Consider the following 72,089-nt stretch of genomic DNA (forward strand, 5'->3'; position numbering starts at 1 on the left):
GGTCGGCAGTCTTACCCATGATTGCGGTTTTGAGTAATGAACCAGGCTGGGTGTTTTTAAAAGCCTCAGGAATCTTTTGTAGGTGTTTAGAGTTAATTAGTTGATTCAGATGATTAGGTTAATAGCTCGTTTAGAGAACCTTTTCATGATATGCTAATTTTTTGAGATAGGAATTTTGGGTTTTCATGAGCTGTATGCCAAAATCATCAATATTAAAACAATAAAAGGCTTGAACTACTTCAGTTGGTGTGTAATGAATCTAAAATATATGAAAGTCTAATGTTTATCAGTACATTACAGAAAATAATTAACTTTATCACAATATGCTAATTTTTTTAGAAGGACCTGTATATACAATAAGAACAGAGACATGGGGGAAGGAATGGACATTTGATTAAAGATCTTCCTGATGAAGAGACTGGTGATGTCTCGAAAGCTCGCTATGTAACATCATTACTTGTATTTTTGTTAGCCATTAAAAGGTATCAAACCTGCAATACTCACTAAACTAGTTTTCTATTGGCTACCAGACTTTTTCCTTTTAGCCAACATCTGCTATCCATTACCAATACTTTCTTCATTCTGTCTAATCTTTAGCCCCCTTACCCAAGTGAATGCTACCCCCACCTTAGGAATGTGTACACACGAGATTTGGGAATGTAGTGCCTGGCATTATCACAGTGGCGTACCTCCAATAGAGGCAGACCATGCAGTTGCTATGGGGCCTCTGGGGGAAAGGGGCCCGGCCATAGATGCCTCCTAATTATACACACAAGCTCCTGTCACTTCCTTCAGTCCTGTGTCTGTCCAGACCAGCGCTCACTCTGTGTGTTGTCTCTCTGCTGGGCTGGCCAATCAGCATTTGCAGTGCTAGCAGAGCCTGCTGCCGATTGGCTGTCCTAGCCTGCTCCGGCAGAGAAATGTCCGTGAGCAGTGGCCGCGCGGGAGTCCCTCTGCAGCAGGTAATGACTGAGGCTGGCACTGCAGACAGAAGATCACTGTACAAGTCAGCCCTGTTTAATACAGGTTCAAAATAATAGTTTATGCAGGCTGCGGCCGAGGCAGTGAATAAGGACACTATATAATGGGGAGCAACAACCACAGATCATTGAAGGCTAAGTCACACTATACATTATAGGCAGCAGGCACAGGTTTAGGGGGGGGGGGGGGTGTATAGCACACAATATAATAAGCTGCAGCAGGCAGCCAGGTACAGTTCCTTGGGGCGGGGGGAAGAGGTATGGCACACTATATAATAGGGAGAAACAGGGCCAGTTCTGGGGGGTGGGGCTATGGCACACTATATAATGCCCAACAGCAGGCACAGATCATTGGGGAGCTATGGCACACTATACATTATACGTAGCAGGCACACTTTTAAGGGGGGGGCGGGGATGTATGGCACACTATATAATATGCTGCAGCAGGCAGCCGGGGGTGTATGACACACTATATATTATATGCAGCAATAGGCACAGTTCTTGGCTGGTATGGCACACTATATAGGCATACAGCAATTCATGGGGGTGGGGGGGTGGCACACTATATATTTTACTCAGCAATAGGCATAATTTATTCTGGTATGGCACACTGTATATTATACGCAGCAACAGGCACAGTTTATAGGGGGTGAGGTATGGCACATTATATAGTAAGTAGAAGCAGGCAGCCAGGAGGAGGGAACAGGTAGTAGGAAGGGGTAAGGATGGGGCATGGGGGCCCAATCCAGATTCTTGCTATGGGGCCTAATGATTTCTATGTACGCCCCTTATCAGGCGGCATTATACTATATATTTTTCATTTTCTCCTTCAGTATATTATGCACACCAACTTGCTAATTAATAGATAAAATGACAGCTGGATGTTTTAGTGCCCCCTCCCCCCAGGGCCAAAGGGGTATGATATTTCCCTAATCCACTGTCAGCCTGGTCCCTTATAATAATGGTCAGGCAAACATGAACAAGATCAATCTTGAGAGAATTAGGTCAGCAATACTCTGCACCAATAAAGCACTTCCGAAGAAGCATGTAATGACCCAAAACGGTCGATGCCTCTTTCATACATTTATCCTCTTTGCTGTGATTTTATAGATTGTTAAAAAAAGGACTGTGATTTTAACGGTGAGTACCATATCATATTTTTCTACATTGGACAAAAATATGAACAAGCTTCTGGTCTGTAAAGGACATGAATAGTAGTAGAGTAGGAAGCAAGAAGAAAAGTTTGGCCTAAGATGGCAAATTATCTGCATTATGTTAAAGAGGTTTTTCTGGGAGCAGAATATTGATCATGTATTCCTCAGGATAGGTCATCAATATCTGATCAGTGGGGGTCCAACTCTTGGCACCTCCACCGATCAACAGTTTAAGGCTCCATTCACACGTCCGCAAATGGGTCCGCATCCATTCCGCAATTTAGTGGAACAGGTGCGGACCCATTCATTCTCTATGGGGACATAAAAGATGCGGACAGCACACATGGTGCGGACAAAAATAGGCAGTTCTATGGGGGGTGCCGGCCGGGTGTATTGCGGATCCAAAATACACCACGGATATGTGAATGGACCCTAAAGGAGCTGCAGCACTCCAGTGAGTGCTGTCACCTCTTCCTAGGCAAGGTATGTCATGTTCCTCAGTCACATGAACTATGTGCAGTTCAGTCACATTCAAGTCAATGGACCTAGGCTACAATACCAAGAACAGCTGCCATACAATGTACAGCGCTGTGCTTGGTATGATGTGAGGAGGCCACAGCTGATTGGTGGCAGAGCCAGAAGTCGGGCCCCTTACCAATGAGATAATGATGACCAATCCTGAGGAAAGGCCATCAATATTGTACCAGAAAACCCCTTTTAATATTAAGAAATGTTACCAATCAGATACAATCATGATAAATGGTCAAAAATGCACATAAAGAGTAAGGGGGTCCAGGATGCTTCTTGTTATACTTTTAAAAGCACCTCAGAAACTATACTTTGTTTACTAGAAAAATGAGACAATGGAAAAGAAATATTTCGGTTTATTTGTACAACAAATATTTTAGACATTTTGACTTTTTACTAAAAAGTTAAATCAAAGAAGTGGTTGTAAAGTAATTGCATCATTAGCTCACATTTACTAAGCATGCTACTTTTGTTGGGCCTACATTTTGATGCATCTCGTTTTAGACACAGTTATTATTCAGAAGTGCCCTAAAAGAATGATTTTTTTTTTCTGACTTCCTTGACATCTCCTATTTCTGAACTAAAATGTGGACTTGGCCAGCTTTTGTCTATCTTTTAGGTACATCTATGAAGCTGAAGAAATCCACAATTCTGGCACAAAAAGTGGTGCAGATCAGACCAATGTAGAGTTGGTCAAAAGTTTCTGGTGGAGAGGGCATACATAGTAGTGTATGAAACTGGGGCATGTGAACAGAACTTTGGCACAAGTGAGCAGATTTTTGGCTCATTTGGACAAATTGACGGATCACATGGACAGAATTTTGCTGCATGTGGCCAACAAATAGGTGGTATAAAGTAAACTAGACAGTCTAAAGATGCATCAGATTTCCCATCCAGGATCAACCACTTTGATGACTAACACATTTTAAGGCTAAGTTTATCCTGTGTACAAATTAGTTTAGTTTTCTGTTCTTCTGGTCCTCGGTCAGAAAAAACTGGATCCTTTATTGTGAGTATCCATTGTTCTAATTTTGCATCCATTTCTGTCTGAGATCTGTTATTTTAGACGGGGGTAAAAGTCCTGTGAGGAGGAATTTTTATCCTGTCAAAAATAACAGATCTCTGAAGGAACAGTATCAGTAAATCTGGACCTTTGTATCTATTCGTAGTTAAAATGTCCACAAATCCTGTGTTCATTACATGTTAACGAAAAAAATAAAATAAATTTCAAACAGAATATATAAACGTTTGTTAAAAAAAATTGAAAATGAAGTTCTACTCAGTCATTACATGTCTTGCCCATCAAGATGAAAAGCTAAAGGCTGGACTTAGTATTATATGTACTGTTGGTGTAAAACGGGCCATTCCAATGTTTAGAAGCTGCATCGAAGGCAATGTTTGACCTAATACAAGGAGTCATTCACTGGGACGTATGTTGGTCAGTATTTGGCATCAGTATTTGTAAACCAGAATTAGGAATAGAAACTGAATTGCTTTACAGACATTGTCGTCACTCAAGTCTCCAACAGAGCTCACAGTCTAAGGCCCCTTTCACACGGGCGAGTATTCCGCGCGGATGCGATGCGTGAGTTGAACGCATTGCACCCACACTGAATACCGATCCATTCATTTCTATGGGGCTGTTTACATGAGTGGTGATTTTCACGCATCACTTGTGCGTTGCGTGAAAATCGCAGCATGCTCCTCTTTGTGCGTTGCGGTGCGATAATCCACACAACGCAGGCCCCGTAGAAGTGAATGGGGTTGCGTGAAAATTGCAAGCTTTCGCAAGCAAGTGCAGATGCGGTGCGATTTTCATGCACGGTTGCTAAGAGACGATCGGGATGGAGACCCGATCATTATTATATTCCCTTATAACATGGTTATAAGGGAAAATAATAGCATTCTGAATACAGAATGCATAGTAAAATAGCGCTGGAGGGGTTAAAAAAATAAAAAATTATTTAACTCACCTTAGTCCACTTGTTCGCGCTGCCCGGCATCTCCTTCTGTCTTCATTTTAGCTTTGTGTAGCAACAAGGACCTTTGGTGATGTCACAGTCATCACATGATCTTTTACCATGGTGATGGATCATGTGATGACCGGAGTGACGTCACCACAGGTCCTTGTTGCTACACAAAGCTAAAATGAAGACAGAAGGAGATGCCGGGCAGTGCGAACAAGTGGACTAACGTGAGTTAAAAAAATGTTAATATTTTTTTAACCCCTCCAGCGCTATTTTACTATGCATTCTGTATTCAGAATGTTATTATTTTCCCTTATAACCATGTTATAAGGGAAAATAATACAATCTACAGAACACCGATCCCAGACCCGAACCTCTGTGAAAAAGTTCGGGTTAGGGTACCAAACACGTGCAATTTTTCTCACGCGAGTGCAAAACGCATTACAATATTTTGCACTCGCGCGGAAAACTCGCGGGTGTTCCCGCAACGCACCCGCACATTTTCCTGCAACGCCCGTGTGAAAGGGGCCTAAGTGTCTTTGGAGTCTGGGAGGAACAGTCAGATGATGTTCTTTGTTGGATCCGATCCTATGACGCCAGCGCAGCAAGGGACCAGTGCCAACCACTGAGCTACTGTACAGGATAGGCTGCCAATATCATATTGACGGGGGTTCAACTCTTGGCACCCCTGCTGATCAGCTATTTGAAGAGACTACTGCGCTCCAGTCTCTTCCTAGGCCAATGACATCGTTCATCAGTCACATGGCCTAGGAGCAGCTGTCTTATTAAAGCAGGAATTTCAAACTCATGGCCCTCAAGCTGTTGCAAAACTATCATTCCTAGCATGCCCTGATAGCTGTTGGCTGCCTGGGCATGATGGAAGTAGTAGTTGAAGGGCCACGAGTTTGACATCCTGGTGTTAATGGGGCTGAGCTGCAATACCAAGAACAGTCGCTATCCAATATATGTGCAGTGCTCTCACCGGAGCACCATGGGCTTCTCAAACAGCCAATCGGTGGGGGTGTAAGGTGTTGGACCCCCACCAATCGATAATTGATGACCTATCCTGAGGATAGTTCAACAATATTAAACACCTGTAAAAAACCTTTAAACAGAAAAAAAGTATAATATAAATACAGTATAGCACCTCTTCCTCTTTGGCTCCACTCCTGGTTTTGGCTTACGAATGCTCATGCAAAATATTGACCAAACTACACCTGCATCAATGAGGCCTAAGTGATACATGGTAACGGGAATCTGGCAGGCGATTCATACTGCCTGAACGACGTACAGTATGAAATACTGACAGGCTCCCTGGTTACAGACTGCTGAGATCCAGCATGAGGTGAAAGGCACTAGGCCACATTTTATTTCTTCATACTTAAAATCCACAGAGACATATCTTTGGTGACTAGACCTGCTCACCCTTTTAGAATGTGTAGCCTGTTCTTAGTCATCCCTGTGGATTTTAATTATGGAGAAATAAAATGTGGCCTTTTTTATCTCATGCTGGATTTTTTTTTTCACATTTTGTTAATTGTCCTTTTGGTCAGAGTGTTTTCTCTTTTATTTTTAGCTATTTTTCCTATCTACAGCTGCCATGGAGCCGCCCACGTGACATTGTCGCTTGTCTATGTTGTACAGACTTTATAGCTTATTTTTTTTAACCCTTTTTTTTAAATCATTTTCAACAGCTTTTTTTTTTATATCTTTTTGTTGTTGTTATCTCATATCTCTAAATTTTCCAGTTCTTGGAGGTGAACAGGTAGTTACAGGTGAGAAATAAGGGGTATTGTGTGTTTTTCTATGTACTCCAAAAGGATCTGTCCTCTCTGCTGAATGGTTTCTACCAATTTCTTTACTCCCTTGAAGCCTCCTTGGCTGCTCCAGAATATATGGTCCATCTCCAGTGACCTTAATAGCATGTCCTGTAAACATCCCGACCTCAGCACTTTCACTGCTGATTCAGGGAACCTAAGAGAGAGTAATAAAATGTTAGTGGTTGTGCAGCAAAGAAGCTGTCAGATAGTAAATGTCCTCTACTATTTTTATTCTTCATATTTTCTTTTCTGAGCTAAAATGGATTCAGTATGAATTTCAAGTGTAGGCAATCATTTTACACTGGTTAATGTACAATAACTGGACATCATCAATTTGACTTTCAAAGTTCTTCTACTCTACTCACCACAATTTCTTATTTTATTAATATTTTCTTCTTTTTTATCCTTTTAAACTGAGTTTAATCACATTAAGGGATTTTGTACCGTATACTACTGTAAAAAGACTTTGTATTAGCTGCAGTAGGTTTGCAAATAAAACTCAAGATACCGCTCCATGAGCCTGATTTTATATGCATGTGTATGGATGAGTTTTCTACTGGATTCTTCACAAATTATACAGAAATAAATGGCATACTCCATCAAATTCCATATGCACATAGTTCTTCTTCCCTAAAAGCATTTCTTATAAAGGAGACTATCGCTGTACATATGGCAACCTAGGCTGGGCAACTTCCATACTAGGAAGCAGTATAGTACCATGCAATGCCATACAAGCTCCACGAACATGGCTCAGCTGTGTGCATGAGCCATACCTATGAATAATGTAATGGGCCTATTACTAGTGTGCTAAAATACATGTAGTTCTGCAATGGGATATAAATAGGTCTAAAACAAACATATATGAACATACAAATATCCTACACACTTCAAAAAGAGGCTGATTTAGTTAGCACTAAACCCATTGCATTGTATTTGCATATTATATACTACTGATCCTTATATGCTGCCATATGATGCTCCATACTTTTAAGTTTCAAAACAATAGAACATTGGAACATTGCATGATATTTTTTCATACTGAATCTAAAAAAAACTGCTCCCTATTTGTCTATAAGAAATTATACAGATGGAATAGTGTCCCAAAAATACATTCCTATGGGCACCACCATATTACTGCTTCAAGGTTGTATGGAGCCATAATATACTTGTGTGTATGGGGCCTTATACTTTTCTTCTGTTTAAGATCCACTCCTGGTTTCACCATTAAAAAAATTCCTTTGAGCAGAGACAAAGACTGGTTTTAATAATCGTGTTTTATGCAAGTGAACCAAAAATAATGCAGACTTTTTTTTCTTGTCCTGTTGCAGAATATGATCCAGATCCTATTTTTTTTTTTATAATAGAAGTTAGTGGCACATGCATTGTGAATGAAAGGTACCTGCTTTTCTAATCTTGAAAAAAACAGTACCTTTTCAACAGTATGTAAAAAGTAATATGGACAGAGTCAATGTTAAGAAGAAATTATAAATATTACAGCTATACATATGTACAACAAAAAATACTGCCATCTTACCCATCAATTCCTTGCAAAATCCTAAAATTCAAATTGTTATTAGGGTGATTGGGCCTCCCAGCATTGTCAATGTAAACCAAGTGAGAAGGGTCGCTATGACGCACCTAAAACGAAAGACAAATAAATGAGTTTCAATAGAATGATACATTTAAATGCATATGAGAATTTTGTATAAGAATGTCTGTAGCACAGCACATCAGCCTTAGGGCTGAAGGCAGCATCTCAGTTGGCTTAGCACCATGATGCTCAATATTAATTGTATAGCAGTATTGGTTGGACTTTGAATAGCACTGTTAATAGACTATGAGGGACATTTATCAAGACTGGCGTATGGGTGCGCACTGGTGTGAGATGTGCCTAATTTATTAATAAATTAGGATCATCTCTGCCCAGCTGTGCGCCAGATACTGAAGTATACACCAGCTACAGGCTGGTGTGGATTTCAGTTATAACTTAGTTACGTAGTTAATACTGTTGAAAAAATACATAAGTCCATCACGTTCAACCAAGGGATGGGAGCGGACGCAGATTTCTACACACTTCCATAAGCATTAATGTAATTTACTTTTGAGAATTAATGTAAGCTCTTTTTAAAACTTCCTACTGTTCTGCTGTGACCATGTACTGAGGTAGACTATTCCACAGATTCACAGTTCTTACAGTAAAGAAGCTTTGACGCCGCTGGAGACTGAAATTTTTCTTCTCCAGTCGGAGGCAGTGCCCCTTGTCTTTTGGGAGGATTTTACATGGAAGAGTTTTTCACCGTATTTTCTGTATGGCCCATTTATATATTTGTATAGGTTATTCATTTCCCCCCTTAGATGTCTCTTCTCAAGACTAAATAAATGTAATTATTTTAATCTTTCCTAATAACTAAGACCCTCCGTTCTCCTTATCAGTTTAGTCGCTCTCCTTTGTACTTTTTCCAGCTCCAGGTCATCCTTTCTATGGACTGTTGCTCAGAACTGAACTGCATATTCCAGATGTGGCCGCACCAACGCTTTGTAAACCGGTAATATTCCATCCCTGTCCCGTGAGCCCATGCCTCATTAAATACATGACAATATCCTGGTGGCCTTAGAAGCAGCTGATTGACATTGTATGCTATTATTTAATCTGTGATCTACAAGGACACCCAAATCCTTTTGTACAAGTGACTCTCCCAGTGTTACATCCCCTAGGACAGTGGTGGCTAACCTCCAGCACTCCAGCTGTGGTAAAACTACAACTCCCAGCATGCTCTATTTATTTTTATGGAGTTCTGAGAACAGCTAAGTAAGTGTACATCTTGGTAGTTGTAGTTTTACCACAGCTGGAGTTCCGGAGGTTAGCCATCTCAGCCCTAGGACATATAAAGCACAGAGATTATTACTACCAAGAGGCATAACTTTTTACATTTATCCACATTGAACCTCATTTGACAAGTTCATGCCCAAACACTCAGGGCGACATTTACTAAGGCAATTTAGACGCCGGTCTTAGTCTATGCCCGTTGCCCCTTGATGCGCCTAAGTTATATAGAGGCACCGACCACTACATAACAGGCCCTTTAGACTTGTTTAAATGTACGCCAGCTTCCTTGCTGACGTAGAGTTGTCATTTTCTACGCCAAAAACAGGAGTAGAAAATGATGAATCACATGGACCTGCCCTCTTTTATCGGAATTGGCGAAAAAAGGAGTAAGTGGCGTACACGGGGAAAAAGGTGCAGCCAAAAATAAATAAATAAGCCAAAAAGTGGTGTATATATTTTATTAAATAAACCTCTCAGTGTTCAAGTCAACTTGTAGTTTTGGGACATCTTCCATAGACTGCACAGTACTTCATAGCTTGGCGTAAATTTCCTTTGGAAAATTGCAGAGAAGCTTAAAAAGTTGCAAATTATGGTGTACATATGATGTGCGCCATACTTTGCAACTTTTTTTATGCCACAATAGAGGCATAATGCCCTTAGTAAAAATCCCTCTATGTGTTTGTTACAGAATTCATTTTAAGACTGTAGGCACCATATAGCACAGCACTGTATAGCAGTATTGACAGCGTATAGCTTTGTTTGTCATCAGCTGTTTGAAAGGATTATTTAGCCAGCGTATGGCACTGTTATTTGGGCACTATACTATATGGTACATATAATGATAATCTATTTGGCAGTACACCAGCAAAAGGTACTACACAGGGCACTATCCAACATGAGACCGGCTCAAAAAGCTATACCAAAAGCAGTGCGTTGCTGGAGATCATCAGAGAAACCATAGTTTTATATATTGTGAACACCTACCAGAATATGTACTAAAACAAGTTCATTCTGGTTGCGACATTTGTCATGTAGCAGCTCCTCCACACAAGGCTCTGTTGGATCAGGGTTAAATCCACAGCAGTATCTGTCTAGTCGATCCTGAACCTAAGTAATGAACACATTGAGAAGAACTGTAAGAAACTTCCTGTAAGAAATCCTTCACCTTGATAAGTCAGTCAACTCTTCACAGTGATCGGGTCATATATTTAGTATATCTGCTTTAATAGATCCATCATAATGTTGCTACACGAGCCACAAATATTCATGCATCCAAGTTGACAGAGACCATATATACTCCAACCATGTAACCATTGGATATCATCTGATGTATCTACTCAGTACAATTACTTTAAGTTTTAGTATCTCTTTTTCAGGTTGGACTCTCCTGACCCATTTTGACCATGTACACAAATCACTCTGGTTTGTTACATCCTGTATGTAGCACTTCCTTTTGTTGTATCCAACCAAACCCATAATGCACTTCTCCTTTCTCTGCCACAGCCCCATCGCCGCCCTCACAACCCCCAGCTAGTTTATAGCTCCTCCCATCCAGCTAGTTATATAGACACTCCCCTATCACTCCCCTTGCTGCTGCTCTGATATCCCAATGGACATAAGATCACAGCAAATAAGAAAGAGCTACATGGTCATGTGACCACAGCCTAGATCGGAAGATGGGATCAATAAAAGTAAAAGAAATGAAAAAATTACAGCTACCTTCATAAATGAGTATTTTAAAGTATATTAAAGCGTTCCCAAAAAACCCTTAGCCAACAGCTGGCTTACTGTGGCTGTGACTACATGCTAGACTTGGTTAATTACCAAGGTAATGGTGAAAATGGTCTTCTTGCAGCTGTGTTTTTTTGGAAGTCTACAGAATGAAGAGGCTGGCATAAATACATTATGCTTTCCTGAAACATGACCAAGGTGTATACTGCCAGCACAGATTGAGAAAAGGAGTGAATGAGAGTGAATTTCTAGCTTAAACAACAAAACAACCTAAACACCTGGTACCCTTTAAGAGTCCAGAAGACCAGTAGGCTTGTTTGTGGTCATTAAATGCAGAATAAACTGTAGCATAATGTTTCTAGAAAATGAGAGTTAAAGGTTTTGGACACCTGTGAGGCATTTTCTATTAGTGCATTACAGTTATTTTAGGCTAAAGAAAACTTTCCAATGGGTTTTCGGTAAACATTTTAAACCATCTATCCTATGCAGCCTGCACTGTCTCACTTAAGTTGCAGACTGTTCTGTCCCCTTCTCAGTGATATCTGTCAGAGAAGAGGTCTGATGGCAGGTTCTGTAACTCTTATCCTGGTTTCCTGAGAACTTATAAAGTAAGTTCCTTATTCTCCCTAGACCCAACAGATCATCCAACTGCGGTAGACGCCTTATCACAAATAGGGGATATGAATCTGGCAAACGCGTTTCCTCCGTTCCCTCTAATTCCGGCTATTCTCAGGAAAATCAGAATGGAGTCATCAATAGTGATTCTAATAGCCCCATTCTGGCTGAAACAAGTGTGGTTTCCAGTCCTAAACACTATGGCTTTGAAAGATCCGATAACTCTCCCTCTAAGACCAGACCTGCTGTCCTAAGGTCCAATCTGGAACCCTGAAATAGGCAGGCTAAAGTTCACAGCGTGGATCCTGAAAGGGACTTGTTAAGATTACAAGCCTTATTGGACAGGGTAATATCAACCCTACAAAAAGGTCATAAGCAGGTAACCTCGGCTATTTATAATAAGATATGGAAGAAATTTTGCTCATGGATAACATTAAGGGATGGAAATCCGATGCTTCCAAATTTGGCGGAAATCTTGGACTGTCTACAAAATAGTTTTGATAGGGGCCTTAGATCGAGCACCCTGAAGGTCCAGAAAGCAGCCTTAAGTTGGTTCCTAAACTGTTCCCTTACAGAGAATAGATGGGTAAGCAGGTTTATAAAAGCAACCACAAGAATTAGGCCAACTCTGAAATCTTCAGTCCCTCCCTGGGACTTGACAACAGTTCTCAATGGTTTAACTAAAGAGCCCTTTGAACCTATGCAAAATTGCTCTCTGAAACATTTATCCCTAAAAACTGCCTTTTTAGTGGATATAACATCGGCCCGCAGGTTAGGTGAGATACAAGCTTTAACCACCCGGGAACCTTACCTTAAAATTTTAGATGATAGGGTCATCCTAAAGCTAGATCCAACCTTCTTACTGAAGGTAGTCTCTATATTCCATCTGAATCAGGAAATTTTATTACCTACCTTTTGTGCAGATCCAAAAAATGACACTGAAAAAAGCTTGTACATGCTAGATGTCAGACGTTCTCTTCTGATTTATTTAGAAGCTACTAGTAGGTTTAGAAAGGACGCAAATCTGTTCATACAATTCGCTGGCCGAAACAAAGGCATAAAGTCTTCCAAAACAATGTTAGCCAGATGGATAAAATCGGCGATTATGGAATCCTACCATCTGCAGGAAATAGCTTGTCCTCAAAATATTACAGCCCATTCCACCAGAGCGGTGGCGGCTTCATGGGCAGAACATGCGGAAGCCTCTATAAATCAGATTTGCAAATCAGCAACATGGTCAAATTCTCATACCTTTTGCAAACACTATATGTAACAACCCAGAGTGGTGTTACCACTACTGCACCATGCTACTATCTCTAATGGGCTAATCTATAGTAATCTATGTCATCTCTGTCTTTCCAGGTTCTCCACAATGTGCATTCCTAAAATGTTTGAAACTGTTTATAACATGTAATATGCCTGGTTCACCAGCAGGTGGCAGCAAACTCTGCAGAACTGTAATTATGCAGACTAGAGCTAACCATTCCATTCTAACTCTCGAAGTGGGCGAGTCCTATTTCCTGGAGGAAGCATGGGGATCAGTTAGAACTGGTTCTAGTGCTAGTAGTAGTGTGTGTGCTGGTAGGGACTCCGTGTTGGAGCTCTCCGGATTCTACCACATCCCTTGGCTGAACATAACCCTGACCAAAGAGTGAAGTAAAGCATCACGAAGAAAGCAAAGACACTAATTAAGCTTGTCAGGACAGCAGAGTCAGATATAGCAGAGTTGAGTTTGCCTGCCATTTTAATGCTAAAGCCTGCTGGAACCAAGATAAAGCCTGAAATCTACTTTGGAAAAACGTTTACTCAGGTAAAGCTGCCATTGAACTTCATCTCAAGGTCTGGACTCAAGTTCTTCCTTAATCCCTCAATTATTTATTGCTTTGGAGCCAAAGCCTGGGGTCCAGCGGTATCCAGGTAGGAGCACCGTGACACACATAAAGAGACATTTTAGGCCGCAACATACTACTTGGCATTTCCTACACCTGGGACACGTTATATAGAGGGCCCTAGGGGGAGGCGCCTGTTGCATATAGATTAGACATTGGGGGAAACCATGACCAGAGGTTTGGACGAAAAGTTCTCCAGGCTGTGGTCCCTCCCTAAGTCTGTAAACTAATCTAGTATTACTCCATGTGGTGCTGAAATGGAGGACGTCCTGAAAAGTAGGAATTAGACCTACTGGTAATTGTATCTCCAGGAGTCCGACATGACAGCACCTGGATTTCCCTCCCTTATCTTCTTTTATGTTTATTATATTGCTGTTATATTAATCAGTTATTTTAAAAAGGTTTTTCAGTTATGGACATCCATCATTGTATGATAATTTAAAAAACACTGGTGGGTGGGTGTGTGTGTGTGGGGGGGGGGGGGGGGGGGCTTTTAACCTCTCTCTGTTCCTGTCCCAATAGTGGGTGGGGAGACATCCTCCATATGGTGCTGTCATGACGAACTCCTGGAAATACAATTACTAGTAGGTCTAATTCCTACTTTTTTGTTTTTTTTAACCCAACATAAATGCAATAATAAAAAATGCATTCGAATGTTTCTATTACCTATACCTCTAACTCTTATTTTGAGAAATATTACCCTACAGCTTATTCTGTATTTAATGACCACTGGCAGCCAGGACTCAAAGGAAAGTACTAAAGAGGAATTTATCATTGTAGGTGAATTTGAGGTTAGGTTGTAGATTGGATTTGCTATGTGTACCTGTGCCAAATTTATGGAAATTGTTCACAATAATAATTGATTTGGCTCAAGTGCAACAAAGCTGAACCGATTTTAGAAAAAGTACAACTAGATTTTAGAAAAAGTCTCACTTCATAAATGTGTCACAAAAAATAATCTACTCTGAAAATCTGACCAAATTTTCACACTAAGGCCTCATGCACACGACCGTTTTTCAGGTCCGCATCCGAGCCGCAGTTTTTGCGGCTCGGGTGCGGACCCATTTACTTCAATGGGGCCTCAAAAGATGTGCTGTCCGCATCCGTTCCTTCGTTCCGAGGCCCCGCAAAAAAAATATAGCATGTCCTATTCTTGTCCGTTTTGCAGACAAGAATAGGCATGTCTACAATAGGCCGCCACGTTCCGTTTTTTGCGGATCCGTGGTTTGCGGTCCGCAAAAAACATGACGGTCGTGTGCATGAGGCCTAAATCTGTAGGCAGCACTGGAAGGTGTAGTGCTCAAAAAGTTAAAAAAAAATCTGCAAGTGACCCCAAAAAGTCACAAAGCCCCTACTTGAGACTTTTTTGATGTCAGAATTCTGGTGTGCTGGGCTTGATAAACTCCATTCTAGGTTTCTTTATACTGTCCATCTGTTCAACTGGTGAGATTACTGTCTTCCCCAACAAATGGTGTTGTGAAGTCATTCATAGTCAGTGCCTGGTCAAGAGTGACAGTGTTTTAGGGAAACAAACTAAAGGTGACTCGGTGTTTTACCTCTCCTGTTTCCTGTGTCATGCACTGCCTGTGCTAGCTTTAAAGTGACCTAAAGGTGGACATGAATTTGTCTTTACTAGTTAACGTGCCAATCTTCGAAGGCTATGAGCACCTTTTGGGGGCAGATTTTTATGATTGAATTTTATTCATTTTGGTCTTAAATCATTTTTCTCAATTGGTCTTTAAATTTTTTTTACCAGTTTAGCTGTGAGCATCTTACTTTTCACTTTCACTCTTTCATCTGACGTCTATGCATAGTCCTTATCTCTGAACCCGACAGCTCATAAACACATTTAAGGGCTGTATTACACAAACAGATTTCCTGACCAATCATTGGTCAGATGGCCATTTACACACACAGATCTTTTGTTATACACAACTATTGGTCTGATTGGACAGAAATTGATCAGAGATTGGCCAGATAATCTGTTGGTATAATAGAGCCCTAAGCCATATTCTTATCAGATTGATAAGAATTTAGCTATAATGAGTGTTTTATGATCTGTCAGGAATCCAAGATAAAGCTTTGCGTGAGCCATCAGCTTGCTACTAGAGAATCTCAATGCTCTACAGAAAAAGGGGCTGAAGATTTTAAATAAAGACCAATTGAAATAAATTTTTTAGCACAAAATGAGTACAATGCAATAATACAAAAACAAATGAGGTGGTGAGCCATATGAGAACCTGAAACCTCTGTGGTGGCCTGAAATGTTTCCCCCAGTTGTCATTTTTTGAGTAAGCAATTTGCTGAAAGATTTGAACCTTTACAGTAGAAGTGAATGGGGTTTTCAGATCCCCAGCATGACCCTTGCTTATTTCTTCTGGATTTTTGCTATAGATTTCACTTTTGGCAAGCCAAAAAGTGAAACCTATGGAAAAATCTCCGCAGCAGAAATTTTCTGGCACAGGGGAACATGGCCTAACACACCCTTTAGAAAATCGGGAGGCATTTCCATTTAAGAGATTGTGAAAATAGTGAGATGCAAAAAATGTAAATATATTATAAAGTTGCAAGACTTATTATTTTATCATACTATGAATAAACGTTATTTACCCAATACTCAACACTTTTAATGTGAATTTTGTTTTGTACATTGAGAAAGAAATGGGTTTTTGTTTAACATATTCACTATTTGAGTTTCATACTCCTGTGCTTTTCTAACTGAGTACACATGGTAATTGCCCTTAATTGAATGCAGAATATTCACCTCTGTGCCTTTCTAGGAAGTCTGACCCGCTAGTATCTCCAGTGTGCGCCGAGGAGCTCCAAGAATGGATCTTTGACAGTGTTGGCTGCAATCTACACACCAGGAGCTAAATGTGGCTTTAGTGGGACAGGTCTGGACAAAAAAAATAATAAAATCCTCGCTGCTCTGCTCAGTTTTGTGTATAAAGAGTGGTTGAGAAGCAAACAGAGTCTGCTGGTTTAGGAAGGCTGCCATGGTTTTGGGCCGTCGGGCACACACAGACTGTGTGTTCAGCAAGAAAATCTCCGATAGCATTTACATTGCTAAATTCTACAGCTTCACGGTAAGGGATCATTTAGACAGCTTGTGGGGAGAGGGAGGGAGGCATGCAAATAACTCATGCTGATCTGAGGTAAATGTGGATATGTGATAATGTGTGGTTATAATAAATTATAAAGTTATCTCTAACTTTTTTTTAAAAATCAGCAATCGTGATGTATTTTAAAAGAATTCACCAGAAGTTGTATACATTCATTATTACTGTGGGATGGGTCAGTGCACACATTGTGTCATGGTTTCCATTTATTAAAGAAGCCATGACACTAGGTTGGACACAGATAACAAAGACTTAGGCCTCATGCACACAACCGTTGTGTGCATCCGTGATTTTCTGCAGACCCATTGACTTTCAATGGGTCCATTGAAAACTCGGAAAATGCACCGTTGTTCATCCGCGTCCGTGTTTCCTGTCCGTCAAAAAAATATGACCTGTCCTATTTTTTTGACGGACAACGGTTCACGGACCCATTCAAGTCAATGGGTCTGTGAAAAAACACGGATGCACACAAGATTGACATCCGCGTCCGTGATCCGTGGCCGTAGTCTACTTTCACACAGACTGATCCGCAGATCCGTCTGCATAAAAGCTTTTTCAGAGCTGAGTTTTCACTTCTTGAAAACTCAGATCCGACAGTATATTCTAACACAGAGGCGTTCCCATAGTGATGGGGACGCTTCAAGTTAGAATATACTACGAACTGTGTATATGACTGCCCCCTGCTGCCTGGCAGCACCCGATCTCTTACAGGGGGCTGTGATCCGCACAATTAACCCCTCAGGTGCCGCACCTGAGGGGTTAATTGTGCGTTTCATAGCCCCCTGTAAGAGATCAGGTGCTGCCAGGCAGGAGGGGGCAGACCCCCCTCCCTCCCCTGTATTTAACTCATTGGTGGCCAGTGCGGCCCCCCCCTCCCTCCCCTGTATTTAACTCATTGGTGGCCAGTGCGGCCCCCCTCCCTCCCTCCCCTGTATTTAACTCAGTGGTGGCCAGTGCGGCTTTCCCCCCCCCTAATTAAAATCCCCGCCCCCACCCCCCCATCATTGGTGGCAGCGGAGAGTTCCGATCGGAGTCCCAGTTTAATCGCTGGGGCTCCGATCGGTTATCATGGAAACCAGGACGCTACTGCAGTCCTGGCTTCCATGGTTACTTAGCAATTTTAGAAGAATTATACCTGTGCTGTCTGTGACCGGCCGGGCGCTCCTCCTACTGGTAAGTGACAGGTCTGTGCTATAGGCAATGCATCGCACAGACCTTTCACTTACCATTAGGAGGAGCGCCCGGCCGGTCACAGACAGCGCAGGTAAGTATAATGCTTCTAAAATTGCTAAGAAACCATGGAAGCCAGGACTGCAGTAGCGTCCTGGTTTCCATGGTAACCGATCGGAGCCCCAACGATTAAACTGGGACTACGATCGGAACTCTCCGCTGCCACCAATGATAGGGGGTGGGGAAGATTTTAATTAGGGGGGGGAGGCCGCACTGACCACCAATGGGTTAAATACAGGGGAGGGAGGGAGGGGGGCCGCACTGGCCACCAATGAGTTAAATACAGGGGAGGGAGGGGGGTCTGCCCCCTCCTGCCTGGCAGCACCTGATCTCTTACAGGGGGCTATGAAACGCACAATTAACCCCTCATGTGCGGCACCTGAGGGGTTAATTGTGCGGATCACAGCCCCCTGTAAGAGATCGGGTGCTGCCAGGCAGCAGGGGGCAGTCATGTACACAGTTCGTAGTATATTCTAACTTGAAGCGTCCCCATCACTATGGGAACGCCTCTACATAGTAACATAGTAACATAGTAACATAGTACATAAGGCCGAAAAAAGACATTTGTCCATCCAGTTCGGCCTGTTATCCCGCAAGTTGATCCAGAGGAAGACCCCTCTCTAGTAGCTATAGCCTGTAATATTATTAAGCTCCAGAAATACGTCCAGGCCCCTCTTGAATTCCTTTATTGTACTCACCATCACCACCTCCTCAGGCAGAGAGTTCCATATTCTCACTGCTCTTACCGTAAAGAATCCTTTTCTATGTTTGTGTACAAACCTTCTTTCCTCCAGGCGCAGAGGATGTCCCCTCGTCACAGTCACAGTCCTGGGGATAAATAGCTGATGGGATAGATCTCTGTACTGACCCTTGATATATTTATACATATTAATTAGATCTCCCCTCAGTCGTCTTTTTTCTAAAGTGAATAACTCTAATTTTGATAATCTTTCAGGGTACTGTGGTTGCCCCATTCCAGTTATTACTTTAGTTGCCCTCCTCTGGACCTTCTCCAGCTCTGCTATGTCTGCCTTGTTTACAGGAGCCCAGAACTGTACACAGTACTCCATGTGTGGTCTGACTAGCGATTTGTAAAGTGGTAGGACTATGTTCTTATCACGGGAATCTATGCCCCTTCTGATGCAACCCATTATCTTGTTGGCCTTGGCAGCAGCTGCCTCTGTGTTAGAATATACTGTCGGATCTGAGTTTTCACGATCTAACTCAAATCCGATGATATATTCTAACATAGAGGCGTTCCCATGGTGATGGGGACGCTCCAAGTTAAAATATACCATCGGATTGGAGAAAACTCAAATCCTATGGTATATTAATAGGAGCCAGTTTCTTTTTTACACCAGTTAGATAAATGACCCCTGATATTTTTATTAAGAAAATAGGTAACAATTCTGAGCTGAGACGATGTGTTTCAACCTGAATGAATATATGTATGTTTTTCTATACAAGTATCTGTATAATGCTCTGTATATGCACACACTGCAAATACAGTCTTCAGTTCACACAGGGAGTCCATTTATGAAATAAGGAGTGATGCAGACAGATATCTTGAGTCAGTGTTATATTTATCTAACATCTGGCTGCCATTGTGTGCTGCTCATGGCTGACAGTTTGTAGTGTGGTAGTAGAGCCTTTTTTTTTATAGCTACCACATTTATAAAACGTTCTCTTCTAAAATTCCAGGTCTGATCAAGTATACACATGTGGACAAAATAGATGGTACCCTCCCATTAAAGAAAGAAAAACCCACAATGGTCACTAAAAGTAATAATACAATTTTTTTACTGAAAATCAGCTAATGAAAATTAGACATTGCTCTTGAATTGTGGTTTAACAGAATACGTTTAAAAAAAACTAATTAATTAAACTGTCCTGGACAAAGATGATGGTACGCCTAGAAAAGATTGAAAGTAATTTGACTGTAGGGACATGTTAAGCTAAGCTGTGTCCTGTAATTAGCATTACAGGTGTTTTCAAACCTGTAATTAGTCAGTCTGCATATTTAAAGGGTGAAAAGTAGTCACTGTGCTGTTTAGTATCATGGTGGGTACCACACTGAACATGGACCAAAGAAAGCTAAGGAGAGTTGTCTAAGGAGATTAGAAAGAAAGTTATAGACATCATGTTAAAGGTAAAGGCTATAAGACCATCTCCAAACAGCTTGATGTTCCTGTTACTACAGTGGAACATATTATTCAGAAGCTTAAAGGGATTCTGTCACCAGGTTTCACCCCCTCCAGATAAAAATATGGTTATGTTCAGGGAGCTTTAACCATTCCTAATGTGGTCTTATAAATGTAATCTGTAGGCTCATTTTGCTAAAAATACGCTATTACTAACCTGTCATTCATAAAAATAAGGTGCCCAAGAGGATGTCAATGGCTCCAAGCTGCAGCCCTCACCTGCTGCCGTTCGTGCCCAGCTCCGCCTCATAATATTCTGTGACGCCTCCAGCTCTTCCTCTGTAACATGCTGTGAAAGCCTCCCTCCTCCCTCTGTAACACCGCAATGTTAGAGCAGCAGGAGGAGGGGGGAGGGAGGGAGAGCAGGAGGCTTTCAAAGCGATGTTACAGAGGGAGGAGGGAGGCTTTCACAGCATGTTACAGAGGAAGAGCTGGAGGCGTCACAGAAGATTATGAGGCGGAGCTGGGCACGAACGGCAGTAGGTGAGGGCTGCAGCTTGGAGCCATTGACATCCTCTTGGGCACTTTATTTTTATGACTGACAGGTTAGTAATAGCGTATTTTTAGCAAAATGAGCCTACAGATTACATTTATAAGACCACATTAGGAATGGTTAAAGCTCCCTGAACATAATCATATTTTTATCTGGAGGGGGTGAAACCTGGTGACAGAATCCCTTTAAGGTCTATGGGACTGTAGCCAACCTCCCTGGATGTGGCCACAAGAGGAAAATTGATGATAAATTGAAGAGACCAATAATAGGAATGGTAATCAAAGAGCCCAGAACAACTTCCAAAGAGATTAGAGGGGAACTTCAAGTTTAAGGTAAATCAGTGTCAGATTGTCCATTGCTGTCTTAGCCAATGTGGGCTTAAAGGAAGATGACCGAGGAGGAAACCACTATTGTAAACAAATAAAAAAAAAGCGACACTGGAATTTGCCAAAATGCATATTGCCAAGCCAGAAAGGTTCTGAGGAAATGTCCTTTGGACAGGTAAGACAAAACTGGAGCTTTTTGGCAAGTCACATCAGCTCTATATTCAGAGCTCTAAGTCACATCAGCTCTATGTTCATTCTTTTGCGTCAGAGACGCAAAAATGAAGTACAAGTACAAATGAAGTGCAAAGAAAAGAACATTAGGGCACATTTATTAAGACCAGTGTTTTAGACGCCAGTCTTAATAAGCTCCTGCTTTGGCAGTGGATCACCATAGTTATGTAAAGGCTTCTACATACTGTAACTTCAGCATATTCACAGACGATTCTAAATGTAGGACAGCTTCCTTGCTGTCTTACATTTAGACAATTTTTGATGCCTAAACCAGGCATAGAAAATGATGAATAAGACTGACCCGCAGACCCACCCCCTTTCCTGCCCATCCCATGCCCCCTATTTTAACCTGGCATGAGCAGGGAAGAAGTCTCAGATTCTGCCGCAATATGGCGTTTGACAGGCTCTGCGTCAGATATACATCAGAAAAGTGGCATATATATGATCATAAATTACCCGATTGTACCTACTATAAAATATGGAAGAGGCTCGGTTATGTTTTGGGGCTGCTTTGCTGCATCTGGCACATGGTGACATTCTGGAGCGAAATGTGCTGTCCTGTATCAGAAAGCTTGGTCTCAGTTGCAGGTTATGGGTGGTCCAAAAGGATAATGACCCAAAAGACACAGGTAAAAATATCCAAGAACCTCTAAGAGCAAAGCATTGGACTATCCTGAAGTGGACTTCTATGAGCCCTGACCTAAATCCTATTGAACATCTGTGGAGGGAGGTGAAACATGCAGTCTGGTGAAGGCACCCTTCAAACCTGAGACAGCTGGAGCAGTTTGCTCACAAGGAGTGGGCCAAAATACCTGTGGACAGATGCAGAAGTCTCATTGAGAGTTACAGAAATCGCTTGATTGCAGTGATTGTATCAAAAGGTTGTGCAACAAAATACAAAGTTAAGGATATTATCATTTTTTTCCAGGCAAGTTTCATTAGTTTGTTTTATAAATTATTCTGTTGAACAACAATTCAAAAGCAATGTCTGATGTTAATTAGCTGATTTTCAGTAAATTTACCGTATTTTTCGCCCTATAAGACACACCAAATTTTTTTTTACCAAAAGGTGTGCTTTTGGTGTGTTTTGAACTAACGGTGGTCTGTGCATCACACTACTATGGGGGATCTGTGGATGGCACTGTTATGGGGGATCTGTGGATGGCACTGTTATGGGGGATCTGTGGATGGCACTGTTATGGGGGTATCTGTGGATGGCACTGTTATGGGGGATCTGTGGATGGCACTGTTATGGGGGATCTGTGGATGGCACTGTTATGGGGGATCTGTGGATGGCACTGTTATGGGGGTATCTGTGGATGGCACTGTTATGGGGGTATCTGTGGATGGCACTGTTATGAGGGGGTGATCTGTGGATGTCACTGTTATGGAGGGGGATCTGTGGATAGCACTGCTATGTGTCACCCACAGATCCCCCACCCCATAACAGTGCCAGCCACATATCCCCCACCTCATAATAGTGGCATCCACAAATGCCCTAATATACCGGAGCTAAACCTGTGGGAGGGGGGAGGGTGGCGGGGCCGGTGGCATGCAAATGCGGCGGGGCCGGTGCGGTCACTGTACTCCGGCCCCGCCGCTCACTCACTGCTTTATTGACTAAACCTTTTATATTAATAACCTTAATTTAAGTTCCGATCCCCAGCCCCATCTGTACTACTTACTAAATGTCCTGTAGCAGGCAGAGCAGGGCGGCGGCCGGAACTCACTGATGTCACGTGACGTGCCTGCGCCGCCTACTTTATGAATGAAGTAGGCGGCGCAGGCAAGTGACTTCAGTGAGTTACGGCCGGCCGGCCGCCCGCCCGCCCTGCTCTGCCTGCTACAGGAGATTTAGTAAGTAGTACAGATGGGGCTGGGGATCGGAACTTAAATTAAGGTTGCTAATATAAAAGGTTTAGTTAATAAAGCAGTGAGTGAGCGGCGGGGCCGGAGTACAGTGACCGCACCGTACCGCCGCATTTGCACGACACTGGACCCTCTTCCAGCTGATACATCGCAGTCTGCGATGCTGCAGCATTGCAGACTGCGATGTAAAATGGCAGCATTCACCCCATAAGACGCAGGGGCATTTTCCCCCCACTTTTGGGGGGGGGGGGGTGCGTCTTATGGGGTGAAAAATACAGTATTATTTTTGTCAGTTTAAGTTTATTTCAGTGACCATTGTGGGTTTTTCTTTCTTTAACGGAATGGTACCAACAATTTTGTCTACGTGTATACATTGTAAAGGGGCATTCACATGACCGTATTCTTTTTGCGGTCTGCAAATTACAAATCCACAAAATATGGATGCGGCAGGTGTGCATCCCACACTTTTTGTGGGCCCCATTGAAAAAATGTGTGCAAGTACAGCCAGCGCTGCTGGATTGCAGGGTGTTCGTAACGATCGAATCAAGCAGTGGATAATGTGATGGAAAAATGAATCCAGCCAGCAAAGGAAGCAATATGGACAATAACAATACATTAGTAGGTGGCTTGTATTAACTTTCTCTACATAATAAATGGTACAGTATTTGCTAAAATGACACAACCCCTTAAGCATATGTGGTGTACAACCTGTCACGCGATAGAAGATATGTGGCCAGTGGTGTAACTAGAAATGACTGGGCCCCACAGCAAAGTTTTGAACGGGGCACCACAAACCCAACAAATTCTTCGCAACCCCCAACTCCCGTGAGGCTAGTCAAGATTGCTTTCTCAGACGAGGCCCGGCAACCACTCCGTCCATTCCCTACAGTGTCACATTGTCTCAATTTATAATACTGTTGAGGGGGCCCTGACAATAAAATCTTTTAGTCCTCCTCCTGAGTCGGCCCCTTTTGAGTTCGGGCCCCAAAGCAGCCGCTTCCCCTGCATCCCCTGTATTGGGCAAAAAGAACAATCAGGCATGTTGTATTTCAACATATTTGAGCTTTTGTTCCTCTAGGAGATAAGGCACTGCCAGAGGTGTCTAGCAGTGGCTTTTTCCATTTCCCCATTGAAAACATATACAAGTTCAGCAGAATGTGCATATATATGGGTAGGTTTGAGACAAAGGGCTGTACAGCGTTTATGCAACTTTACTTAAAGGGGTTGTCATGAAGCATATTCTACATTTCTCAAACCAACACCTGGATCAGAATATTTTTGTAATTGCATATAATTAAAAATTTAGCATAGCCAGTGAGCTATACAATAAAATATGTGTCTGCATAGCGCCACCTGCTATTTGTTCTTTTACTTATTTTTTGTCTGTGTCACTGAGCTGGTCGAACTTGCTCAGTCCCATCCTTCGACTGCCACATGTTCTGTTAGAAGCTGTCAAAGAAAATGTTGCTCTCTCTGCCTTCTGATCGGAGCCCTTGCAGTGAAATTGCAGGGCTCCAATCGATTACCATAACAGCCTGAGGCCTGCTGAGGCTTCCTCCCTGCTGAGCTGTGCACGAAGCACAGCTCAGCAGGGAGTGCGTCAAAATCATATTCACCCTAATAGATCCCTAAGGGTGCTAATAGTTATTAAAGGGATTCTGTCATAACATTTTAGGCCTATAACCTAAACATATGGCCAGGTCCGTACAAATAACATGAATCTGAAACTGTACTTATTAAATCTGCCTGTGGCCCTGTTAGCACATAAAACAGGTTTTTATAACCTGTCATTCACCTACCTAAGGTGATCAAGGGGACATCGCTTCATACAGTGTGCCAGGCTGCACCCATCTCCGTCTGGTGCCCAGCGCCGCCTTCCCAGTTGAAATCGCCCCCCTCTCTGTCTATAGTGCCGCCTTCCTCACCTCAGTGCGCCGAGTGCCTAGTGCGCATGCACGGGATCTGGCAGAGGGACCGGAGGATTGCGGAGGCGGCGCTGAGGTGAAGAAGGCGGCACTATAGACAGAGAGGGCGGCGATTTCAACTGGGAAGGCGGCGCTGGGCACCAGACGGAGATGGCTGCAGCCGGGCACCCTGTATGAAGCGACGTCCCCTTGGGCACCTTAGGTAGGTGAATGACAGGTTATAAAAACCTGTTTTATGTGCTAATAGAGCCACAGGCAGATTTAATAAGTACAGTTTCAGATTCATGTTATTTGTACGGACCTGGCCATATGTTTAGGTTATAGGCCTAAAATGTCATGACTGAATCCCTTTAAATAAAAAGTGAAAAAAGTTTAAATCACTTCCATTTTCCAAATTTACATATAAAAATATATAAGCAATAAAAAATTAACATATTAGGTATCGCTGCATCTGAAAATGTCTGAACTATTAAAATACTTTTTAAATACTAAATCACCCCCTTTCCCCACATTGAAAATAAAAATATTTAATTTAAAAAATAAAGATCATTTGCACACCCCAAAATGCCCATACTATTAAAATATATATATATATATGTATTTATCTCAAACAGCGAAACAAAAAAGAAAATTGAATTGGTCTACTATGTTTTTTCATTGCTTCACCTCCCAAAAATATATAGTGAATAACAACATTTTTTTTTCAGTATTAAAACACAAGAAAACCTAAATAAATGTGCTATCATCGTAATCATACTGACCCGGAGAATGATGGTAACAGGTCAGTTTTACCACATAGGGCGTTAAAAATAAAACCCATAAAACTATGGTACAATTGCCTTTTTTTTACCACTTCCACTCCATTTTCTTTCTAGTTTCCCACTACATTGTATACAGTATTAAATGGTGCCATTAGAAAGTACAACTTCTCCCTCAAAAAGCACGCCCTCAAACATCTATGAATAAAAGAATAAAAAGGTTATGGTTCCTGGAAGGCAGGGATTAAATAATGAAAATGTAAAAACAGAAAATCACCCTGTCCACAAGGGGTTAAAGGAGAATTCTCTAACTGAATTGCCAGTTAAAAAGCAGTAGAAGTTGACATTTTTGTGCTGGAATCAGCATTTACCCATTTGACATTTTCATACAGATAACATCAAAAAGTAGCAGTAAGTGTTGATGAATAATATTTGGGGTAAAGCAGCATTTCAGTATCTGCAGTATGGAAGTTGTACCTAATTTTTGGTTGGCACACTGTTAGAAAAGAATCACTGTGCGTATATAAATAACTTTTAAAGGGGTTGCCCCATTAAAGGGGTTGTCTCACGTCAGCAAATGGAATTTATCATGTAGACAAAGCTACGGTAATACAGGGCACTTAATATTGTATTGTGATTGTCCCTATTGCCTTCTTTCCTATAGTGTGCAAGCACGGCCCCCGCTTCTGGATTTCAGGGTGGTTGTAATCATGGAAACGAGCAGTGTATAATGTGATGAAAAAATTAATCCAGCCTGCAAAGGAGGCAATATGGACAATCACAATACATTAGTAGGTGCCTTGTATTAACTTCCTCTACATAATGAATGCATCTTGCTGAAGTGAGACAACCCCTTTAAGACAATGTATCCCCTATACACAGCATAGTGAATACGTTTCTGATTGGCGGGGGTCTGAGATCATGTGAATGAGGGCTCATGTTCCCCTATTTGAATGGAGTGGTTGTCATGCATACACACTGCTGCTCCATTCAGCTCTATGGGGCTGCCAGAGATAGTCAAGCACTTGTACTCCGGCATTCCCATAGAGTTGAATGGAGTAGTGCACATGCAGGTGTGAAAAGGGGAGCAGAGTCTCCTGAAACTTTGTGGGTAGCATAGTTCACGCTTCTTCTACCTACCTTCATGATGTATTGATTTATTTAATATAAGATATTTGAGAATCAGTGTGGAACATTAACTGGACTAAGTATGACACCTTTATAGGTGTTTTACATACCTCTTGCATCAAATTTTGATATGCTATATATGATAAATAAGAAGAGTTTTTGCATACTTTCATATATAATTGTCTTTTGCCTTTTTTTTTACTAATACGACATGCCGATTTGTCTGCTGAAACGGAGAGCATGGCCCCCTGTTCTCTTGATTAGACTTCTCTCTGTGGATATGTGATAAGTTGTATTAATGCGACAACCCCTTTCAAGGCTACGTCGAGGTCTCTTCAGCATGGCACAGCATGTCCGATGAGTTGACCTAACAAAGCAGTCCTGACTGCTTGATAGTTACCATCTTTTTCAGTTAGCCATTAAAAGGTATCCTCTACTGAGAACTCTCAATTTTTATATTTTCTAACTACCGACTAACACAGTATAAAGAATAGAAATGTAAAAATTATACTATACCTGCAGGAGAAAATCAAACAAAGCCAATTTAGACCACTCTGTATGTTTAATGCCAACACATGGGGCTGTATCCATGGAAGTAAGAGAGTCCTCCATCCCACACCTATGCTTTAACATGTGCTGATATTCCAGCCAGCCCAGAGCATGAGAATTCTGGTCATTGTTGGTGTCATTTAAATGTTTAATGTCATGTGCCCACCACACAATTGGCCTTGGTGCACCATTGGTATACTTGTATGGCAATATGTTGTCTGTAAATAATCGGGCAACTGCTGGGAGGCTACGATTCAACCCAAGAACCCTATCAAGATGGAAAGCTAGAACTTCATATAAATCACTTGGTCTTTTAATTAACCCACATAAGCCTTGGTTGCAATGATTCTTTTGATGACATTGTTCATCCATTTGGCTGGCACAAAGTGCAACTTTAAGAACCTGTCCGTGAGCAGGGATTCTTGATTTTGCTACAATTCCCCCCTCAGAGAGCAACTTCATCTTCTGCAAATCATCTGATGTAAACCAAGGAGGAGCATTCTCAGTGAACCTTTCTTCTTTAAGATATTGCTTAGACTTTTTAGACTGGAATTTTATGCAGTCAGAGACTAAATTGATTTTATAGTTTACTGAAGAGTCCTGGAATGGAGCCGTTGTATTACTCAAGTTCTCCCTGGCTCTTTCCCCATTGCTTGCAGAGTCTGTGTCCTGCAAGGCTGGAAACCTAGCTAATGGAAACACATGTTCATCTGTTTTGTGGGGTTGAGATTCTGGTAGACCTATTGAATAGTTTTTGAGCAGGGATTGAAGTTTAGTTTTAGATTTTTCAAAATTATTGTTTTCCACTAAAACTGGCATTGGAAGATATATGACACTTTTCTTTAGATTATGAGGATCATTGCCTGCAAGGATTCCTCTTTGACCTGAATAATTATGTATAACTTTGTTTATATTGGCTACCAGTATAAGGCTCTTTGGTTTTGTTTCTGTGGCATGGCTTACAGCAAGTAACTGTTTTTTGGTTACAGATCTCTTCTCTTTGGTTTGATAATAATTAATTTTCCATCCGGCTTGCTTGCTAAGCTGACCTAAATAATGTTTTTCCTTACAGCTGTGGCTGGAGTTCAGAAATGAGCACATGTCTACCTGGTAACTGTTCAGGCCAGATTCCAAACTTTTGTGGTCAGCAGTTTGAAAAAGGCCAGGACTGGAGTCTGTGGTGTCAGTCCATAGTCGCTTATGTCGGTCTACTTTTCTGTGTTGTGATCGTTGATGATCAGTAACTCCATTTGTGTCTGTAGGCAATGCAGGAAAACTGTTAATTAACACCAGAGAGAAGATGAACAAAAGACAGAGGCGAACAAATGGTCTTCTCTTCAAGTGCATCCTGAGCCATAACATCAGGGCCTATAATAAGAAATAAAGACATAGTATTATTATAGGTTTCAAAAACTAACATTGCTTGATGAAATATCTATGTTTACTGCATAACCTGTTTGTCAATTGAATACTTACAGCTTATTTAATTTCTACTTAACCCTTTTAACGCAAAATGCTATACATGTGTGGCATTTGAGTGCAGAGGAAGTATGGAGTCAAAAACACTAAAAAAGCCTTACTTCTAAATAATATAAATCCAAAATAGTTAAAATTATTTTATTAATAACACTTTATATTTCTCATACATAAATAAGATTTAATTACACCATAATCCAAATCGTATATATCAGAATTAAGATTTATATCTAGGCCCACACATAATTTTTTTTTAATAGTATATGTCTTATGCCAGATTGCAAGATATCCTATAGAATGATTGTATACAAAGCTAAAAGATAAAAAAAAAACACCAACATAAATATGCAACACGGTGCAAAACTAAGTTTAATTAAACAAATAAATAGACTTTAGTGAAAATATGATTAATAATAAAGTAGTAGTCGTGTATAAAAAAAAGTGATCTCACAGGTCATATGCTTTAAGAAATACTGACTAGGCTGGAACATATTGAATACTAGCTGAAGGACCTGGCTTCGCTTGGGTATATTTAATCTATTTCATTTAATGTTTGTGTGTGTCGTTAAAAGATATCAACACTATCCACTATAACAGTAACATCTACAGCACCCCGCCCCCAAAACAGTGACCTCCCCAGCCCCCCATCCATTAGCACTGACCCCCTCACAGTGCCCTGTCCCTTAAAATTGGACCTTCCACAGCAGCCCACCCCCTTAACTTTGACCTTTACAGCAGACTTCCCCTTTTACAGTGTCTTTCACAACATACCACCCCCTTGACAGTGACCTCCACAGGGGCCCACCCCCTTAACAGTGGCCTTTACTGGATGGGGGGGGGGGGGGTGTCCTTTTGAACAGCTCACTCTAAGACAGCAGCACTGTACTGTCTGAGTGTGAGCTGCAGGGAGAAAGTCACCCTATCTCTGCAGCTGACAGAAGTTGATTTTTGCCTTCATTTTTTCAATTCCTGTTGGCTGAGGAGTGGGGGGCATGGTCTAACCAGATCGGGACATGGCTTAGTGGGACATAGGGGCGGGGTTTTAAGTCTTTTGAGGGTGGACACATTATGGCAGGGGGAGTGTCTGGGCTCCTTCCTGCAAGAGTGATGCCCCTCTGGGCACCTTACTGGCTCATTTGCATACCAAATAAACTGGATTTTCAGAGGATAAAAACATCTATTGCCAGAACAAAGCCACATCTTGAAATAAGGTACGGCGATTAGGCCATGACTTTACTTCAATAGCAATTATTCTGGTGAGAGATTACCTTTAAAGCTCTCCTACAGCAGTGAAGATAAATGGCTGGGTTGTTTTGAAAACCTGGAGTAAAACTGTTATTGTAGAGGCTGGAGGAACTGCAAGCTTCAATTGGCTGATAAGGGTCTATTGGCTAATGCACTTTTGGGAAATATCGCATGAACAGTACAGTAGTTGAACGCTGTTAAAAAAAAAAAAAAAGTGCCAAAATAGCCATTTTTTGGGTCACCTTGCCGCAAAAAAGTGTCATATTGATTTATCAAAAAATCATATGTACCCAAAAATGGTACCAATAAAAATGTCAGCTCTTCCTGCAAAAAAAAGAGTCCCTGCACAAGATGATCGGCAGAAAAATAAAAGAAATGTAGCATTCAGAAAATTAAGACACAAAAACATTATTTTATGTTTTCAAAAATGCTTTATTATGTAAAACTGAAACAACAAAAAAATATACATATTTGGTATTGTGCCAATAAAACTGTCATCTCATCCCGTAGTTTACAAAATGGAGTCACTTTTTGGGAGTTTCTACTCTAGGGGTGCATAAAGGGGAAAAATAGATTAAAATGGAAAATCTGCAAAATAAAAGTTAAATTTTACCTCCATTTCCTTTCATTCTTGTGGAACACCTAAAGGGTTAACAAAGTTTGTAAAAATCAGTTTTGAATAACTTGAAGGGTGTAGTTTCTAAAATGGGTCATTTATGGGTGGTTTCTACTACGTATGTAAGCCCCACAAAGTGACTTCATAACTGAAGTGGTCCTTAAAAAAGTGGGTTTTGGAAATTTTCTTAAATTCTAGATTTTCTTTTTCATCTGAACCCACGACCCCTCCCTACTTCTTGCTTGTGGGCCAATGAAAAGGCTGCAATGTCTTTGTCTGAGCTTAGCAACATCCCTAGCAACCAATAGGAAAGTTGCCTACCCCTTTACTATATAAGACCTCCCCAGCAGCCCTGCTCCTCCTGCTTTATAAATAAAGTAGAAGGAGCAGGAGTGTGACGGAGTGAGTGACGTTACGCAGCAGCCAGGCCGGCCGTCAGCGTGCCATACGCTTCATAGAGCCCTGTGCCCTCACCTATCCTCAACCTGCTTCTCTCCTTTTCTGTTCCCTCAGCCAGAGAAGTATTATATGCTGTGGGCTTAGCTGTACTATACAGCGGGGACGAGCTGCTAGAGGACAGTCAGCAGCTACTTGCCAGCCAAAATGTGGAGAAGACATCCGCCGCTTTCTCCGGTTGGCAGGCAAGTAGTGATGAGGAGAGTGGTGTGGGAGCTGATGTTGCGAGCGATCAGAGACCGTTGAGGAGGACATCAGTGACGTGCAGACAGTACTTGATGATGTAGCTGATCGGACTTGGGAGCCGGGTGAATTAGGGGCTTTATCATCATCGGGAGAAGAGGGTAGCAGCTTGCCCATGAGGCAGCGGCGGAGCCAGTAAGTCGCTAGCGGCTGGCTGACAGTCAGCAAGGTGGCAGCAGTGGGAGGTCGGGAGCCAAACGTGCCTGGGGTAGACCACCCACTTCGCAGGAGCCTACCTGCCCGGAAAGTAGTGGTGCAGGGGTTCAGGGAAGTAGCGGCGGTAGCAGTCAGTGCGGAGTGTTGGGGGTAAAATCACCCACTCAGCAGTGTGGCAGTTTTTTGTTAAGCCGCTGGAGGAGGTGAACATGGCCATTTGTAGAATCTATGGGCAGAAGGTGAAGTGTGGCCAGGGTGCCAATGTTGGCACCACGGCCCTGCGTCAACATATGCAGCGTCACTATAAAGTGGCGTAGGAGAACCGTGGCTCCGATGTAGTGGTCCAGCCTGCCGCAGCAACCGCTGCATCACCCAGTGTCACGCACCCGATTTCAGGCAGTCAAGGCTCTACCACCTCAGCCAAAGGGAGCTGTCTGTCCTTCCTATCATCTGCTGGTCCTGATGCTCCTGCTCCTCCTCCTCGTCAGTCATTCCGTCAGCAATCGAATACCAAAGCGATTGCCAAGAGACAACAGTATGCGTGCACTCATCCAACAGCGCAGAGGCTGAATGTGCTCCTGGCCAAGTTGCTGGTGCTGCAGTCCCTCCCTTTCCAAGTTGTGCACTCTGCACCTTTCAGAGAACTGATGGCTTGTGCCAAGCCGAGGTGAAGACTAGTCCCAAGCTGTCATTTATTTGTCAAAAAGCCCGGACCAACCCTGCACACGTATGTAGAACAGAAGGTGGGCCAGTCCTTGAGCTGGTCGGTGTCTGCCAAAGTGCACGGCAGCGCCGTGGGGAGGAGTCGCACAGGGGAGGAACTGCTCCGTGTCCTTCATCAAGAAATCGAATCCTGGCTTTCTCCACGAAAACTCAAAATCGGAACCACGGGGACCGACAACGGGAAGAACATGGTGTCGGCGATGTGTCAAGGAAGGCTGAGCCATGCGCCCTGCATGGCACACGTGTTTAATCTGGTTGTCAAGCGGTTCCTGAAGTCTTCCACCCATCTGCAAGGCATCCTAAAAATGGGCAGGAAACTTTTCATGCACTTCAGCCACTCATATACTGCAAAGCACACCCTTTTTGAGCTGCAGCGACAGAACGGCATCCCCCAACATAGACTGATATGCAACGTTTCCACCCGTTGGAATTACACCCTCCATATGTTGGACCAACTATATGAACAGAGAAAAGCCATAAATGATTTCTTGATGATCCAAGCGGACAGGAGTACTTCCCTGTGTAACTTCAATGTAAGCCAGTGGCAGCTCATGTGTGACACCTACCATTTGTCATTCCACTGCTTCATGTCCTGGAACAGATGCTGGTAAATCTGGCTGGTCGGGGACTGGAGATGTGACGCCTAGATCTTACGGCCACATGAGCCCTGTGGGGGATGATCTGGAGGAAGAGGAGGAGGAGGAGGACATTGGAGCACAAACAATGTGTAGCAAAATGGGGGGTTTTCTACACAGGTGACAGGAGAGGAGGAGCAGGAGCAGGCAGAGGAGCTACAGTGCGATGAGGAAGATGAGGCAGAGGACCTAGACACACCGTGGTAGTATGCAGTGAAGATGGAGGCAGGGAGTCCCTCCGAGTCACTTGCACAAATGGCCCGATGCATGCTCACTTGCTTGCGTAGTGACAGCCGAATTGTCAGCATTCGGCAGAAGGATGACTTCTGGCTCTCCACCTTGTTGGACCCTTGCTACCGGTCCAAAATGGGGGCCTTTTTTACACCCACTGAGAGGGAAGACAAACTGAACTACTATAGAGCATAGAGACATCCTATGTAGTCAGTTGGCCGCTGGCTATCTGCGCCATCGTCTATCCTCTTGCAGGTCTGACCGGGGGGCCCTCTGCACTCACGTTCCTCTGCCATGGCTGCTGTGGCAGGGTGGGGAGGTAGGAGCAGTTCCAGCTCCATCAGCAGCAACTTGAGCCTAGAGTCGCTGATGAGGAGCTTTCTTCATCTGCCTGGTGAAGAAACTACTCACCAGCAGCAGCAGCTAGACCTTGAGCAGGACCTGAACCAGCAGGTGGTGACATACTTGGACAGCACCCTGCCACCCCACATTGAAGATCCGCTGGACTACAGGCTTCTTTTACCCACCATCTTCAGCTGGTACTGGTATTGCCACCCACCTCCCTCTCTGTCACCGGATCACTCTGTGGTCTCCTGATGCTGCTGCCAGCTCCACACTATGTCACCTTGCCACTCTGTGGTCTCCTGATGCTGCTGCCACCTCCACACTATGTCACCTTGCCACTTTGTTGTCTCCTGAAGCTGCTGCCACCTCCACACTATGTCACCTTGCCACTCTGTGGTCTACTAATGCTGCTGCCACCTCCACACTATCACCTTGCCACTCTGTGGTCTCCTTATGCTGCTGCCATCTCCACACTATGTCACCTTGCCACTCTGTGGTCTCCTGATGCTGCTGCCACCTCCACACTATGTCACCTTGCCACTCTATGGTCTCCTGATGCCGCTACCACATCTACACTATGTCACCTTGCCACTCTGTGGTCTCCTGATGCTGCTTCTACCTCAACACTATGTCACCTTGCCACTCTGTGGCCTCCTGATGCTGCTGCTGTCACTTCCACACTGTCACTGTTCCACCCTGTGGCCTCCTCCTGATGCTGCTGCCACCTCCATACTCTGTCATTGTGCCACTCTGTGGTCCCATCATGCTGCTGCTGTCACCTCCACACTGTCATTGTGCCAACCTGTGGCCTTCTCCTGATGCTGCTGCTAACACCTCCTCACTCTGTCATTGTGCTGCTCTGTTGCCTCCTGATGCTGCTGCCACCTCCACACTGTCATTGTGCCACCCTGTGGCCTTCTCTTGATGCTGCTGCCACCTCCACACTCTGCCATTGTGCCGCTCTGTTGCCTCCTGATGCTGCTGCCACCTCCACACTGTCATTGTGCCACCCTGTGGCCTTCTCTTGATGCTGCTGCCACCTCCACACTCTGCCATTGTGCCGCTCTGTTGCCTCCTGATGCTGCTTCCATCTCCATACTGTCATTGTGCCACTCTATGGCCTCCTCCTGATGCTGCGGCTGCCACCACCTCCACACTATGTCATTGTGCCAGTGGCCTTCTGATGCTGCTGCTGCCACTTCCACACTGTCATTGTGCCACTCTGTGGAATCCTCCTGATGCTGCTGCCACCTTCAGACTCTGTCATTGGGCCACTCTGTGGTCTCCTCATGCTGCTTCAATCTCACCATTATGTCATAGGGCTATTCTGTGGACTTCTCATGCTGTTTCCCACCCTCCCCACGTCATGACTGGGACACTATTTTGCCTTTCGTCCTGGCTGACATCATCATTTATTTGACCCTTCTTCTGATCTGTCAGAAGGAAGGAAAAATTAGGCACACAACAGATCCTGTCTATGTAACAGCTGTAAGACATGGTCCCTATTTTGATGGATTACTGACCAAATGCTGACTGAGTGAAGGCGGATGCTCCACAGACAGGATCGTTTTTTGGGGGCTACTGTTCTGATGAATCAGAGGAAGGGCAAAATAATCAGTGACGTCAACACAAACTTACTGCTGACACCCTCTCCACTCTGTCAGGGTGGGGGGCTCTACTTGTATAAGCGTTTAATAGAACAGGTTCTGTAGACATCTATGTGGAATCAGCTGCCAACGGTGTAAAAGGAGTGCGCTTCTTCTTGACGCTAACATTGACCTGTAAGGCTGAGTTTACACGTGAGTTATTTGGTCAGTTTTGGCTCCATATTTGCCAAAATAAGTGAAGTGTGCAGTGATTCTAAGAGCGACACCTGTCATCTGCATGTCATACTGACTCACAGTATTGTTTCACTACCACAGCAGACTTCCTATGCGTGTTACTGCAAGGCACACTTTTCTACACCACTATAAAGGCTCTCTGCAACCAGGAAATAGCAGTTTTTTTAACGCGATTCGCCACGAATAAAAAAAAATTGCCAAATCGCATTTTTGAGAAATTCGCTCATCTCTAGTCCTGGATATAACGTACTGAAGTGGTCATATAAAATTGTACCTTTCATGCAAGAGATTTCAGACTGAAGAAGAAAATAAAACAAATAAAATGTGTACAATAAAGTTTTCAAGCTGCATGCTATCTAAGATAGATAAGATGCCTTTATTGTCACTGTACAATACAATGTAATACAATGTACAATACAAAATGAAATGTTGTTTGGAGCAATCCTAGATGCCATGGACAGAGGAACAAGAACTGACATTTAAACTAAAGCATTACACTAGAAAAAAACAAAAAACATTGCACTAGTAGGCATTACTATTCACAGTTCACAGCATATATATAGCAAGAGCAAAGTAGGAAGTGCTTGTGAGTATATATACACTGATTCAGACACCACTGCAGACAAGAGGTCATCATGGGTTCATGAATGCAGCAGTTACTTTCAGTCTGTGGTAGTTTCTATCCTAGGAAGGGGCAATAATCTCTGAGCATTTAGGAGACTGATTGCTTTGGGGTAAAAGCTGTTCTTCAGCCTAGTGGTGCGGGCATGCTATCTATCAGTAACCATATGGCATTGATAACCTGACAAATGACATCATTGTATAGATTTACTTGTATTTATTAACTGCACATTTTTCCACTGAAGATTTTAGCTATGTTATTTTTGATGTCCTGGAATTTGGCAGAAAACTGAATGTATAATTAAAACCACCAGCTTGAACATTCTGCTCATTACACACTATTGTGCTCTTATTTCGCTTTAATAAATATAATATTTAAAATTTTGCTTTAATAAATTCTTTATTTTTTTATTTTTAAAATTCAGTTTCGTCCAATGTCTCTACTCTCCAGGATCCCTACTGCCCCAAGACTGGTGCACAGAATTAGGGTGTGCTGTCAAGATCAATAGACCCCACCAATGTGATCTTCTTACTTATAGCTAAAACACTTCTGGATAGATTTCCCCTTTAAAAGGAAATATCTATATAAAAAAACTACATATTACATATTACAAATAAAATTTAACAGAAAAGCAGATTATGATCCTTATTCTTTCTTTATAATCTACTGTTGTGATTGGGGTAATCCCTTCTGGTGAAGAAGCGCCCACCTCTCTGGGCTTCAGTTTTTCTCTAGAAAACTGAAATAAAAGAAGATAAATTCTTTGGACTGGCTGGCCCGCCGCTTCCCAACCCCTGACTACTCCCTTTTTTAAAAGCAAAGGGGAGGGCAGTATATAACCGCCAGTTGCCACAATATTTTGTCGCAATGGTGTTTAAAAAGTTGCAAAAACTTTGGGGGTCATTTATTAAGTCTGGCATTTTAGACTCAGGTCTTAATATCCCCTATAGCTGGCGGTGGATCCTCTGGAGTTATGGAGAGGCACCGGCCTCTACATAACTTCTGTGGATCCACCACCAACTTCTAAATATAAGACATCTTCCTAGCTGTCTTACATTTAGATAATTTTATATACCTAAACCAGCTAAATGAGACGGCCTGCCAGGCTGTCCCCGCCCGTGCCACGCACACTTTTTTAGACCTGGCGTGAGCGGGGAATAAGTTGCAGATTCTGCTCCATCATGGTGAGCGACAGAATCTGTGCCAGATATGTAGAGATATATCTGGTCATAATTGACCCCCTAAATGTCTATGATTGGCGTTATCACCAATTGCAGACATAACCTCAGGTGTCTGCTATTTAAATTAGCAAAAACCCTGTGGTTATGGCGCCTGTTGCACTTGCAAGTGGGCAACATATTTAAAGACCTGACTTCCAGACATACATATATGATGGCAGTCAGGAAGGGATTCAAATCATTCCTTAAGCTTTACTATACAGGAAAGGAAGATTATATGTACATAATGAATCTCTGCAAATGTTTGACATTTCTGCCTCAGACATCTACAAACTGTTACTACATCCAGCCATGAACCAGGTCAGATCTTATATTTACACATGAAACATGTTTGTCTCACTGGCTGCTTTCCAAGATTAGAAATTGGTATGGCTGAATTCATGCATGTTTTAAATACTTTTCCAATAACGTGTCAGCTGAAGTTACTACATGTGTTTATTAAGGCATTAAACACGCCTTCAGAAAATGAAGCAATAAACCCAAGCCCAAACCTCAGCTTCCACAAGGGAGAAAGCCTCCTGCTAAGACCCTTCAAGGGGCAAGTCTAAAGTTGCACACACAGATTAGTTTAAAGTTGATCAGATGTAGGATTTCAACCAAAATAATTGTCCGTCGGGTGAAATTTAGCAACTATCATTTTAGCCCACTGATGACAGACTATCATCGCCTGTCAAAAGGTCAGCCATGTTTGAAATTTCCATTTAATAGTTGGGCAAAAGATCTTTCAATCAAAGATTGTGTACAAAAGAATGTTCCCAGAACATTGTTCATGCATTGCAGCGTCATTTAACACGGCCAGATGAGGCAAGTGTAATAGCCAAAATGGCCACAATGTCAACAGCTGTGTCTGTGAGATGATTATTTACTAGATGTGTGTTCGTTTAATGGTTGTTCAAACATCAACCTACTTCTATCGAATGTGTATGGCCACCTTTATTTTAATATTTTTACTCTAAATTCATAGAATTTTTTTATGAATTTTGGTTGTTTTTCTTTCATTTTAGCAGTACTGTGCAGTTAAAAATGAAATACCAAATGTTGTCCTTCAGTAGTAGTCGGTACAGAGAGCTAAAACTCATATAGACAGGTAGTAATATATAGTAAGTTTACAGCTGCTGTGAAAGGAATATTAAATGCAGGGTAATCCTTGTGATGATAGTAGGTGTAGAATTGGGATAACTGTATGACAGCTCTAATGTTCTCTTGATAGGCCTAGACAAAGATATTCACAGAAGAGCATTGCGTTGATTAGTGTAATGGGGGGGCTCTCTCTGGTCTAGTCTGACTAAAAAAAATTAAGCAAGACTTTTCACCATGCTAAAATTTCTAAGAGAATTTTAAAGAGCCAGGACAAGAAGTGGAATACGTGGATTGACTTATAGGGAATGTCTTATCAGAAAATGACCTATTGTTTAAATCATGGTTTTAAGTTAAACATATTTTTATATATATATAATATAATATTTTTTTTATATAGAGAGTGACATGGAAAAATTAGAAAAACTGTAGAGATGTACTGTAGATATGGTATTAGGTAGGTGATTAGCAGTACCAGGTTTCCACCAGACATGATGTTTATAATTCAAGATCAAAAAGTTCAATCGTGGTTTCATCAGAACAGAGAATCTTGTTTCTCACAGTTTGAGTCCTTTAGGTGATTTTTTTTCAAACTCCAGGTGGGCTTCTGGCAAATGGTAGGCTAGGGGACTGTTTACAACACGTTTCTGTATGTAGATCAAGCTTTGTGCAGATACCGAGACCTCAAAGAATGATTCAGTTCTGGAGGCTTCAGATTTAGGCTATAGTTACATGTTTTAATTGAGAACCATTGCATGATAAGTGATGTTACTTTTTATGTAGATTCACTCTACATGTAAAAAAAATGAAATTAAAGGCAACTGCATAGAGGAAAATAGACACCTACATAAAACTTCTACTGTTTTGTCTGAGCAGAAAATGAAACAGAAAGGGCAAAACGGATAACTTAAACATTTGCTGTTAGTTCACATCTTCAAACTAATTGACCTGGAAAGCAAGTTCATGAAATTCCATATTTCTCCTGCACATAATGATAAAGAATTCTTAATAATTTGCTTTAGTTTTGCTTTTCTTTAGTTTTTATAGTGCACATTCTTATAAACATAGCTGTTCCTAAGAAAAATACTTTTCTGGCAAAGACGATGTTTCCTTTCCATACCATTTAGGCTGGGTTACATCACATTTTTCCCATCCGTTTAATGTGTACAAAAAACTTAGACGTTAAACGGATGCCTCAGACTGATGCCATACAGTGGCATCTGTTCACCATAGACTTCCATTGTAAAAAAAATAAAAAGGATACTTTTTTTTGCCATTGTAAAAGAAAAATGCATTTTGTTTTTTTACTGGACTGTACAGGATACAAGAACGTGGTGTGCTACGTTTTTGTATCCTTTTTTTTTTTGTAACGTATACGTCAAACGGATGTGAGCCCACCCTAATATGTATTTGATGAGATCCATGAGAATTCTGCTTTTTACTTATTGTTTTGATATATTATACATATAACTTTATTACAATATGTTATGTCATATGTTTTATTGACAATCATATCATATCCTGCTTCTTCTGCCAGCCCAACCTTTGGTTCATGATTGACATGGCTAGTTTTCTGCATCTCACCCGGCCTTGTCAATCTAGATGGAGAGGGAGAGTCTGGCAGAGGAAGGTGGAGGAGCAAGGGTGCACCGAGTGGCTTGGGTCTGCACTTGGTGCACTTAACTGATCATTTTTCTCCAGAATGAAGCAATTGATTGCTAAGGGAAACATATCATTACTTTCAGCTGAGCTAGTCCTACAAGGTATTGTGCCTGGATTAAGGCTGGGGCTACACAACGATTTAGCAATGCAGCCATGATACTTAAGGCCCCTTTCACACGAGCAAGTTTTCCACTCGGGTGCAATGCGTGACGTGAACGCATTGCACCCGCACGGAATCCGGACCCATTCATTTCTATGGGGCTGTGCACATGAGCGGTGATTTTCACGCATGGTTATAAGGGAAAATAATAGCATTCTTAATACAGAATGCATAGTACAATATGGCTGGAGGGGTTAAAAAATAAATAAAAAATAATATAACACCTTAATCCACTTGATCGCGCAGCCCGGCTTCTCTTCTGTCTTCTTCTTTGCTGTGCACAGGAAAAGGACCTTTGATAACGTCACTGCGCTCATCACATGGTCCGTCACATGATCCATCACCACGGTAAAAGATCATGTGATGGACCATGTGATGAGCGCAGTGACGTCATCAAAGGTCCTATTCCTCAAAGAAGAAGACAGAAGAGATGCCGGCTGCGCGAACAAGCGGATTAAGGTGAGTTAAATTATTTTTTATTTTTTTTAACCCCTCCAGCGCTATTGTACTATGCATTCTGTATTCAGAATGCTAATATTTTCCCTTAAAACTATGTTATAAGGGGAAATAATACAATCTACACAACACCGAACCCAAACCTGAACTTCTGTGAAGAAGTTCGGGTCTGGGTACCACATTCAGTTTTTTATCACGCGCGTGCAAAACACATTGCACAGGCACGATAAAAACTGAACAACAGACGCAATCGCAGTCAAAACTGACTGCAATTGGGTACCTACTCGCGCGGGTTTGCCGCAACGCATCCGGACCTTATCCGGACACGCTCGTCTGCAAGGGGCCTAATTCATTCATAGCGAGACTCATAAGTTGCTGCAACTCCAGAAAATTATCTAGCACCACTGGATTTTTTTGTGATTTTAGGGTCAGAATCATTGCAGCTTGTGAGTCACACTGCAACCCATTGATCACATGTTGGGTGTTGTGGCCAAGATCGTCATGTAGCCCGAGCCTACAGCCTCAATAATAGGACATGTTCTATTGTTTTGTGGAACGGACATACGGAAATGGAATGCACACGGAGTAACTTCAGGTTTTTTTGCAGACCCAGTGAAATGAATGGCTCCATATACGGTCCGCAAAAAAAATGGAACGGACACGGAAAGAAAATACGTTAATGTGCATGAGCCCTAACAGTGAATTTCCTGGTGGCAGATTAATTTAAATAAATGATTTGACTTCTGACCAAGAGTAAAGGGGTTAGCCCATGGTTTATGTAAAAAAATTAAATTCAAATATCAGGCAGTACATGATTCTCTTTCTAACAAAGCTAGAGCCAGCCCTGGACCTCCGATGGATCCAGAGATCTCCCTATTCATTATTCCATATGCTCTGCTAGATTTATTTCAAGCTGACAGCTCAACTGGTGTGTTGTAGCTCAGGAGGCGTGTCCTTTCTCAGGAGGCGTGTCCTTTCTCAGGAAGTGTGTCCTTTCTCAGGAGGCGTGTCCTTTCTTCTCCATCTATCTCTCTGTAAGGCCTCATGCACACGAACATGTCCGTATTGTGGTGCGCAAATCACATACCTGAAAAAAAACCTTCCGTCTGCAATTTTTTCACTCCCATTACTAAAAATTACTATTTTGTCTGCAAAACTGAAAAGAATAGGACAAGTTCTATAATTTGCGTAATGGACACACGGATGCAGAAAGCACCTGGATAACATTTGTGTGCATTCAGTTTATTTTTTTGGGTGGAACCACAGAAATGAATTGGACAGATACAAAATACAGTCGTGTGCATGTGGCTTGTCACAGATTCTAACAGTAGGTATGGCTAGTAGCAGTCAAAGAATGCTGAGAACGGAGCGGGAAGAATGGTGGCTGGAGTACCCTGGGTTTTCCAGGGTTTGGCCACCGCCAAGCGCTCTCCCCATACAAGTGAATGGGAGTGCACAGCGCTTGCGTGTCCACAGCTCCCATTCATTTCTATGGGGCCAACGGAAATAGCCGAGCCAGCTCTCTGCTATTTTTGGCAGCGCCCCAGAAATGAATGGAGGGCGGCTGCGCATACACAGTGCACCCTTCACTACCTTCCCCGCTCTGTTCTCGGTCCTAGCGATATGCCCCCATTGTCTGTGATGGGAATACCCCCTTAAGCTGTTGCTGTCAATGGATTAAGCCTGCTAATATGAATGGTCAGTTCAAAGCATTTATTGTAAGGCCAGTTTCACACTGTCAGTATTTTTCATCAGTATTTGTAACCCTAACGGCTCATGCACACGACCGTTGGATGATTTGCAGTCCATAAATTGCGGATCAGCAAAACACAGACACCGGATGTGTGCATTCATATTTTGCGGAACAAAACTGCTGGTTTCTAATAGAACAGTCCTATCCTTGTCCGCGGACAATAATAGGACATGTTCTATTTTCTGCGAAACAAACATATGGACATATGAAAACGGAATGCACATGGAGTCATTTTCATATTTTTTTTTGCGGCCCCATTGAAGTGAATGGTTCTGCATAGGGGCAGAAAAAAAAACGGAATGGACGGGGGGAAAAAATACATTTGTGTGCATGAGCCATGAACCAGGAGTGGGTCTATAGCAGAGAAGAAGCACAAGTTCCTCTCCTGATTTTGGCTAAAGGCCCCTTTACACAGGCTGAGAATCCGCCAGATAATCGCTAACGAGCATTCATAGGAACGGTATTCCCATCACATACAATGGGGGCATATCGCTAGGATATGCCCCCATTGTCTGATACGTGTGGGTCCCAGAGGTGGACAAGGAAAACAGAACGGGCAGAGCTGTGGCTGGAGGACCCTGGGTTTCCCGGGGTCTGTCCACCACCAAGCGCTGCTCCCCACTGTTCCCATACAAGTGAATGGGAGTGCACTGTGCACACGCGGCCCCTGCTCCCATTAATTCCTATGGGGCAGACGAAAAATGTTGGCAGCCCTATTGAAATGAATGGAGGGCGGCTGCAAATGCGCAGTGTGTCCTCCATTTATTTCCCAACTCCATTCTCTTTGTAGGTGCGAGTCACAAAGGTGGGACACGCACCTATCAGACAATGGGGGCATATCCTAGCGATATGCTCCCATTGTATGTGGTGGGAAAACCCCTTTAATGATTATTGGTGTAAAGGTGCCGCCATTTACCCAATGAACATGCAAAATGCTTGTACTTTGGGTAATATGCTCATTTCATCGTGCCATCTAAACACGCTCTGCTGCTGGAAAACAACGAATCTGTATGTGGACGAATGATGGCATTAGTGGTTGCCCCTCCCCATACCGTGGAGGAGATCGCTGCATGTAAATGGATCAGTCTCCTTCACTGACGAGCAGACGCTTGCCAGGAAGGAACGGTTCCTTCCAAACAATTGCATGCTAAATTCTCCTCTGTAAAGGGTCCTTTACATTTACTGATGTGAAATGCCAACCAAATACTGACCGTGTGAAATGGCCTTAGTGCGCTAATCAATAGACACAAAACATACCCTGCATAATTCAAATATCGGATGTGCACGATGTCTCTCCAAGAAAACCACCACAATTTAGACACAATTTTGTGCAAAAGAGTTTATACAGTTTTGCAAAGAAGTAGAAAAAAAATCAGGGTCTACATGTGAAAAGTTGATAGAAACCTATTCACACTGATTCTAAGTGGTTGCCATCTCAACTAGATACTACAGTTTTCATTTGCAAAACTGGTGCAAATGAAAACTGGCTTAGTGGAACGCAGCAACCAATCAGATTCCACCTTCCATTCTTTAGAGCTCCTTTAGAAAATGAAAGGATCAATCTGACTGGCTTCTATGGGCAACTAAGCCAGTTTTCCTTTACACCAGTTTTGATAAATCCCTCATTGACTTTAAAGGGGTGATCCTACCCTTATAATGATCCCCTCCTGTCATGCCCCACTCTGACGATGTGCGGAGGTCGGCCAGGATAGCAGCACGAGTTTAGTGTTTGTTTTGGAGCCGTGCTGGATCCGCCTCTCATCAGGTGCACTGGGTGGGGTCATTAGTTTAAATAGCACACCAGCCCAGTGCTCTGAGCGGATTATACTAATCATTGTGGTCTTGGAAGCTAGGAAGGAAGGTTGTCTGTCTGTTCCAGCTCAGAAAGATAAGTGTGATTCTAGTTTGGTTGTTTTGTGTCATCTCTCCCTTCCAGGTTCTGTGCGAGCAGGCTGCTCCTATTTCCCCTCTTCATCATCTCAGGGAAGTTATGGTTTTCTCAGCCCAGGCACGGGGACACATCACACCTACCTTTAAGGTCTGCATGTGGGCTGAGCAGTGCAGGGAAAGAGGTCAGGGATTTGCTAGGAGGTGACCCTTCCCCTGTCTCTCGCCCAGAGCCTGGTTGGTGGGTAATCTGCACGCCCGCCGTGACACCTCCCCAGTGCCCGGGGACCTCATATAAGTTATACTTACGCTGCTCCCCGGCAACTGCGTCGCACCTGATGCCCCCACAGCCGCAGCTGCATCTCCCTGTCGCACAAATCAAAACATCCAGCAACCAATTGCAGGCCGCAACATGGACGAGCTTCCCTAGCATCGCCGGTGATGCTAGGGAGACTCTTCCCCGTCACGGTCTGCTATTGGCTGCTCCCCCTGTCGCCGGATGTTTTGATATGTAAGACGGGGAGATGCAGCTGTGGCCGTGCGGGCATCAGGTGCGACGCGGGTGCCGGGGAGCAGCGTAAGTATAACCTATATGAAGGGCCCAGGCAAAGGGGACACATTATAGGGGTAGGGGAAGGTACTTTGTATGCATTCTGTTTCCGTATTTCCGTATATCCATTCCACTAAAAGATAGAACTTGTCCTATTATTGTTCGCATAACGGACAAGGATAGTACTGTTCTATTAGGGGCCAGCTGTTCCGTTCTGCAAAATACTGTATTTTTTGCGGATCCTTTTTCGGGGACCGCAACATACATACGGTCGTGTTCAAGAGGCCTCTGGCCTCTTGCACCCGAATGTATTTATTCTGTGCATTTGGGACCGCAATTTGCAGTCCCCTATGCAGGTGCAACGTCCGTGCGGCGGCCGAGACGGATCCAGACCCATTCAACTTGAATGGGTCCATGATCCGTCCATTCCGCAAAAAGATAGAACAAGTTCTCCGTAGTGATTCAGTGGAGTTCCGTTCCGTGCTTCCGTTCCGCACCAAATCTCCAGATATGCGGACCCATGATACGGAATGCGCACAGATGGTGCCCCGTGTATTGCGGAACCGTCGTATGCGGCCCGCAATACGGCCACGGAACGAATACGTTCGTGTGCAAGAGGCCTTATTGTGAGCCAAAACCAGGAAAGACCTGTGTTTAGAGCCGCACCTGGTTTAAGCTCAAAATCATTGATGGAAATCACTGACCGAACACTGACGTGTGACTGAGGAATTATGCGTTTTTTAGTGTGGATTTTAGAGTGGATTTTTTGCCTATGCTAACAATCCCATTGAAATCCATGCAGAAAAGCACAACATCGAAGTTGCGGAATCGCACAATTAACATGCTGTGGATTTGAAAATCTGCACAACAGGTCAATTTCCATGCAGTGTACATGACATTTGAAAAATCTCATTTACTTTGCTGGTTCTCTATTACGCTGCGGATTTTCTGCAATTGCCCTAAGGGTATATTCACATGCAGCAGATTAATTTCTAAAAATCAGTTCCATACTTTGAGGCTACATGCACACGACCGTACCGTTTTTTGTGGTCCGCAAAAAATGGAAGCCGCCCGTGTGCCTTCCGCAATTTGCGGAACGGAACGGGCGGCTCATTGTAGACATGCCTATTCTTGTCCGCAAAAATAGGACATGCTATATTTTTTTTGCGGGGCCTCGGAACGGAGCAATGGACGCGGACAGCAAACGGAGTGCTGTCCGCATCTTTTGCAGCCCCATTGAAGTAAATGGGTCCGCACCCGAGCCGCAAAAACTGCGGCTCGGATGCGGACCCTAAAAACGGTCGTGTGCATGAGGCCTTAAATGAGATTTGTTTCTGTAGCATGTGCACATATTTCTGTAAGGCCTCATGCACACGACCGTATGTATTCTGTGGTCTGCAAATCTACAAAATACGGATACTTTACATGTTGCATCTGCATTTTTTGTGGATCCATTGACTTTAAGAAGTCCATGGTCTGCAAAACCGATACGGTTGTGTGCACGAGGAAACATTTCTAGAAACAATCTGCCGCATGTGAACTTACCTTCAAATGCTGGAAAATAGACATGGAGAAGAAAAACCAAAGTGGATTTGCTGTGGAATTGATGGCAGACATCCAAGGCTGGCTCTGAGATTTGTATTTTGATTGCTGCAGAACAGATTTTAAGCGTGAATTGTGCCAAGATGGGAGGCAGGTTGGAAAATTGCATAGAAAATATCCGTCCGTATGAACCAACGGCACAGATTCCCACTGAGGAACAATGGGATATGGAGGACAGTATGAAATCTGTAGGGGAAAATCTGCCCTAAGTGCTGAAAGGGTTTAATAAAGATCACTTCAAATCATAGGTTCCAAAATTACATTGAACATTCAGACCTTTCTGAGAAGCAACTGCATAAAATGACTTTACCAGATCTCAGCATACAAAGGCAAAAAGAGCCTCCGGACAGGCAGAAATAAACTAAAATATAACAAGTTCCAGTAAAACATAATATTTACCACTGCATGAAAAAGTAACAAAGAGAAAGTTACAAACCAGCGGAATAGATTGGTATCGGATTGTCAGCTCTTCTGTTGGGTTCCTGGTAAGATCTTTTCAACATTTTGTCCAGTTTTGTGTTTATGGTGCTCTATTTTCGGTACGGTCACTCCCAGATCTTATCGGGTCTATTTTACCTTGGATTTATGGGTGCTATAGGTATGTGTCTATGAGTTCTTCTGTGTTGCATCTTTACCTTTGTTACTTTATTCTTCATGCAGTGGTAATTACTATGCTTTAACGGTACTAAGAAAAGTAACATTTTAGTTTAATACATACCCCCCCCCATTTCTGACTGTCAGGGGGTACTAAACTACTAAACAAAGGGACCAGCTTGTTTTCCGCAGGCGGTGAAAGGGTTATCTGACATGTGTGTGACAAATGTTACACACTGACTCCAGAAGGACAAGATGTGTCCCTTCACCCAACACTGAGGAGCACAGACAAAGCCATCCATACCATGTCTTGAAGAGCAGCGGGGTGGCCATCCACAGCAGTCCTGTCCTCCTCTGGACCTCTTTCTCCATAGGCAGTCAGTGCTTTAGCCTCTTATCCCTTAGGATCCCACTACTTCACAGCTCAGAGGTTTGCACAAGTTTACATGGTCCACACTCTCTGTAGTCTCTTTTCAAATATCTACCCAGATGTTTTGTATCCAACGTCGTATCTATTTAAAAGTCTTTTTCTTGCGCTTAGTTTGCATTATACTATATACTCCTCTTCCCTAAAGCTACTGTACGAAAGACTTCAACCCCCTCCTTACATTATGAGATTCCCCCTTGGCTAAGTGAGTGTCTATGTCTGCAGCTCTGGGGGAAGTTCAGCCAACTTTTGTGTCAGCTCAGAGCAGACTGCTAACAGGAGGAGAGGGTGGGATTAAGGTGAGGCAGAGGAGGGGCGGCTGATCTTTCACAGGGGTGAAAGAGGAGATGCTCATTTATTTGGTATTCTTTCTTCACAATAAGAGTCCCATGAATTCACAGTAAAAAGTCTTCAAGGAAAGAAAGCACAAAAAAAAGTTTGTTATAATGCAAAAAACCCTCATCACGGAGTTAGTTCAGCATCAAATAAACATTCCAGTAGCAGATATATTAAAGTGGATGCAAAATAAAGCAGTGCCCTAGACATCTGCATAAAGCAGAATTGTACATTAGGTTTTAATACACTGTACTGAAGAACAGCTGACTCTCAAGCGGCCCGCAGATGTTATCTATGATCTGGCAACCAATAGATCTTTCTGAAAATATTTTCCCAAATATTGACTCTCAGATTTTTGTCTAGGCAAATCAGAACGGGCGTACTTATTTGACGGACAATTCATTTTTAGGCCTCATGCACACGACCGTTGTTGTGTTCCGTTCCGCAAAACGGGGTTCCGTTGTTCCGTGATCCGTTTCCGGAAAAAAACGGACGCGGAAGACAATCTTGTGTGCCTCCGCATTTTTTCACGGTCCCATTGACTTGAATGGGTCCGCAAACCGTTTTCCGTGAAAAAAATAAGACAGGTTATTTTTTTTTTACGGACTGGAACCACGGATCACGGACGACAAACGGTGCATTAGCCGATTTTTCAACGGACCCATTGAAAGTCAATGGGTCCGCAGAAAATCACGAAAAACGGAACAACGGACACGGAATGAAACAACGGTCGTGTCCATGAGGCCTTAGTGAAATGGAAGGTTCTAAGTAAAGGAAAAGCCTTACAAATATCCAGAGTTAGGCCTCATGCACACGACCGTTGTTGTGTCCCGTGTCCGTTGTTCAGTTTTCCGTGATTTTCTGCGGACCCATTGACTTTCAATAGGTCCGTGGAAAACTCGGCTAATGCACCGTTTGTCATCCGCGTCCGTGATCTGTGTTTCCAGTCCATGAAAAAAATAGGACCTGTCCTATTTTTTTCACGGACAACAGTTCGTGGACCCATTTAAGTCAATGGGTCCGTGAAAAAACACTGAGGCACACAAGATTGTCATCCGCGTCAGTTTTTTTTCCTATCATTTGCATGGCAAACTTGACTTAGATTTTTTTTTACTTTCCTTCATGTCGGCTGATCCTCCAAAAATAAAGGAAGACACACGGAAACAAAAACGGATCACGGAACAACGGAACCCCTTTTTGCGGACCACAAAAAAATAATGTTGTGTGCATGAGACCTAAATTAGAGAATGCACATATATAAAGATGTACAATGCAAAGAATCAGACTGTGGAAAACCCCCCCACAAAGTTGCAGGCTGAGTGTTTATTATATCCTCATACGTAATAAACATAAATGAGGAGATCTCCTCAGAAGTAGTGTGAATATATTTTATTCTGCTAGTGACTGATAGGTGCAGTCCCCACCTCTAGGACAAACTCCTCTCTCAAGAACAGAGCGCATGTGCAGCTTTCTTCATTCACTTCTATGAGACTTCTGAAAATAGCTGTAGAGAGGTAGCTGAACATGATGGCCCCATTCTTGAGATAGGAGCAAGTCCCAGAGGTGGGACCTACCAGAGGCGGCTCTTCCATTAGACCACTTAGGCTGCTGCCTAAGGCCTCGCGCTGGTGGGGGCCTCGCCAGTGGCGTTGCAAGGGGGGGTGGCGGCCAGCAGTGGCGGCGGCAGGGCATAGGGAGATGAGCGCTTCCATTGTGAAAGCACTCATCTCTATAGTCATCTGTATCGCCGCCCTCATGACGGCGATACAGATGACTGTTTTGCGGCAGGGGAGGGAGAGGCGTCTCCCTTCCCTGTTCCTCTGATAGGTTGCGGGCCTTTTGCCGGCAACCTATCAGAGGCCGGTTCAGGCGGCGCGATGACGTCATTGCGCCGCGTGAGCCATACACCGTGGGACACAGGCCGAAAGAGGCCTGCATCGCATCGCTGCCATAAGGAGGTAAGTATAGAGGGGGGGGGGGGGGGGGAGGCACTTGTTACTGACACATGATTTGGGGGGGGAGAGGCACTTGTTACTGGAACATGATTTTGGGGGGAGAGGCACTTGTTACTGGCACATGACTTTGGGGGGGGGGGAGAGGCACTTGTTACTGGCACATGATTTTGGGGGGGGGGGGGTACTTGTTACTGGCACATGATTTGGGGGGAGAGGCACTTGTTACTGGCACATGATATTTTTTTGGGGGGGTACTTGTTACTGGCACATGATTTGGGGGAGAGGCACTTGTTACTGGCACATGATTTGGGGGGGGTACTTGTTACTGGCACATGATTGGGGGGGCATCTATGGGGACACTTTTTACTGGCACATTATTGGGTGGCACTATGGGGGCACTTATTGGCACACTATATGGGGGCACTTCTTACTGGCACATAATTGGGGGGCACTATGGAGGCACTTTTTACTGGCACATTATGGGGGGGCACTATGGAGAAGGGGGAAGGATCACAATGGGGCATCAACTAGGGGGCCTAAATACTGTCAAATATTATGGGGGCACTATGGGGGCACTATGGGGGCTTCTACTGGGAGCCCTATATACTGGCACACATTATAGGGGCCACTATGGAGAAGTGTGGGGGAAAGGAACACTATGGGGGCATTTACTGGGGGCTCTAGATACTGGCATGCATTATGAGGGGGCACTATGGAGAAGTGGGGGAGAAGAGCACTATGGGGGCATTATATAGGGGCATTTAATACTGGCACCTATTTTTGTCCCACTATGGGGAAGGGGGAGAGAAGCATTATGGGGGCATCTATGTGGGGCAGTCTATAGGGGCATTTTATACTGGCACATTATGAAGGGCACTAAGGGGACAGGGGAGGAGCACTTGGGGGGCATCTTCTGGGGGAACTATATAGGACGGGGAGGAGCACTATGGGGGCACAATATAGGAGTATTTTATACTGGCACAAATTATAGGGGCACTACAGGCACCTTACCTCAACTGGGGGCACTAAGTGTTTTTTGTAGTGGCACACAGTACGGGTCATTTGATCAAATGAGGGCACTCTGGGGACATTGGCTCTACTGGGGGAACTAAGAGGAAGTTTTTTTTTTTTTTACTGCCATACAACAGGGCATTTTTTGTACTGACGCACATTTTAAGTGGGCTTTATTACAACTATGGAAGCATTATTACTTCTGGCACACAATTACTGTTGGGGGCACTGTAGGAGCACTATTACTACTAAGTGCACTCTGGCACAGAATTATTACTATTGCTGGGATTGCGGGGGGGGGGGGGGGGGTGACTAAGAATACTATACAAAGTGTTTTTGTTTGTAGTTGATCTTTATTATCGCTTGTACATCTTGTGTTCGTGGGGGCCTCATGTTCGAGTTTCATCTAAGGCCTCACAAAGTCTAGAGCCGCTTCTGGGACCTACACATATCAGACTTTTGTAGCATCTGCTGTCAATATGCCATAAATGTCCAGATGGGACAACCTCTTTAACCAAGTCAATGGTGATGGAAGGCCTTCTTACAGTAGCATGATATAGCTATTCTGGCTGCAAGGAAACATAGAAATCCATCTATGGGTAGTCCTTGTAATAACCAAAATTCTGTGCCCCAAGAGAGCCTTACAAGGAGATTTACATAGATTAACATTAGATATTGAGAAGATAAGTGAGTATACCTGAACCCCAAATCAATGAAGTCCCAGAGTTCCACGATATGTGAAGAAAAGATCCCTCACTACCACATTTCCTAAAATATGAGCTAGGATCCCCTTGGAGATTACCAACACCGAAACCGCTTTTGCCATGTCCTGCCACTCCCACAATGACTGCTTCCCCCTCCCATTTTGTTATATAAGGTAATGTCTCTAGTGGGGTGACCATATGTATATATAATCTAGAGATGTTCGCCAGGACCTTGTATAGCTAGAAAGCAATTAAACAGTGTTCGAGTTGTTGAAAACTATACTCTGTGTTTCATTTAGAATGAACTGAATGTAATGGGTGGGAAATTTGGTTTGTACAAGGTATACTGTGTAGCAATATTACTTGATCTCATGTACGTCTTCTAATATGCTTGATGATACATATTGTATTCATGGAATTAATTCTATGAACGATCATGTAATTGTCACGGAAGGTGTACAGGAAACAAGACAATGCAAAATGAATATATGACTCACTGGATCCAAAACTAAGGAACAAAATGGAGACCCTTGCATCAGACCTGGCTCTCTCCCTTACTGCTCAGCCTATGCGATAATCCCAATGGTGGACGATCGCATATCCTCGTACCTCGACTATATAACACCTGAACACCCTACAATAGTGAAGGGACACGACCACCGGCTCCCTACACTAGACACGGAGGGAGTCAGGGTCACCTGGGATCCAGCAAACAGAAAATCACAAATTAATGTACACCACTTAACTTGTAGAAGACTGGGAAATAGGATCAGCATGCACACACACTCCAGGAAGCTGTATAAACCGCACACTAATGCATTATGGGGAGGAATTTAAAGGGATGCAATCAGTCCAACTACATGACAGCTGAGAGAGGCTAACGAGATGAGGAACTGAAAACCAAAACCAAGAAAACTCAAGGAGGAGGTTCTGAAAGGCTTCTGTCAGAGCTTCTCAGCTGTCTGGTTGTGACAGTAATGCTTTGGTAATATTTTTATTGATTGTTGCATGTATATTGTGCAGACTATTATCTTTCTCTGTATTTTTGCAATTTACAAAAAGTTAAATCAAATTGATCTGAACCCCAGTCTATCCACAAGGTCAATTATCCTAATAAGTCTTCTGGATCTCAACTAGTGGGAATTGCAAGTGACTAGACCAGGAGGGATGGCAGGTATACCAAACAAGCAGGACATCAGACAAATATTTCTCCTTCCCAATCTGCCCCATAGAGCCAAGGAGCGAGGAAGAACCAGAGAAAGGATTGGTGCACCAGAAAATACAGCCCAAACTAAGGGATGAAACCGCAGTGGCTTCCACAGTCATCCAAAATTGCGAACGGTATTAATATGTATGTAAGCCACAGAAAGGAACACAGCCTGACAAGTTATAATGGGATCTAAAAGCAAAAATATAACCAGGCAATGACTTCTGAAGGTGTACCTAGATGAAGACTTTAGTGTGATATATAGATAATACCATCCAGATCATCTGATTTCTAGTCTTGGCATTACACAACTTGCTCAGTTATAAATAAAACATGTGTTTGCTGGTTCCTTTCAAATGTGCTTGTTTATGCTAATTACTTACCATGGGATTTCCGGCACCACGTACTTCGAAATGTACCAGGATCAGATGTCTGAACATCTTTGTTACTGTACAGGGCTGAATGGCCAAGATTTAAAAGATGAAACAGACAAGGATACATAAGTGTACAACTGAAGATCAATTTATTATACACTTTGAAGTGTCCGATATGTTTCGGTATTAAATCTGCCAGTTGGAGATATCACATACCTTAGTTATTATAGCCCCTTGATAATACAGTTGTCCCTCATGTTACGATATTTATTTGTTACAGGACAACCATTGTAAGTTTAAAATGTTGTAACTTGAGACCGTAACTCTATAGAAAACTAGAAATTGGTTCCAAAGCCTCAAATGGCCCTGTAGGTTACACACAGTGTACTGAGAAAATAATATGAAGACCAGGGGTATACTGGAAGCTTAAAGTGGCCCTGGAAAAATACCTAAAAGAGACCATATGTTGTAGGCAGGTCCAACTTGACAGAAGACAGGGCAACACAAGTAGGCAGGCACAACACAAATAGGCAAGGACAACACCAGAAGTGGGGGCCAGAAATACCATAGTGCACCACAAAATGCCACTACAGCAGCGAGGTGATACAGTTCAATTCCAAATGGCACCTGCAGCCACCGAGCAGGCAAATAAGTAACTGATGCCCCTAGCATTAGTTACTAATAAAAGCAGTAGATCATCAGGTATCCAGCTAGCAGCCATGAGGAGGGTTCAGGCAGCCCCCTAGGCATCGGTCCACTGGGAAATTTTCCGGTAGGGTCTATGGCCAGTCCAACCACCCCTGATCAAGACCCTTTCTCTTGGTGTCAAAAGTAGTAGCTCATCCAGGTAAAGAAGAACATGGAGCTGCAATGGTGGACGGTGTTTGGGCGGTGAATCTCGGTCTCACCTAATGAGTATTCTAAATGTGCAATTTGTGGAAATAATATTAATTGTAATGGCAATTCCAAGAAACAAAAATACCCATAGACCAGTGGTGGCCTTCTTTTTAGTCAACTGAGCCCAATTTTAACAAAACCGTAATTGAAATTTATTTTAAGAGCTACATTTTTTCCCTACCCAGGAACTTTCACTACCCTTGTCACTTCCTGTTGTGACGCAGCACGTTCCGACATTTGGAAGGAGGTGGTTCCTAATAGTGGGAGGAAATATGGGTGATATGAGATGTACACACCCTCTCCAGCTTTGCTGGGTGAAATGGGGCACTGGGGCGAAAAACAATAAGGGCCCCCCAATGCACATTTCTCCAGTCCAAACAGAACCAGGGCGGCCGCAGCCCTATGGCACATTTCTCCAGCAGTTCCAGTGCCAGCACATGCACAGACATCTTGTCACCGCCAGATATCTGAGAAGCTCTGACAGACGTTCTTCAGAACCTCTTGCTTGAGGTTCTTTTGTTTTGCTTTCGTTTTGTCATCTAGTTTCCCTCTTTCAGCTGTCATCTAGTTGCACTGATTGCATCCCTTTAAATCCCCTCCCATACTGCATCACTTTGCAGTTTATACAACTTCCTGGAGTGTGTGCATGCTAGATGCTGCAACTGATGCTTCTACAGATAAGTCTGTTCATTTATTTGTGTTTTCCTGTTTGCTTGATCCTAGGTGACCCTGACTCCCTCCATATTAAGTGTAGGGAGCCAGTGGTCGTGTCCCCTCACTATTATAGGGTGTTCAGGTGTCATACTGTCGAGGCACGAGGGCATGCAATTATCTATCATAGAGATTTTTGCATGGGCTGAGAAGTCAGGGAGAGTGCTAGGGCTTTTACAGGGCTCACCCTTATGTTCCTTAGTTTGGGATCAAGTCAGTCGGATCTTCGTTTGTTGTCTTCTAGTTTTCTGCAACGCCATCCGTGACATTATAAACCGCCAAAACCGTCTTAAGCATGGATCCGGTTTCACTCTTGACTGAACGTATGCAGGGTCTTTCACTGGAGGTAGCAGATCTCCGTAAAACTGTATCTCAGTTTCAGGTGACCGGTTCAGCTTGCGTTCATGGAGTTTGTTCTGAGCCTAAGATCTCGTTTCCGGATACGTTCTCTGGGGGTAGTGAGAATTTTGTTCATTTTAGAGAGGCTTGCAAACTCCATTTTCGCCTACTTCCCCATTCCTCTGGTGATGAGGAGCAGAGGGTGGGGATCATCATCTCGCTGCTCAGGGATAACGCTCAGTCTTGGGCGTTTTCACTACTGGTGGGTGCACAGCCCCTCCGATCCGTGGATGAATTTTTTGTAGCCCTGGGTCAGATATATGATGACCCGGATCGTATTGCTCTGGCTGAATCTAGACTGCGTCTTTTATGCCAGGGTAAACAGTCCGCAGAGTTATACTCTTCTCAGGCTGTTCGTATTGACAGGTGTCTTAGAGAGAGGCCTGTGATCACTCCTTCCTGTCATATTCAGTCCAAGGACAGTGGGTCTGTCTCATTCAGTGCACAGGGGTCTCAGTCTCTCTCAATCCCCTTTGAGAAGGAGCCCATGCAGCTGGGTTTGCTTGCCTCTAATAATTGGGATTCAGCTCTCCAAAGAGGGTTTGTTTCTGTTGTGGAGGTATAAATCATTTGGCAAATGTTTGCCCCTCTAGAAGATCCAGGGAGAGTTTTGAGGGTAATAAAGAAACAAAAAGAAAGAAATCCTCTAAAAAAGTTTGCTTGTAGTTCTCGAGCAAGAACATTGTTTGTGAGATTTTTGTAGATAGTGGAGCAGCTGTTAATCTCATTGATAGTCAATTTCCTGTAACACATGGTTTCCAGGTATGCACTTTGGGAAAGGACATACCTGTTTTTGCTATTGATTCCGCTCCACTTTCTCAAAAATCGTTAAAGGGCATAGTTCACAATATCCGTTTGACTGTAAGTGATGCTCATGTTGAGGATGTGTCATGTTTCGTCCTAAGCGGGTTACCTACTCCTCTAGTATTGGGGCTACCCTGGCTCACTAAACATAACCCGATCATTGATTGGCAAGCAAGGCAAATTAATGGTTGGAGTGACTTTTGCAGAGAGAATTGCCTCTCGACGTCTCTTTCAGAGGTTTCTACTAAGACTGTACCATCTTTTCTCTCTGAATTTTCGGATGTGTTTTCTGAGTGTGGTGTTCAGGAGATGCCCCCTCATCGTGAGTACGATTGCCCTATTAATCTCATCCCAGGCGCCAAGCTGCCTAAATCTCGTTTATACAATCTCTCCAAACCTGAAAGGGTCACTATGCGTACTTATATCTCTGAGAGTCTGAGAAAGGGACACATACGACCCTCAAAGTCACCTGTTGCCACAGTTTTTTTTTTTTTTGTTAAGAAAAAAGATGGTTCTTTAAGACCATGTCTGGATTTCAGGGAGCTGAACAGTATCACAATTTGTGACCCTTATCCGCTTCCTCTGATCCCGGACCTGTTTAACCAGATTGTTAGGGCTAAAGTTTTTTCCAAGTTGGATTTAAGAGGGGCTTACAACCTGGTCAGGGTCAGAGAAGGGGACGAATGGAAGACAGCTTTCGATACCCCTGAGGGCCATTTTGAGAATTTGGTTATGCCTTTTGGTTTGATGAATGCTCCAGCCGTCTTCCAACATTTTGTGAACAGCATTTTTTATAATTTAATGAGGAAATTTGTACTAGTGTATTTGGATGACATTTAGATTTTTTTCTCCTGATTTCAAGAACCATAGGGACCACCTACGTCAGGTCTTGCTCATTCTGCGGGAGAATAAATTGTACGCTAAACTGGAAAAATGTGTGTTTGCGGTTCCAGAAATTCAATTTCTGGGGTTTCTCCTCTCCGCTTCAGGTTTTCGCATGGACCCCGAGAAGGTCCGCGCTGTGCTTGATTGGGAGCTTCCTGAGAATCAGAAGGCACTGATGCGCTTTTTGGGTTTTGACAATTATTACAGAAAGTTCATTTTGAATTATTCCTCTGTTGTTAAGCCACTCACTGATATGACTAGAAAGGGGGTAGATTTTTCCTCCTGGTCGGTAGAGGCACGTAAGGCCTTTTCTAGTATCAAGGAGAGTTTTGCTTCCGCTCCCATCCTGGTACAACCTGATATCTCTCTGCCCTTTATTGTTAAGGTGGACGCTTCTGAGGTGGGTGTGGGTGCGGTGTTGTCTCAGGGTCTCTCTCCTGCCAAATGGCGTCCGTGTGCCTTTTTCTCAAAGAAACTCTCCTCCACAGAGAGAAATTACAATGTGGGAGATAGGGAGTTGTTGGCCATCCAGTTAGCTTTTGAGGAATGGCGCCATTATCTAGAGGGAGCCAGACACCCTATTACCGTGTTTACTGACCATAAGAATCTGGCCTACTTGGAGTCAGCCAAGCGCCTGAACCCGAGACAGGCCAGATGGTCTTTGTTCTTTTCAAGGTTTAATTTTGTTGTCGCGTTCCGCCCTGGGGTTAAGAATGTGAAGGCGGATGCCCTGTCACGTTGTTTTCCGGGAGGTGGGAATTTTGAAGACCCGGGTCCCATTTTGGCTGAAGGGGTGGTGGTCTCTGTTCTTTATCCTGAATTGGAGGCAGAGGTTCAGGCAGCCCAGGCAGAGGCTCCTGATCTTTGTCCTCCTGGGAGGTTGTTTGTGCCTCTCGCTTTACGACACAATGTTTTTAAGGAGCACCACGATACTGTCTTTGCTGGGCACGCGGGGGGTAGAGCCACAGTGGATCTCATCGCTCGGAGATTCTGGTGGCCGGCGCTTCGTAAGTCGGTTGAGGGTTTTGTGGCAGCCTGCGAGACCTGCGCTCGTGCCAAAGTCCCTCATTCACGGCCATCAGGTCCTCTCCACCCGTTACCTATTCCTTCCCGTCCTTGGACACATTTGTCCATGGACTTCATTACGGACCTGCCTCGTTCCTCAGGGAAGACTGTGATTCTGGTGGTGGTGGACTGTTTTAGCAAAATGGTGCATTTCATCCCTTTTCCTGGTTTGCCCAATGCTAAGACGCTGGCGCAGGCATTTATTGATCACATTGTCAAATTGCATGGTATTCCTTCAGACATAGTCTCTGATAGGGGCACGCAGTTTGTTTCCAGATTCTGGAAGGCTTTCTGTTCTCGCTTGGGGGTTTGGTTGTTATTCTCTTCTGCTTTCCACCCGCAGTTGAATGGCCAGACGGAGCGCGTCAATCAGAATCTGGAGACATATCTGCGCTGTTTTGTGGCGGAGAATCAGGAGGATTGGTGTTCTTTTTTGTCCCTTGCTGAGTTTGTTTTAAATAACCGTCGTCAGGAGTCCTCTAATAAGTCAACATTTTTTGGTGCATATGGGTTTCATCCGCAGTTTGGGACATTCTCTGGAGAGGGGTCTTCTGGTTTACCTGATGAGGAGAGATTCTCCTCGTCTTTGTCATCTATTTGGCAAAAGATTCAGGATAATCTAAAGAGCATGAGTGAGAGATATAAGCGTGTGGCGGATAAGAGACGTGTGCCTGGTCCGGACCTGAATGTTGGTGATCTGGTGTGGTTGTCTACTAAGAATATCAAATTGAAGGTTCCCTCCTGGAAGTTGGGTCCTAAGTTTATTGGGCCTTACAAAATCTTGTCCGTCATCAATCATGTTGCCTACCGTCTTGATCTTCCTCAGACTTGGAAGATCCATAATGTTTTTCATAAGTCCCTATTAAAACCTTATGTCCAACCCATTGTACCCTCCTCTTTGCCTCCTCCTCCGATTGTGGTTGATGGTAATCTTGAATTTCAGGTCTCTAGGATTGTGGATTCTCGTGTTGTCCGCGGTTCTCTCCAGTACCTTGTTTATTGGGAGGGTTATGGTCCTGAGGAGAGAATGTGGGTCCCAGTGACGGACATTAAGGCCACTCGTCTCATCAGGGCTTTCCATAGGTCCCATCCTGAGAAGGTGGGCTCTGAGTGTCCGGAGTCCACTCGTAGAAGGAGGGGTACGGTCACCGCCAGATATCTGAGAAGCTCTGACAGACGTTCTTCAGAACCTCCTGCTTGAGGTTCTTTTGTTTTGCTTTCGTTTTGTCATCTCGTTTCCCTCTCTCAGCTGTCATCTAGTTGCACTGACTGCATCCCTTTAAATCCCCTCCCATACTGCATCACTTTGCGGTTTATACAACTTCCTGGAGTGTGTGCATGCTGGATGCTGCAAATGATGCTTCTACAGATAAGTCTGTTCATTTATTTGTGTTTTCCTGTTTGCTTGATCCTAGGTGACCCTGACTCCCTCCGTATTAAGTGTAGGGAGCCAGTGGTCGTGTCCCCTCACTATTATAGGGTGTTCAGGTGTCATACAGTCGAGGCATCATAGAGATTTTTGCATGGGCTGAGAAGTCAGGGAGAGTGCTAGGGCTTTTACAGGGCTCACCCTTATGTTCCTTAGTTTGGGATCAAGTCAGTCGAATCTTCGTTGGTTGTCTTCTAGTTTTCTGCAACACCATCCATGACACATCTCTCTCATGAATCTGAGATGTCTGTGCATGTGCTGGTACTGCTGGAGAAATGTGCCATGGGGCCGCCGTGGTTCTGTTTGGACTGGAGAAATGTGCATGGGGGGGGGGGGGTTCGAATGATTTAGAGTCATGAGAGAGATGTCTGTGCATGTGCTGGCACTGCTGGAGAAATGTGCCATGGGGCCGCCCTGGTTCTGTCACATCTCTCGAATGACTCTGAGTCATTCGCCCCCCCATGCACATTTCTCCAGTTCAAAAAGAACCAGGGCGGCCCCATGGCACATTTCTCCAGCAGTGCCAGCACATGCACAGACATCTCTCTCATGACCCCCCCCCCCCCCCCCCAATTCACATTTCTCCAGTCCAGTCCAAACAGAACCAGGGCGGCCCCGGCCCCATGGAAAATTTCTCCAGCAGTGCCAGTGCCAGCACATGCACAGACATCTCTCTCATAACTACCCCCCCCCCCCCCCCAATAAAATGCACATTTCTCCAGTCCAGTCCAAAAAACATAACCAGGGCAGGCTAGTTACAGTACACTGGCTGGCACTACTGGGACGGGTGAGATGGTGGGAAGAGGATCCAGTAACTAAGTTGTTATAACTAACCAACCTCCTACCAGTAACTGTTGGAACTTGGCTGCCTCCTGTCCTAGTCCTTAAAGAGGACCTTTCACCAGAATAAAACTTCTAAACGAACTATACAGGCATTTAGAGCGGCGCCCAGGGACCCCCCTGCACTTACTGTTATACCTGGGCGCCGCTCCGTTCTCCCGGTATTGCCTCCGGTATCTTCATAGTTAGGCTCCATCCAGGGGTACCTGCCGGCGCCTCCTTCTTCCATGCTGCAGCGCTGGCCAATCGCAGCGCTCAGCTCATAGCCTGAGAGGCTTTTTTCTCTCTCAGGCTATGAGCTGAGCGCTGCGATTGGCCAGCGCTTCAGCATGGGAGAATGAGACGATGGCAGGTTCCCCTGGGTGAAGCCTAACTGTGAAGATACCGGAGGCAATAACGGGAGAACGGAGCGGCGCCCAGGTATAACAGTAAGTGCAGGGGGGTCCCTGGGCGCCGCTCTACATGCCTGTATAGTTAGTTTAGAAGTTTTATTCTGGTGAAAGGTCCTCTTTAAGTCTTCTGTGTGTGGGCGGCGGGCTGCGGGCCTTCCCTGGCAGAGTCTGTGGGCTGTGGCTGGCTGCCACTGGTTCTTCTTCTCTGTTCTGTGGGCGGAGCTGTGGCAACGTCAGACAGACACGGCACGCTCACTCACAGCCACTGCTCGTCGAGTCTCTTAAAGAGGCAGGCAGAGCGGGGCTCAGAGCGGCCGCCGGCGGGGGGGCCCCTCCTTTCCATATGCGCTTAGCGGAGCGACAGTAGCGAAGTTACAAATCTTAGCGGTCACCTGTAAGAGCCGCATTCAAGGGGCTAAAGAGCCGCTCGTGGCTCACGAGCAGCAGTTTGCCGACCACTGCCATAGACAGTTACCGAAACCTAAGTCTAGTTTCACATTAGGGCTAAAATCTTCCGGCAGACTGTTCCTGCTGTTCTTCATCGTACCCGGCATAACTGGATACTACCCTTCCCCACTGGAGCCTATTGACTATAATGGGACCCAGTCTGTTTCCATCATTAGCGCCAGGATTTGGCTGGACAAAAACTGGTGCTTGTGGGTTCCATTATAGTTGAAGGGCTCAGACGGGGAAAGGTGGTATCCAGCTGTAAAGGATATGATGACCTCCGGCAGGCTGTTAGCGCTAGTGTAAAATTGGCCACTTTACTCAGTGATTTTTCTTTACAGGTATTGAATGTGCTAATGCTTGTCATTGGTAACATTCTGGTGCACCTGGTAGCCTGTGTCACATGGAATGTTATAGGTGGGGCTCGCAGCCTCCTCCTCCCTCCCATTGTATTGTATTAGTGATCTTACTATGGAGGTATGTAGGAGCTTGGCTATGAGTCGGTCCTTAGCACCTATCAGACTGTGTTCACACACGATAGGTAGTTTAGTGGTAGGACACAAGCCACACTGAGATACCTTGACGGGGTGCGCAGGGCTCCGATATGTTCCTGACTGGAAGCTATTGGCTAAAGTCTCAGCTTTTAACATCAGCGTGAGGGTCTAGCCAGTATGGTCAGTCGCATATTATTGTGGTGCACCTTTTTTCAGTGATTTATGTATTCTTATATTTTCATCCACACATTATTTCATCTTGTGTAGGATGTTTTTGTGGTGCATGTGGTCCGCTGCCGGCATCCTCCATTGTATGCATTTTTGCTGGGGATTGCCGTTAGCAACGGATCACTTGCGGAGGAATTGCTTCCCCTATTATAAACACGCTACAGTGTTTGGGGTTGAGCATTAGTGTTGAGCTTGAATATTCGAATAGCAAATATTAATCGCGAATATCGCAACTTCGTAAATACGCTAATATTACAAATATAGTGTTATATATATTTGTTATATTGAATATTCGTCATTTTTTAACATCTGAAAACATGATTTCTCCCTGCTTCTTTCTTGTGGGTCAATAAGTCATTGGCCCACAAGCAACTTAAGCAGGGAGGAATCATGTTTCATATGAAAAAAAAAAGAACAATATTCTAAAAACTAATATATAGCAATATAGTAAATATATTCGTTATTTACAATTTTCGCATTATTTTTTCCTATCTGTACAGTTGTTCGCATACATCTCCCCGACAAGCGTCCTCGTCACCATGGGAACGCCTGTGGGTTAGAAAATACCATTGGATCTGAGTTTTCCCTGAGATCGTGAAAGATCGGATTGTATATTCTAACCCACAGGCGTTTCCATGGTGACGGGGACGCTTGTCGGGGAGCAGTATGCCAAGGTGGAATAACAGTACACATTGGAAAAAAAAAGACAAATATTCTGAATAACGAATATATTCGCTATATTGCAATAACTTCGTCTTTTAGAATATTATGAATATTCTAAGAAACAAAGTTATAGCAATATAGAAAATATTCATAAAATACACATATAGACTGCAATTTAGCTAATATAGTGCTATAGTATTTTTTTTTATAGTGTAAATTTTTTCCAAAACTGAAGTTCAGAGAAAGCAAAAAAAATTAGACCAAAAAAAAAAAAAAAGATTATAGCACTATATTAGCTATATTATTCTTTTAGAATATTACGAATATTCTAAAAAACGAAGTTATAGCAATATAGTGAATATTCGTTAAATACACATATTAGCCTAGCCATAGCCATAGGAAAGTTGCCTTATACAGTTAAAAGAACATGAATAATACGCGAATAATAAAATAGAATATTATTTGCGATAAATAGAATAATGACGAATATTCGATTTTGACGAATATAAGACTAATATTCAATCGAATATTCACGAAATATCGCAAAATCGAATATGGCACCTCCCGCTCATCACTATTGAGCATTTCCTCCCATTTAGGCCACTTTACTCTGTGATTTTTATTTTATTTTTTTAACTAGCCTTTAAGCGTGAAAATTAGGGAAAATAGCACCTGATTTCCCGGCCGACTACCTCTGAACATAAAACACATGCAGAAAATAGCATTCCTGGATTTTTATTAGTGCTATTAAATAAAACTCAGCAGCGCACAAGGTTTTAGGATGCTTTTATTACAGTGGAATCAGTGAAGGAATGATTTGCTGGTCTGTAAAAGATGGTTTCCACCCTACAGGGTAACGGCTTAGAAGAATTTATATACTTATATAGAGAAGTAAAACAAGACTTGGCATGACCCTGCCGCATCTTTAAGTTATGGAGATATGTCACACAGTTAATGGTGCACAGTGAGCATTTTTATGTTTCTTTAGTCTCAGCCCGTGGACATGCACCAGCAGTTATGCTACGACTAATATAAATATATGTATATATATATATATATATATATATATATATAAAGAAGGACATATGCATGTATGTTCCGCGATCACTCGAAAACACAACTATCGATTTTAACAAAACTTGGTATACACATCTCTTGCTACCTGGAAAGAAATATTGTGGGGGTCTCAGCTCTCTAGGACGTACTGTTCCTGAGATATTCCCAAAAAATTACCTGCATTAGCCAATAAAAGCCTGCAAGTCTTTCTCTTCATATCTCAACTGCCATACACACGGTCACATGTCTCTTATCAGCCAATAGACGCTTGCAGGCCCTTAGTCTCCACATACACACAGCTTTACTCCAGGTTTTCATAACACCCAGCCATTTTTCTTCACTGCTGTAGGTCAGTCAGGGCTACACGACAACATGTGTTGCGTGACAATAAGTCGCACGACACATAGGGCAGAACTACACTGCTACATGTGTCGCGCGACATTGATGTAGTACAAATGTCAAGCGACAATTTTTATAATGATAGTCTGTGTTGCACTGCGACATGTGACATGCTGCGAATTCGACGCGACAGTCGCAGAAAAATCCATCTTGGATGGATTTTCTTCAAACTGTCGTGCACAGTCGCAGCATGTCACATGTCGCAGTGCAACACCATAGACTATCATTATAAAAATTGTTGAGACAAAATGTTGCGCAACACATGTCATCGTGTAGCCTTAGCACTAAAGGGGCAGGGAGCTGTGGAGTTCACTGTTAAAGGGGCGGGCACTTTGAAGGTCACTGTTAAAAAGGCGGACACTGAGGAGGTCACTGTTAAGGGGGCAGGGATCACTATTAAAGGGGCAACTGCTGTGGAGGTCACTGTTAAGGCAGCAGGGTACTGTGAGGTCACTGTTAAGGGGGCAGGCCCCTGAGGAAGTAACTGCCAAGGGAGTAGGGTGCTGTGAAACTCACTGTTAAAGGGGCGGGCTGCTGTGAAGGTCAAAGTTAAGGGGATGGGCTGCTGTGGAGGTCCCATTTTAAGGTGGCGGGGCACTTTGGGAGGGTCAGTGTTAAGGGGTGGGGGACTGTGAAGTTCACAGTTAAAGGGGCGGGGTGCTGTAGAGGTCACTGTTATGGGCGATACTATTGATATATTTTAACGACACACACAAACATTAAATGAAATAGATGAAATATACCCATGTGAAGCTAGTATACAATAACTACTGGTGGTAAAATATATGGGCGCCGTATATATACCACAAAGGGAGTACATGCCGCTGTGAGGCCCATGGAGCTGAGCTATTTCCATTTACTTTAGGGCTCATGCACATGACCGTATGTATTTTGCGATCCGCAAAAAAAACCGGATGACATCAATTTAACGTCCATGTTTCATCATTTTATTTTTTTTGTCGGATCTATTGTAAAAATGCCTGTTCTTAGTCTGCAAAACGGACAAGAATAGGACATATTCTATTTTTTTGCGGAACGGACTTGGGGACATACAGACAGGGAATGCACACTGAGTCATTTCCCTTTTTTTTCAAGCCCCATTGAAGTGAATGGTTCCGCATACATACCTGTAAAAAAACGGAAATGCAAAAGAAATAACGTTTGCGTGCAATGAGCCCTAAAGCTGTGTGACCTTGCAAAGGTGTCCTCTACCCTAATTTCAAAGCAATATTAACAAACATTCTAAGGGTATATCCACACAAGACAGATACTCTGTGGATTTTCTGCAACAATTAACGTGCGCCAAATAATAATAAGACAGGTGAGGTACCTCAAATACTATACAATACAATACAATATAAAATGTGTTCACTTAAAAGCATATAATATGGTATACTATCTGTAGGGACTGGATGTTAATATAATAGAATTCCCTCAATTGTAGGTTGCTGTGCCGTGAGAGATCGTGGTTGTACAGGTTTGTATAAAGTCTTTGATACAAATTACAATGCGCAGAGTTGGTTTGTAGCGCTATGTCTCTACTGATAGTAAATAGCAACTTTGACTGGTAATTATAGGGTTAAGCATACAGTCTCGTTCTTTTTCGTTGGTTACCTTCACAGCATATGTCGGATAGTGTGCTGTTAAGTATTCCTGTGTGTATACACACTACTCACTGTTCTGGAGCGATGGAGTGGCCGATCCCTCGCGCTAAACGTGGCGTCCCACGTGTTGCAGCATAGGTGATTTCAATTGCGTCTGCTATTGTAGATGATTACACAGAATGCCGTAACAGGGAAAAAACTGTCCGTTTAGACGCTGGGGTCTGAGTGATTAAGACCCACTAGGAGCTTCGGCGTTACTTGGTGTCTATTAATCTAGACACAGCAAGACTTAGATTTCTTCCTGTCGGCTGTAGAGAAGTGCTTCCAAAGCTTCAAATATGTTGCGCAGATGCTATGCTGCGGTTTCTTTCCTAACTCGAGACTTGTGTACACCAGACGCGTTTCGGAGTTGGCAGTGACTCCTTCCTCAGTGGTCAAGTCTCGTCTGTTGAATGGGAGTTTATATAGTGCTAAATACATCTGTTCATTATGGTTTGTTTCGTCACCACAGGGTGAAACGGAAAATCTGGATGTAGGATTCCTAGTTGTTTGCCCTTTGTTCCTCTTATTGTATATATGTAAGTATATCGAATTTATTAAGTGTAGCACACTTATATATAAATATATATATATATATATATATATAACACTTTGTAAAATAAGATAAAATAAACATATTGGCTTGAAAGACTGGTTTTCATATACATGTATTTACAAATATATCGATAAAGCTTGGTAATATGCAGCAGCTTATTCATATAGGATTGTATACCGATCGTGTCTACTATATATATGTTAGATCGTCATTCCATGTATCTCTTGATGCGGTCTGCTATTCTTTGCATTTGATATTATATGTCATTCCATCTGATGCGGTTTTTATGCGTTTTATCCACATGAATATAGTCTTTAATCTCCATATACATGGGAATGAAATCAAAGCAAGAGGAATAGATACCGCAATTCAAGATTATGGTTAAAGAATGAATATGCACCATAGTACATAGTTTGTAAACAATTGTTTACAAACTATGTACTATGGTGCAAAAAAATTCATGTATGCACTTTGACTTTCTGAGCACCTGTCATGTTTCCTGATGCCCAGACAGTAGAAACACCCCACAAATGACCCCATTTAGGAAAGTAGACACCCTAAGATATTCGCTGATGGGCATGGTGAGTTCATGGAAGTTTTTATTTTTTGTCACAAGTTAGCGGAAAATTATTTTTATTTTTATTTTTTTTCTTACAAAGTCTCATATTCCACTAACCTATGACAAAAAATAAAATTTTACATGAACTCGCCATACCCCTCACGGAATACTTTGGGGTGTCTTCTTTCCAAAATGGGGTCACCTGTGGGGTATTTATACTGCCCTGGCATTTTAGGGGACCTAAAGCGTGAGAAGTAGTTTGGAATCCAAATGCGTAAAAAATGCCCTGTGAAATCATAAAGATACTCTTTGGAATTTGGGCCCCTTTGCGCACCTAGGCTGCAAAAAAGTGTCACACATGTGGTATCGCCGTACTCAGGAGAAGTAGGGCAATGTGTTTTGGGGTGTCTTTTTACATATACCCATGCTGGGTGAGAGAAATATCTCTGTAAAATGACAACTTTGTTTAAAAAAAATGGGAAAAGTTGTCTTTTACAGAGATATTTATCTCACCCAGCATGGGTATATGTAAAAATACACCCCAAAACACATTGCCCGACTTCTCCTGAGTACGGCGATACCACATGTGTGACACTTTTTTGCAGCCTACTTGCACAAAGGGGCCCAAATTCCAATGAATACCTTTTAGGAGGGCATTTTTAGGCATTTATATTCCAGACTTCTTCTAAAGATTTAGGGCCCCTAAAATTCCAGGGCAGTATAAATACCCCACATGTGACCCCATTTTGGAAAGAAGACACCCCAAGGTATTCTGTGAGGGGCATGGCGAGTTCATAGTTTTTTTTTTTTTTTTGGCACAAGTTAGCGGAAATTGATTTTTTATTTTTATTTCTCACAAAGTCTCCCTTTCCGCTAACTTGTGACAGAATTTTTTTTTTTACATGAACTCGCCATGCCCCTCACGAAATACCTTGGGGTGTCTTCTTTCCAAAATGGGGCCACATGTGGGGTATTTATACTGCCCTGGCATTTTAGGGGCCCTAAAGCGTGAGAAGAAGTCTGGAATATAAATGTCTAAACAATTTTACGCATTTGGATTCCGTGAGGGGTATGGTGAGTTCATGTGAGATTTTATTTTTTGTCACAAGTTAGTGGAATATGAGACTTTGTAAGAAAAAACAAAAAAAACAAAAAAATATAAAGATTTCCGCTAACTTGTGGCAAAAAAAAAATCTTCTATGAACTCGCCATGACCCTAAAATGTGATCTGTTTATCGCGCCGCAGGGATTTTACGGTGTTTTTGCAGTGATCAGAAAAAAAATTCTGTCACTACGGTGGGGCGGACTGAACGCAAGTGTGCGCACAAGATCCGGCCTGATCGGGCGAACACTGTTTTTTGTAGAGCCTATAGAACATGTCCTATTCTTGTCCGCAATTGAGGACAAGAAAAGGCATTTTCTATATAGTTCTGGCAATGTGCGGATCCGCAAAATGCGGAAAGCACATTGCCGGTGTCCGCGGATCCGCAAAACACATACGGACGTCTGAATGGAGCCTTACAGGGGGGTGATCAATGACAGGGGGGTGATCAGGGAGTCTATGTGGGGTGATCAGGGGTTAATAAGAGGTTAATAAGTGACAGGGAGGGGGGTGTAATGTGTGTGTGGTGTTTGGGGCTTCTTACAGAGCTGCCTGTGTCCTTTGGTGGTCGATCCAAGCAAAAGGGACCACCAGAGGACCAGGTAGCAGGTATATTAGACGCTGTTAACAAAACAGAACGCATCCCTGCGTTAGGCGGTCGTGAGGCAGTTAAACAAAATTTGGCAGGTGCATAAATTTGGGCACCACAAAAAATAAATGAAATCAATATTTAGTAGATCCACCTTTTGCAGAAATTACAGCCTCTAAACGCTTCCTGCAGGTTCCAATGAGAGTCTGGATTCTGGTTGAAGGTATTTTGGGCCATTCCTCTTTACAAAACATCTTTAGTTCATTCAGGTTTGATGGCTTCCGAGCATGGACAGCTCTCTTTAAGTCACACCACAGATTTTCAATTTCATTCAGGTCTGGGGAATGAAATAGCTATTCCAGAACGTTGTACTTGTTCCTCTGCATAAATGCCTTAGTGGATTTTGAGCAATGTTTAGGGTCGTTGTCTTGTTGAAAGATCCAGCCCCGGCGCAGCTTCAGCTTTGTCACTGATTCCTGGACAATAGTCTCCAGAATCTGCTGATACTGAGTGGAATCCATGCGTCCCTCAACTTTGACAAGATTCCCAGTCCCTGCACTGGCCACACAGCCCCACAGCATGATGGAACCACCACCATATTTTACTGTAGGTAGCAGGTTTTATTCTTGGAATGCTGTGTTCTTTTATCTCCATGCATAATGCCCCTTGTTTTGGCCAAATAACTCAATTTTAGTTTCATCAGTCCACAGCACCTTATTCCAAAATGAAGCTGGCTTGTCCAAATGTGCTTTAGCCCACCTCAAGCAGCACTTTTTGTGCTGTAGGCGGAGAAAAGGCTTCCTCTGCATCACTCTCGCATACAGCATCTCCTTGTGAAAGTGCGCCGAATGGTTGAACGATGCACAGTGACTCCATCTGCAGCAAGATGATGTTGTAGGTCTTTGGTGCTGGTCTGTGGGTTAACTCTGACTGTTCTCACCATTCGCTGTACGTCTCACGTGTTCTCACCATTCGTCGCTTCTGTCTATCAGAGATTTTTCTTGGTCTGCCACTTCGAGCCTTAACTTGAACTGAGCCTGTGGTCTTCCATTTCCTCAATATGTTCCTAACTGTTGAAACAGACAGCTGAAATCTCTGAGACAGCTTTCTGTATCCTTCCCCTAAACCATAATGGTGAACAATCTTTGTCTTCAGGTCATTTGAGAGTTGTTTTGAGACCCCCATGTTGCTACTCTTCAGAGATATATTTAACTGACATTTTTTATCGTAACAACCAACGATTTATACAGGAAAATCATGCCGATTAACAAGGTTGCCCAAACTTTCGCATCCCACTGTACGTGCTGCTGTTAGCTGTAAGACTGCCCATGCTGAATACAATTTGTCTAATCTTCATCGGTGTGACCTGTTCATGCAGTTTTGGTAAACCATAAAAAGCGGTAAGTACCGGAAATTTGGGCAGTAAAAAATCATATTCAGTTCTGCTGATGAGTTTGTTATCAAGGGCTTCATGGAGGAGTACCGACAATAGGGCCCTGAACAAAGGGGTAGGATCAGTAGAGAGACATCTATGTGTCTCAGCGTCCTCCAGTAACCTTAGGCACATATTGCGGTACTGGTCCTGATCCATGAGTACAATGTGAACCCCCCTTGTCCAAGGGCTTAATGACAATTCTAGTGTCACCCTCCAACTCCCTTAGTGATTTTCTTTCCTCGGGGCTCAGGTTATCAGGACAGAAGTAATTGCCTTCTAATTTGTGGAGATCTTGGGTGACTACTGATAGAAAAGTGTCAATCGGCGTATTGTCATTCACGAAGGGGAAGTAGTTTGGAGGGGTTCCTAAGATTGGTAGATCGGCCAGGAGCTGCACGTCCTGGAGGTCTTCCAAACCTGTGCCCAATTCCTGACATCTACTTTTGTCATGTGTAAGAAAAAACTTTTTCCATTTTAATTTCCATGTATACAGATGCAAGTCTTTGACCCAGTTTAATAGTTAAATAAATTTAATTTCTGGAGGGGTACAATTGAAAGGTGTTTTTTCAGGACCTCCATTTCAGACTGGGATAAATTCCGTTTTGACAGATTCACCACCTGGATTTCCTCTATTTGGGAGCCTCTGGGATTTTCTTGTGGTGTAGTAGGTATTCGGAGACCGGTGGGGGTCTGGTCTAAAAAAAAAATAATCAAAAACCTTACCCTCTTTGAAATCTTTTTTATCCCTGTCGAATTGGAAGTGTTTCCTTTCTTTGATCTGACAGGAAAAACTTTCAATATTTTAACAAAATCAGTGTGTTCACTGAATTTCTTTGCCTCTACAATACACTCCTTCAGATCAATGTCGCTTTAAGCTAATAGGTGTTTCTCCTCCTCAAGTAAAAGTCTCATGAGGCGGAGGGAGCCATCAATGATTTGGGTGAATGCGTGCTGCTGGAAGGATGGGATAGATCAGGTAGAGGCTCGAGAGTTTTTTTTTTTTTAGACCAGACCTTCCCAGGCTCCAGATACCTATTACACCACAAGAAAATCCCGGAGGCTCCCAAATAGAGGAACTCCCGGTGGTGAATCTGTCAAAACGGAATTTATCCCAGTCTGAAATGGAGGTCCTGAAAAAACGTCTTTCATTTGTACCCCTCCAGAAATTTAATTTATTTAACTGGGTCAAAGACTTGCACCTGTATACACGGAAATTAAAATGGAAAACGTTTTTTCTTACACATGACAAAAGTAGATGTCAGGAATTGGGCATGGGATTGGAAGACCTCCAGAATGTGCAGCTCCTGGCAGATCTATATGAAGAGGTGGAGAGGAATATTGGTGACGGTCCCTTTACCTATCTTATGAACTCCTCAAAACTGTTTCCTCCCATGAATGACAATTCGCCAATTGCCACTTTTCTATCAGTAGTCACCCGAGATCTCCACAAATTAGAGGGCAATTACTTTGGTCCTGATAACCTGAGCCCTGAGGAAAGAAAATCACTAAGGGAGTTTAGAGGGTGACACTAGTATTGTCATTAAGCCCTCGGACAAGGAGGGAAACATTGTACTCGTGGATCAGGACCAGTACCACAATATGTGCCTGAGGTTACTGGAGGACACTGAGACATATAGATGTCTCTCTACTGATCCAGGGCCTAATTGTCGGTACTCCTCAATGAAGCCCTTGATGACAAACTCATCAGCAAAACTGAATACGATTTTTTACTGCCCAAATTCCTTACCGCTTTTTATGGTTTACTCAAACTGCATGAACAGGGCACACCGATGAAGGGTAGACCCATTGTATCCTGCGTGGGCAGTCTTACAGCTAACATCAGCACGTATATTGACGTGATACCACACCCATTTGTAGCGGGGCTGCCCTTTTACGCCAGGGATACAATGGACGTTCTGCAGCGATTTGATGGCATCCTATGCGATGATGATGTATGGTTGGCAAGCTTGGATGTGGAGGCCTTGTACAGCTCCATACCTCATGACACAGGCCGTCAAGCTGTCAAGGCCTTCCTCCAACAGAGAGGTGTACATTGTTTTCGCAATAACATCTTCTTGATGCAGCTATTGGAGTTTGTCCTCAAACATAATATTTTACTTTTTGATCGTCAAATTTTCCACCAGCTAAGGGGAGTTGCGATGGGAGGTCCCTGTGCCCTGACTTACGCAAACCTGTACCTGGGCTGGTGGGAACGAGAAGTCGTGTTTAGTGATACTATGGACCAATACACATCATCAATACAATTGCGGATTAGGCACATCGATGATGTGTTTTTACTATGGAAAGGAACGAAGTACAGCTTCATCGATCTTGTGGCGAAATTGAATATCAATCAGCTGGGCCTTCACTTTACGTCAGAGATTCGTGAGCGTGAAATCACATTCTTGGACCTTACTATCTCAGTAGGAACAAACAGAAAAATTACCACCAATCTGTTCAAAAAACAGACATCTACCAACAGTCTGTAACGCTGGGACAGTGGTCACCCACTAGCCCTCAAAAAGGGAATCCCTAAGGGACAGTATTTGAGGGCTAGAAGGAATTGCTCAGAAC

The 72,089-nt window shown here is 43.3% G+C and overlaps 1 protein-coding gene across 1 annotated transcript; it reads right to left on the minus strand.

Annotated features, from left to right (window-relative positions):
• Positions 1 to 5,047: 5,047 nt before the first annotated feature.
• On the minus strand, positions 5,048 to 47,583 carry GASK1A (golgi associated kinase 1A). Its single transcript, XM_044294398.1, has 5 exons — positions 47,213 to 47,583; positions 27,308 to 28,708; positions 10,261 to 10,383; positions 7,984 to 8,087; positions 5,048 to 6,603 (listed from the first exon to the last, which is right to left on the minus strand). Exons 1-5 carry the CDS (start codon positions 47,213 to 47,215, stop codon positions 6,399 to 6,401), a joined length of 1,836 nt encoding a protein of 611 aa, XP_044150333.1. The 5' UTR covers positions 47,216 to 47,583; the 3' UTR covers positions 5,048 to 6,398.
• Positions 47,584 to 72,089: the final 24,506 nt, after the last annotated feature.

Source organism: Bufo gargarizans, chromosome 5 (assembly GCF_014858855.1).
Source record: "Bufo gargarizans isolate SCDJY-AF-19 chromosome 5, ASM1485885v1, whole genome shotgun sequence".
NCBI lineage: Eukaryota > Metazoa > Chordata > Amphibia > Anura > Bufonidae > Bufo > Bufo gargarizans.

Bases quoted from the DNA above. Each gene is read 5' to 3' on its own strand.
- GASK1A (XM_044294398.1), bottom strand. The intron at 10,384-27,307 runs GTATAGTATAAT...TTCATTACTTAG, and splicing joins TGTTTGATTTTCTCCTGCAG to GTTCAGGATCGACTAGACAG. The intron at 8,088-10,260 runs GTAGGTGTTCAC...CTTTCGTTTTAG, and splicing joins TTGTTTTAGTACATATTCTG to GTGCGTCATAGCGACCCTTC.